The sequence below is a fragment of the Ochotona curzoniae genome, unplaced genomic scaffold (assembly GCF_017591425.1).
Source record: "Ochotona curzoniae isolate NIBS_2020 unplaced genomic scaffold, NIBS_Ocur_1.0 contig_1014, whole genome shotgun sequence".
NCBI classification, from domain to species: Eukaryota; Metazoa; Chordata; class Mammalia; order Lagomorpha; family Ochotonidae; genus Ochotona; species Ochotona curzoniae.
In genome coordinates, this window is record NW_024464920.1 from 35,705,580 (window position 1) to 35,777,668 (window position 72,089).

A 72,089-nucleotide genomic window follows, 5' to 3' on the forward strand; every position below is an offset into this window, starting at 1 on the left:
GTTCAAACAGATGCAGACACAACTTAGTGAAAACAGGAAATAATCAGATTGGGTTTGGTTATATGTTGGCTTGACCATGGAGTATGTGAATAGAAAGGATCTAAAATTGACTACTAGAAATTTGAGTGGACCATGGATGGATGGATGTCTCATTTATTCAAAGACCAAAGTAAGGTGGAAGGAGGTTGGGTGCCAAGGAATTGGAAGTCAAGCATAGCACCTGGGATTTATTAAATCTGAAACACCTGTAAGATAACTAAGTGTCTAAAATGAGTACCAATAGATATTTCATCAATGTTTGGACTGGAAATACACATTTGGGAACATCAGTATATGTATGGTGTTTAAGTATTTAGAGAGAAGAGTTAGATTTTGGGGTGGGGAGATAACAAAAGCCTACACACAATAGGCTTCCTCTACTCTTGGGTAATTACTGAATGGAATTGGCTAAGAAATACTATAACTTTATTTCAAACAAAATCACAGAGTTTTACCACTTCTCAAGAAATTTGAGAGCAGAAAATTCTAGCAAAGGGCTAGTCCTAAGGTTACAGACATTTTCCTAAGCATATAGAAGGCACTGAGATACCAGATTCATAAAGAGATCTCTTAAATAGAAGGAATGAAGCATTTTCAGTTTAACTAGTATTTCATCAAACAGAAAGGGAAATCATGGTACTATGTGGGCTTTAGAATTTATTCAGCCTCTTTAACCCATAATCTGTAAAACAGAATAGCAACATTCACCTTAGTTTATTCAGATTAGACAATACATGTAATAGGTTTCACTTAACGCCTGGCCTACAGTCAGCATTCAATATACATCACCTTTCACAAAAAAATATCATTATCATTATATTTCTCATGGACAACATAAAAAAATTCATGGATAGTTAAAAAGAATCTGTATCTTTAATTTACTGAATATATAACTCAAGCCTATGAAAATTTGTTATTGGATCATTCCAATCCCATAATAGCTTATATCTTCCTAATTCACCTCATCTGTCAGTTTCTGAAGTAGAAGTATTAAGTATTTAAGTGTGTACATCTTATCCCTAATAATTTTTGCAAATATTGCCTTGAAGTCTTATTCTTTAATTTTTCTTGTGAAATATTTCATCCTATAAAAATTTTAAATCAACTTTAATGTTTCTGCTTTTCATGCCACACTAAGAAGGCATTCTCCATTCAATATAATAAAATTATTCTCCTATACTTCCTGCTAGCATCTTTTCATATTTATATGCATATCTGTAACACAGCAGGTGAGCTGATGATTTGAATAAACACCAAAGGCAATAAGCTAGAGCAATCACAGAACTCATCCAATCTACTTCCTTTCTCTCTGTAACCTGTGACTTGTTGTCTGATGTCCAACAGCTCAAAAATCACTTCGAATATATTTTCAATACATTTAATAGAAATGAGACTGCAATATAGAGAATGATTCATTTTCATAGAAATGAAATGTATGTGCATACATATATGCATATTAAAAACATGCTCAGATCCTTCTAAATTCATTAAAAATTAACTGGAGTAATATTTACCAAACTATTAACAGTGATTAATGACACTCATCAGTAAGAAATAAAAATAGCGGCTAAAGTCCTCGCCTTGAAAGTGCTGGGATCCCATAGGGGCGCCTGTTCTAATCCCGGCAGCTCCACTTCCCATCCAGCTCCCTGCTTGTGGCCTGGGTAAGCAGTCAAGGACGGCCCAAAGCTTTGGGACCCTGCACCCATGTGGGAGACCTGGAAGAGCTCCTGGATCTTGGCTTTTGATCAGCGCAGCACTGGCCATTGCAGTCACTTGGGGAGTGAATCATCGGACAGAAGATCTTCCTCTCTGTCTCTCCTCTTCTCTGTATATCTGACTTTGCAATAAAAATGAATAAATCTTTAAAAAAAAAGAAATAAAAATGAAGCAGAAGTCACTTGGTATTTTATGTTATACTCAACTCTCTGGTTTTAATTTTCTTCAATGTTCATGTATTCTCTTTACACATTAATGTAAAAAAATAATTAAAATGTTGAAAAGAAAATCTTGTATCATTTCCCCTGACCTGTTCTCTTCCACTCAGCTTACCATATTGAAGAAAAGAACGTTTGTGCCTGACAGGCTCACATATTGGTTTAAATGATATTGTTTCCTTCACATTGCGATTTTTGATGAAAACTTCCTACACTGTATCTGTCCACATGTTTGAAAAGCTAATCACTTAATTCAAATAATATGGGAAGAAGAGTTACATAAATCAACAAATATATACTCTTAAATTCAACTCGAGAAAAATTGCTGTACCAACTATAATTGAAATATAGCTATGGCAATTACTTTCCCCACAGAAACTTCGTGCTGGTAGAAAGGCTATTTGGGCTCCAAAGAAAACTGGGAGGTTTTCAAACAATTTCTACCCGCGGTACAGCCCATTCCTACCATTTCTAATAGTCTGATTTCATGTTTTGAATATTGTATTTAAGTTAGATGACAGGTTTTGCATTGCAAATTGATGGGAAAAATTCTTGTGCAACCAAATGCCAATCTTTTTTTCCCAAAATACACATCAAAGTGTTCTAAAAAATGTGTCTACTAGATGATCCAACTACCCCACTTCTGCGTATATATCCAAAAAGTGAAATCCGCCTATCAAAGTGATACCTGCACTCCTGTTATGGAAGAATTACTCATAATAGACAAGGTATAAGATCTACCTAAGTGTCCATCAGTGGATGAATGGATAAAGAATGCGGTAAATACATACAATAGAGTATTACTCAGTCACAAAGAGAAATGAAATTCTGTCACCTGCAGCAAAATGGATGGACCAGGGGAAAATCATGTTGAGTAAAGTAAGTCAGAGACAGAAAGACAAACACAAAATGATCTTCTCCCATTCATGGAAACTTAAAGAAAATGTTAATCAATTTAAAATAATAATAACTAGGAATTGGGAAGGGTAAAGGAAATAAGGTGTTAGAGGATGTTAATTAAGATAGCAAAATACCCTTAGATAAAAAGAGGATCATTTAATGTTCTCCAGCAAAGTGTGGTGACTAAGTTCTCAACAGTCTATTATATGCTTTAGGTAGAACTTGGAGACAAGAATTTGGAGGAAAAGATAAAAATGCTAATCATCAACATTTGATCAATATATGCTCTGCAAATGTCCTGAAATACCACACTGTACCAGTAAATATGCAAGTTATTGCATATTAATCCAAAGTATCTTGTGTCATATAAAAACTTAATTTATTGGGGCTGGCATTGTAGTATATACTGGGTGAACACATCACCTGTGACCTCAACATCACACATGCTTGCCAGTTAAATTCCCAGTTGGACCATTTCTTTTTTTTTTTTAAGATTTATTTTTATTATTTTTTCATTGGAAAGGTGGATATACAGAGAGGAGAGACAGAGAGGAAGATCTTCCGTCTGATGTTTCACTCCCCAAGTGAGCTCAACAGCCGATGCTATGCTGAGCCGAAGCCAGGAGCCTCTTCCGGGTCTCCCACGCGGGTGCAGGGTCCCAAAGCTTTGGGCCGTCCTCTGCTGCTTTCCCGGGCCACAGGCAGGGAGCTGGAAGGGAAGCGGGGCTGCCGGGATTAGAACTGGCGCCCATATGGGATCCCGGGTGTGCAAGGCGAGGACCTTAACCACTGCGCCACCGCGCCAGGCCTAGTTGGACCATTTCTGATCCAGCTCTCTGCTAATGGCCTGGGATAGCTTGGGTGCATGGACCTTTGCCATCCACATGGGACACCTGGAAGCAGCGCCTGGCTTCAGCCTGGTCCAGCACCAGCCATTGCAGACATCTGGGAAGCAAACCAGTCGATGAAGATATCTCTCTCTCTCCCTCTCTCTCTCTCTCTCCCTCTCTCGCTTTGCTTAATTAAACACTGAGATAATTTTAAAATTTTAAGGATTTATTTATCTATTTATTTGAAAGAGTTACAAAGCAAAAAAGTTACATATTAGAATTAGCTAGAACCCTGTGTTTAAAAAGAAAGGTGGATTTACGGAATTTCAGAGCTGAAGCATACATTCCCATGATAAGCACTTCAACACAATCCCTTGTGAATTCCCTCCCCCATAACACCTGTACCTGTCTCTTGCAAACATCCACAAATGCACTGACTTATGTTTGCACAGATGTCTTCTTTGATGGACTCTAAGCTCACATTTATCCTTTTATCCCCAAGTCTCTCAAGCAATGAGTTTGCCTTATTCCCTTAAATTGCTTAGATTCTCAGGGACACACCACACTGCGTGAACAATGAGACCACCACACTTTTAATAACAAACATTATTACCCCGCAGCCCAGTGATAATTTAGAAATTGAGAGGCATGCACAATGACTGACAGCCATATTAACATTAGTGTTTGTTTAACTTGATTTTCATGGAAGATTATGTCTTTATTAACCCTTTATTTTTAGATTAGAAAGAAACGAATGATCATGAAAGTTAACTAGCTGGCAAAGAAGCATAGCCATGTGAAATAGAGGCTTCCTCTAACCCCATTGCTTGCCCTATGCTTTTCACCACCTCACATCACTTCTCCAGTTCTTTGGGATGAACCCAAAGTTGCCCAAACCAACACTTGTTGAGAGAGATTCTTCCACAAGGAAAAAGAAAGACCAATGTTGAACAAATCTGGGGAATAGAACCTTTGTTAGGCCAAGGCAGCTGTAGGGGAAAAGCTTCTTCATTTCTCATTTTTCTGCCTTTGGGAAGGGACTCAAGGTTATAATTATTGGATTCTTTCTATACTCACCCTGTGTCCCAAGGGTTGTCTTGCTAGATCTGCTGGTGAAGTCAGGCAAAGTTAGCAGGACAGGTTCACTTGGCTCTGTTCTGCCTTCCCGTGGAATCCAGCCACTTCTCATGGGAAGGAGCCACTACTCTCTGCTGATTTCCCTAAATGAAAAGGCTTCTCAACCCAGTGCTCACACATCGAGCCTTTTAGACTACCTCACCAAGCCAGGTATTCCAACCTTGCTTTTGTGGACAATTCCAAGATGATTGCTTGACCTCCAACTGCTATTTTTTTTTTCCTCTCTTTATCTTAATTTTTCTGAAACTCAGGCAGGAAAGAGGAACTTTATTTATTGAAGTCAAACATCCATCGTATAAATTCTGAGATTACCTATTTCACTATAGAAGAGTTAGTTATCTGCCTGGTAATCTACTAAAGCCTGTTTCATATCTCTGACTACAGGGTGAGTGAACTGCTATTACTAGTATCCGCTGTTCCACTGGGGAGAAGACGGAGTGCTGCTAGCCACTCTGCAGTGCACATGATAATCTCCTTCAAGTGATTATCTGACTCACTGTGCTGGCACTGCAAGATGATGGGTTAAGCCACTGCCTGTAATACCAGGATCCCATATTAAAGTGCTAATTCAGTCTTGGCTGCTCCATTTGCTCTCCAGTAGATGGCCCCACTGTTTGCATCACTGCCACCCTGGCTACTGGCTACTGGCTCCTGGCTTCAGCCTAAACCAGACCCATCTCCTGCGGGCATTTGAGGAGTGAACCAGCAGGTGGAAGATCTTGGTTCTCAGTTTGCCTTTTAAGTAGATAAACAAATAACTCTTTAACTGGAAAAAAAAAAAAAAACAAGAAACTCAATGTCAGTACTGCAGAGATTAAGGAAAGCCTGAAGAGAGGAAAGGGAGGGGAGGGAAAAACACCCTTATACCTACAAAACTGTATCATAGTAAATAATAAATACATACATTTTTAAGAAAAAAAAAAGCTCCTCCTAAAATCTCCTAACCATCCTCAAGCATTCTTGCCCACCTCCTTTTAGACACAGCTCTCCTCACCATTTAATTAAATCTTTACCATTTAAACCCTAACACTAACCCTAAGCCCCATCAGAAACCCATTAGACTGGGGCCAGGATTGTGGTGTAGCTAACAAAGCTTGTAACACCAGGATCTCCTTCAGGTGTTAGTTCATGTTCCAGGAGCAACAGAAAACTGCCCAGGTGGGACTCAGATGAATCTACTGGATCCTGGCCATTGTGGTCATCTGGGAAGTGAATCAACAGATGGAAGATTGTGTCCCTGCCTCCCTTTGGAGGAACTCTTTCAAACGAATTAATAGATCTTTAAAAAAAAAAAAATAAGAAAGAAAAGGAAAAGAAAAAATTAGTCCAAATGGAAGTACTTTGTGGATAAGTTAAAAGGAAGCTTAAATTTGTTTTTAATCAAGAATTAAAGGCATTGGTACTGTGGCACAGTTGATGGCATCCACATGAAGACTGATTCAAGTCCCAGCTGCTTCACTTCTAATCCAGCACCCTGCTAATGTGCCTAGAAAAGCAGCATAAGATGGACCAAATGCCTGGACTCCCTCCAGCCACACACAAACATAGGAGAGCTAGTTGGAGTTCCAGGGTCCCGGCTTTTTAGGAAACGAACCAGCAGGTAGAAGATCAATCTCTCTTTCTCCCTCTTTCACCAACTCTGCCTTTAAAATAAGTAAATATTTTAGTGAAAGAAATTAAAAAATGAAAATAAAACAGTATGTTTTATCATATTACTTTCCTATTTTAGAAACATCAACACATAAGGATTTTGACAGAAGAAAAGAGTAAGTTCTGGAATTATGGGTGTGAAGGTTAAGAGACTTTTTAAGAGAGAACTAGAAACCTGTGAATAAAAAAATAATAGACATTAAGGATGCTTATAAGATCATTGTTTAATTGCAATAATATAAAAAAAATTATGTACAATTGCTTGCTCATTAAATTTTCATACCTGAAATGTTCAGAAATAGTAATATGCTAAAGGAAAACATCTTTTTCTCCTTCAAACTTTCCTTAGTTTTTCTATCAGCAAATAAGCCAGACACAATTTCGGTGGTCAGCAGTTTTGCAAATATAGAGTTAGCTGTACTGTTTGCATCTGTTTGGAAAATTAGATAGGCCTTCCAACAGAATTCTTCTGAGTAATCTCTTCTTGTTCACAGATAAAATTGGAAAAATCAATGGTCCTTAGATCTGGGTTCCAGTCCACGGTTTTTGCTACTTGTTCTGGTAACAACTCCTCTGGGCCTCAATTTCATTTTTGAAGATTTATGTATTTTTTTTTAAAGCAGAGAGAGAGATCATCTGCTGGTTCACCTTCCAAATGGCTGCAACAGCTAGGGATGTGCAATGCACACCCCAATATTTTGCATGCTTGCCATTTTTCCTTATCACCTTTGGACATCTTCATATGACACAGGTTCAAAATCCACTGAAACTCAAATAAATTTCACAAGTCAACGGTTCATGGCATGTCAAAAACTGGATCAGACAGAAACAGAGACTAGAACAGAGGTCACAAGAGAAAAAATGGATACCAGAACACAGCTGGGGAAAGGTAGCAGTAACAGCTTATAGTACACAAAGGCAACTACAATGTGCAACAACTAATTACACAAAATAACCAGAGAACATTCTTGATGCTTCTCAAGACATTAAAACCATATTTGGGGAGATAGGAATGCCAGTTTTCTTGATGTGATCATTATACATTGTACACATGTATTGAATTATAATGCAATTTCTCATCAATAATGTATGTAAGTTCCTTTTCATCTTTTCAGTTCCCCAGTCAGGTCAAGTCAGGTATTAACAAGAGATCCCTTTAGCCTTCTGAGAGAGACATCAGCTACCACACCAGGCTGATGCTTGCCCAGGACTCTGATCCACAGGGCACCAAGAAACAATCTCTCAATTACTCTACCTCAGGCAGAAATAACTCACTGAAAGAAAATCCCTGCTCCCCACGTGGGAAAACCGGAGTGACTTCCCAGGTCCTAGCTCAGCCCCCACCACTTTTTAGTGGATGTTGGGAAATGAATCAGCAGATGAAACCAATCTCTCTTCTAATATAAAAATGTATTTTAAAAAGGTTCATGAATCCAAAGCTAATGTAAGCCAATTTTCTTACTCATGCTTTTTTATTTCTTAATAATGCAAGAGCTTTGAAAAGACTGGCCTGGCACCTTAGCCTCTGTGTGTGCTAGCTCATTTGGAGTCAGACATGGAAATGGAGCAAAGGGACAACCTGTGGACTGATGTTCCAAACCGACACATCTGCTGGTCCCATTCCCCAAGAACAATTCCTGAGATGATATTAAATATGTGTATGTGCATTATTATAAATCTGCATATAATGTATACATTATTGTGTGTGTGTTATAGTACATATGTAGTGTGTGTGTGTGTGTGTGTGTGTGTGTGTGTGTGTGGAGAGAGATCCTGAAGTGAGGACTACCGCTTGTGTGAGCTCATGGCTTTGCTGGGGGTAAAACAACCTTGCAGAGTTGCAGAAAGGAAAAGTGGGGTGGAACTTCTGGAATGATGCCCTTTCTTACTTCACCATCCCCCTCACTATTGCTGCCATGGCTGGCCCAGGTGTCTTCTGGCATAAAACCAGGGAGACTGGAAGTGCTAGTCCCTAAGTGGAGCTGATGAAAAGAGGCGAGCCCTGATGCAAGATGAGCTGTTCCCTCTCTACCCTGGTGTTCTACCCAGCACTGGCACTGGTGGACACCCCGGGGAGAGTGCCCTCCTAACGTTGCTTCCTATGCAGGGTTGGGGGCCGAGACACAAAGGCAATATTCTGAAATGGGGAATCATGTTGTTGGCAAGGAAAATCATAAAACACAGAATTGTGAGTTAAGAAACATATATCAGTGATATAAAGAGTGCAATAGAAGAAACTAACGGTAGAATGAAAAACAGACAAGAAGCAAATCAGAGAGACCTGAAAAAAATAGACTGTGGCAAACTCCAGAAGAAAGGAAAGACAAAGTAACAGAAAACAAAATAGATGCAAAGAAAATCAGAAACCAAAAATAGAAGGGCTTAACATCTAGATAACAGGAAGTTTGAATAAACAAAAGCATAAAATAAAGAACTCTGTTTACTATGTATCTAAATTTTTAAAAATAAAATTATGTTTGTCACTAGAAATATTTCAAGAAATAATAGAAATAAATTTTCTGATAGTTTTCAAAAATAAAAAAAAATCTTGAGTTGGAAGTACTATAAAGTACCAATGAGGAAAAATAATGGAACTAAAAAGTGTGACACAGTAAGACGCCATCTGCAATGGCAGCATCCCAAGTGAGGACTGGTTCCAGTCTTGTCTGCTTCATTCCCTATCCAGCTCCCTGCTAATATGCCTGAAAAAAGCTGCAGAAGATGATTCAAGTACTGGGTCCCTGCCACCCAAATGGGAGACCTGGAAGGAATTTCAGTATCTTGGATTTGGCATGGCCCATCCCCACTGCTGCAGCCATTTGGGAAAGGATCAAGCAATCTCCATCTCTCTCTTTTTGAATCTATCCCCCAACCCCAATTCAACCTTTCAAATAAATAAAACAGACATTTTTTAAAAAGAATAACTTCAAATGGCTAATAGACATGTGAAAAAACGCCCAGGCTCCCTAACTATAAGGGAAATACAAATGAAAACCATACTGAGGTTCCACTTAATTCCAGTGACATTGGCTTACATTCAGAACTCCACTAACAACACTTGCTGGTGTGGATGTGGGGTTAAAACAAAAGGTACCTTTCTTCACTGTGGGTGGGAGTGTAGAAAAACAGGGGAAAATGGACCAAGAAAACAGATGCTACCTACTGGGCTTACGACCACTTTTTTAAAAACCTGTGCTTCAAAATTCCTCAGGCACAACTTAAAGGAATTAGAGTGTTAATGTTTCCCTGAGATACCTTTTGGACATAACAGCTGCATTAGTTACAGGGGGGGAAAAACAAGGAATATTGACTGCAAACAAAGAAAGCCTCAAGATGGTTGGAGGTCTGAGCCTACTGTGGGTTCCTTCCTTTCTTCCCTCCCTCAATGCTGGTAAGGATCCCAAGACAACTCTGGGAGTGAAGAAAAAAAAGCAGTGACTTCTGGAAGGTCCTTGTTAATGTCAATTGTTAAGAAAAAGTATAACGCCATCAGCTGCCTCTCAGGGAGGAGCAGACAGCACTCACTCCTCGCCTGCCTCTGAACAGAAGACCTACAAAAGCAACTTGTCTGAAATATTTGTGTATTTCATCAGCTTGAACAACAGTCTATAATGCAACTTTTTAAACATACCACTAAGATCCACTTCAAGGAGAAAGATGACTTTTCATTTGCAGCGAAGATGGGAATCATTATTTTTTATAGTAGGAAGTCTGATGGATTTTAGAAAAATCTCTTGTTATTCTAAAACGCTAGCCTGATTTTAATTAAGACACCCATGTTAGTTGAAAAATGTGGCATATTTGCATAGAAATAACTATGGCAAACCAAAATCTTAATTTTAAGCCATTTTAATCACTTTCCCAGACACACTGGTAATTACTTCTGCTTGACACCACCGAAGTACTTTCCGACAGACAGCCCTGAATATATTCCTATCAAGTGAGGCCTTCCCTGATGTAAGAACACGAGATGATCAGGATAACCCGCGGAGTGGGCAGATCACATTTTTCATCAGTGCCTAATAATTAGCAGAAATTCATTACCCTGTGTTTATTTGAGCCTGAACAAGACCAGCTTGTAATTACTGGTAGCTTAGGGCAAGGTAAATATTTGATGTGATGCTGGAAAATCTGTTTTCAGTAATACAAGGCGTTAGCTGATCATGTATTTCTTTAGCCTTTAATAAGATTGTAAGCATTAACAAAAAAAGGTGAAGCTGATCTTTCCCCATCTACTCTAGAACCTTCATGTTGCCAACAAATAGCAGAAGAGGACTGCCCAAGGAACACCAAGCTAATGAATTCCTTGGGGCCAGGGCTGTGGAGTTGGACTAAACAGGAAATTACTTTTAGTAAATTTAATGTAGGAAAAATTAGATACAGAGGCCTTACCACGAACGCCCTATTTCCCATTCCAGGACTAAGCTCTGGCCTAACTTTCATTTAAAAGTTTAATCTTTTTGTTTGTGGGCTTTGATTTTTAGTTTGGGTTTTTTATGTTATAGGTGAATATTAGCCTTTCTGAGTAGTTTACTAAATATTTCTTCAATCTTAACACGAAGCAACACTCTTCAGGCCATATCAGTAGATTAGGTTATTTATCACCTTGAGTATACAAAAGTGCATAGCATTTTTAATATTCACACAGTGTTCAATTTGATCCCACTGAGGCTCAGTAAGGCAGCTAGATCCAATAGCACTGTACTCATTTTTAGGAATAAGAAAACAAAATTGCAGAGACATTAAGGCCCTGATGTGAGGTCACAAGTTCAATTAGTGATGAAATAAAATGAGACTTTTTAGTTGAGCACCTGTTCCAGCATAACATATCTACGTCAAGACTAAGCAGTGCTGGGCTTATCACAGAGAAAAGAGCTTTTCTGGAGGCTTAGGAACCTGGCAGCACATCACACAGCACTGTGATGCTTAACTGCATGTTTCAACTTGGTTGGGCCATGAGATGCTCAGATACCTGGTTAAACAGAACTTCTGGAAGAGGTTAGCAAAAGCAAATAATCCTACCTGCTGTGGGTGAGCATCATATAATTCATTAAGGCCCTAAGTCAAACCAAAACATAGAAAGAGGTTAAATTTGCATTCTGCCTCTGCTTGAGCTAGAACATAAGACCTCTCCTGCTCCTGCCATTTGTCCCCCTGGTTTTGAGACACTCAAACCCACACTGGAGTCCACACCCTTGTTCTCCAGCTCTGACACCACAAGCCACACACCAGCTACCTTCTTGGGCAATTTAGCAGAAGGCAAGTTGTGGGTCTTCTTGGCCTCCATTTTAATATGAGCTAATGTCTCATATTGAATATTTTTGTGAACACATAAAGATATAGAAACAGATATCTCTTACTGAGTCTATTACTCCCGAGGACCCTCATATATTTGCCAAAGCACAATTCCACAGAGCAGTAGCAAAATATGCATCTAACAGTATTAGGGGGAAACAGCTGAAAGCACCAGTTGCGGGAGTAATCAGGACTCCATATTACCGACCATTGGCTTGGCATTCCAAGCCCTCTTCAACAAGCGTTCTCTGCTCTAGGATCCAACCAAGTGGATTGTAAGTCTTTCAGGGAAATACCTGAGGGGTTCTCACTGCTCTTGAACCAGCTCAAGCTGACCCCATCGATGCTCTCTCTGCTGAAGATGCCTCATTTTCTGTTCACATTCCTCGCAAAAGGTCATTCCCCCAAGATCTTTCTAGTTGCTTCACTTAAGATTTCATTCTCCCTTGAAATCCTATGATTAAAACCTTTCTTATATTTTTCCTATACTGAATTGAGTAGATCGAGGTTGATGAACCTGCCAAAATGCAGGTTCTTCAACTTAAAATGATTGTGTTTCCCATGTTTAAATGCATCTGAGGTAAATACACTGCGGCCACGTGTATTCGCTTGCATCAGAATAGACTGCACTAAGTAAGATTATTAAAATAATAGTAATAAAAAGAATTGACTGCAAATGCTTGGCTTGGGAAAAAGAAGAACTTTCAACCCTTGTGGTCCTTTTAAGCTCTTCATTATAGCTGTTCCACGAGGCATGTCAAATCCTCAGTTCTACCACTTCCATCTCCCTCCCTCCCTCTCTTCTTCCCTCCTTCTCTCTCTTTTCCTCTCCTCTCTCTGTTCGATCCTCAACTCCAACCTAGAAATCCCACATCCACAATAGTTTTAAACTAAAGCAGAAGTGTTATCTTCGTGTTTCACCACAGCCCATAGAAATGAACAGAAGTTTCATATTGTATTTGTTCATCTGTTTATCCAACATGCATTTAGGAGCATCACTTTGCCAAACACTTGGAGCCACCAGGTAAAGATAGGCAAATATTCCATCATTGTCTTCTAATTACTGCTCAGTGTAAAAAAAAAAAAACAGGCAAGAAAATCAATAATGGCCATAGAACGTAGCAAGTGCAAGAGGCATGCATGTTCCTGGGGAGCTCTTGATTCCTCTCTACAAGTGAGAGTGGGACAGTGAAGGAAAAAAAAACTCTTCTTAAACAAATAAATTGGGCCCGGCATGATAGCGTAGTGGTTAAGGTCCTCACCTTGAACACAGAAGGATCCCATATGGTCGCCAGTTCTAATCCCAGTGGCCCCATTTCCCATCCAGCTCCCTGCTTGTGGCCTGGAAAAGCAGTCAAGGACGGCCCAAAAAGCCTTGGGACCCTGTACCCACGTGGGAGACCCGGAAGAGCTCCTGGCTCCTGCCTTCAGATCAGCTCAGCTCCAGCCATTGCGGTCACTTGGGGAGTGAACCATTGGACGGAAGATCCTCCTCTCTGTCTCTCCTCCTCTCTGTATATCCGCCTTTCCAATAAAAATAAATACATCTTAAAAAAAAAAAGAAAGAAATTGAATTTTGAGGGGGCAAGTTTCCTCGGAGGCAAAACATGGAAAAGCTGTTCCAGAGAGAATAATACTCAGAAGCAGAGACCTGTGTCAAAACATGTATTTTGATGGATAATAAGTGGTTTGTAAGACACACATTGACAAGTCTATGTATAAATATTAATTTGAAAGTCAATTTCCATACTATCAAGCATAATGCACAGTCTTCAGCTGCTTTGTAAATTTAGAACCCCTCTCTGCGTATGATTTATAACCACGAACAAACCCCTCTTCCATGTCTTCCAACTGCTCTGTGGATCAAGTCTCAGGCCGTCTGTGTGCTGCACAAGGCTCACAACGCTTTTGATCACTTCTCCAGTCCCTTGTCACCGCAAGGTCTTCTCTATAATAACTTGAATTTGAATGTGAGCTACATACAAATGGGAACCAAATAAGATCTTCAATGTCAGGAAAACAGCAGAATCCGTGTGCTCTGATGTGGAGGGCTCATACAACATCACTGACATTATCCTATGGAACTTCTAGAAATGCCTCTCTTCAACATCCGGCAGCAGCATAGTAAAAATGGAGAAGGATTGGTCTCTGGAGTCCCACAGTGTCTAGGGTCCATCTCGGCTCTGGCCTTGCTAGGTAAGCGATCCAGGCAAGTTGCTGATCTCCTTTGTGACTCGGTTCCTCAACATAAAGAAAGGAATCATTAAATCTACCTGTGGAGTAACTGTTAAGACTAAAGGAGAACAGCGACTGGCACATGACAGGCACTCCACAAGCGTGGCTTAAGCGGAAATAAACCCAGATAAAAACTCCAGGAGACAATTAGCACAGTCGATTTATAATCAGATACCATGTAAGAGCTAACAAACAAAATTCTAAAACAAAACTCTAGAAAGCGCATTCTAGCATTGTCATTCAAATATAAAATCTTTATTATTTACTTGTTCAGTGTTTGCTGCCTAGTTTGGGGGCAATCTTTTACATGTCCTGTTAATAAGTTAAGAATAACATAAATGACTTTAAAACATTACGCTCTTTGAAGCTGCTCTCTCAGGTGCCAAGTGCAAGTGGGCATTTTGTTAAGAGTGAGCACTAATCTAAACACATCATTTTTTTGCCTACTTCACGTGTCACCTTTATTTGGCCTTCTGTTGCCTAACAGACATTTCTTTTTTAACTACTTTCCCTCTCTTTCGAGCTGGGAGGAGTGCAGGCAGAGTAGGAAAGAATTCACCAGCAATCCGAGGGATCACTAACATCGCTCCACGCCTGCTCCCTGCAGAGTGCCTGTGGCTGCCTTGTGGGCCCTGGGGTTTCCAGCAGGTCTGAAGATGGAAGGCAAGCTTCCCAAGAGGTGAGACTGAGAGAGGCAGCATTTATTTCCCATCAAACCAAAGAGGCTTGCTCCCAGGGTCAACCATCATGCCCCCAACTAATGGGATAAAGGAAATAATGAAAAACAATGCTGAAGTGAAATTGAGGGATTCTATATTTTGTGAGAAATATTTTATCAGAACAGATAAAGAAAAGGACACATCAGGAAAAAAAAATCTGGATGTAGATAGAAATTAGAATTAGAATCATTTTTTAAATATCCCAGACAAAACATTATAAATCATTTCAATTTCAATACTGTCCTTTGAACCAGTGCACTAAATCATCAAGTTGTTTGTTAAATACAGTCTACATGCAGAGTTTTTCAAATAGTAAAATATCATTTTACAGGAGACTTTGCTGAGAAAAAGGTGAAATCTCTGTCGTAGTATTCTTTGGGAAATACGAATGAGAAAAGGTCAATGTGTTGACCATCCGCCAACATGCACCAGGTGTTTAACTGAAAGCAAAAACAGACTACAAATAAAACACTTCAATGGCACGGTCTTCCCAAGGACACTGACACTCACTGTAAAGTCTTAACGAACATTTTTTGTGAGAGACAAGTAAAACTAATAACAAGCCGCACCTGTTTTAGGATTACATCCCAGCCCTCCCAAAACTAGTCCAACCTGGAGCAGCACACTATTGAGTGAAACAACACAAGTGGTGCAGTCCATTGGTGAAGACAACATAAAAGTTCTCTTAGAGTGGAAATACTTCAGTATACTCTATTTGAATCATAAGGGAGATGATTTTTAGAAACGTCCAGAGAGTGAAGAGAGATCAGAGGACAAGAATGACCTAGAGACACGCTGGGGACAGTGAGGAGAAACCTTCTCTGCTACTGACATATACTAAGCAGACATGAAGTGGGAAGTGCAAAGTGCGTACTGTCCGTGGGTAGCCTCATTCACAATGTGGCTTTTGGGCTCCAAAACTATCTCTACTGTTCATTTTTGGTTTGCTTTGTTTTGTTGACCAAAAAAGAAAAGCTTCAGATTGGCACCAAATATGTTATTAAGGCATGCGATGTGCTTTTTTGATGTGCTTTGGAGATGGGATAACACTGAACTGTGTGAATTCAAAGAAATAGAATTTCCCAGTGGTGACATTACAATGGCCTTCTCCTTTTCAAGCAGTTACTGCACACCTTAAAGGTCAACTCACTTAGGAATTAAGACACTCATCTGTATTACTTCAAGAAATGCAAGAAATGAAATCTTTCCCACCCCCCGCAAAAAAAAAAACCAGCATATCTGCTTTTCAGAAAAATGTCATTGCCAGCAATTTGTGAAGGGTGTCTGAAAAGAGTGATTTGTGACCAAAGCTCTTTACTTAGGAAATATACACATCTCCATTCTGTTTCATGACTGACAGAAATAGTCAGTGTTAATACAGCTATTTATTTATGGCTTGACCTTTACTTTTCAGAGAAATTCAAAAAGCAGCTCTCCTTATAAATTCAAGATAATGGTCATACTAACCCTTTGAATATAAATCAGTGTTTTTAAATTAAAGGTGTACCTGCTGCCCTTTTTGATTTCTCATTAAACAATTACGTAAGACAAACAGAACCTCCATATATCTGATCATCTCTTCCCTTCATTGCTTCAATAGTGAACTCAGTTCCTCTCATGAGCACGTAACATGTAGAAGTAGAAGAATGGGGACTTCAATTTCAGGAAGTGTAATTTTTACTAAGAAACCCTAATAATTTTCCTAAGAAAGCAAGATTATTAATAACACGACATTAAAATGCGAAGCAGTACATCAACAAGGGCAAAGTCATTTGATACAAAGGCTGTCTCCAACAGCTGGGTGAATAACAACTAAAGGAATGATTGCTAAAGAATTAATGAGTAGTCAGGCTGTTATTTCAGGGAAAATTTAAAACAGGTTAAATTTTAGACTGAATCTAAAGAGAGGCAGCTTAATAGAATCTTCACTTTTCTCTAACACTGCTCTGCTCACCTACCTAAATTGACTTCTTCTTTAAGTCTCAAGTGTTTATTCACCATGTAGTACATATCAGTCACTACACTGAGCACCATACGTGCAGAAAGCAAAAATACACAAATCCTGTCTTCACAGAGGGAAGCTGAGTCAACAGCATGGGCCACAGAGCAGAATTACGACTATTAGAAAAAAAGAGAGAGAGAAAAGAAAAATTGTCTCACTTTGACTGTTTCCCCTCATCTTCCTTCAAGTTAGTCCAGTACTAAACCATGTAAAGAGAATGCCCCTGCTCTCTATGGTTCCTACAGAGGCACGCAAGAGCTGAAAGTGGGCACTTGGTTTCCAAGATACTTCCCAGGGGCCCCATTCCCATCTCAGTTCAAATGGAACACGGGGAGAAATGGCACACTGAGACCACATGTGTTCATGCAGAAGCAAAATATGGAGAGCTAGCAGCCAGCGACCAGCATGGTGGTAGTTCAGTAACAGCACCTGATCATTCATAAAATTTCCAGAAATGACAAAGGATATATCTGCCACATAGATTTTAAACGGAGTTTAAACAATGTTCAGTCAGACCTCAAAACTCACCCCCCAAGGCTTCGTATGAGTAGGGACGAAATCACAAACATGCATTTCTATTGAGCAAAGCAGCGGGTCCCATCCATCTTGATCAATGAGTTTACCTAACCTGCAGCCCCCTCTGCAACCCTCCTCTGTAACCGCCTTCTATCCAACGGCTGAACTCCAATGGTGATATCTTCTGTTCAGAAAAAACACTATGTAGTCAAGGTTAACCTGAGGTGATTGCAGTATGCATCTGGTACCTCAGCCTGTTTACAAAGACCAGCCAGAGAACTCACCCAAACAAACAGCAAAGGCAACAATGAAGCCGCCATGAGAACCCAACAGCAGGCTCTGCCTGTCCAGAGTCCTTAACTAACTGGGTCATAACGGAATCTCAGGCTCTGCTAAGTTGTAACCATCTCAGCTAAAGAACTCCTTTAAAAACTGCAAAGACTGGCTGTTAGCCCAAAACACCAATTCAATGACACAAGGATTACAGAGACTGAGAAAATCATGACATTCCCAAAGAACTAACAAGCCTCTGACAAAAGATAGGGGTGTCTATGAAATTACAGATCAAAACTCATAATAGTCCTCTCACAAAGTTCAACGAGCTACAAAATAAAAACTTAATATATCGCCACATTTAAATTTAATTTGGAAAATAATGAGAAGTTAAATAAATGCAAATAACAAAAAATAGAAATCCTAAGGATGAAAGATGTAGAGAATTTAAAAATACAGTGCATTGGGCCTGGCACTGCAGCCTATTAGCTAAAATCCTCTCCTTGCATATGCAATGGCTGCTCCATATCCCATCCAGCTCCCTACTTATGGCCTGAGAAGACTCGAAAAAAGTCCTTCTTTCTTTCTCTCCCTCTCCCCTTCTTCCTATAACTCCACCTTTCAAATAAGCAAATATTTAAAACCATAAAATAAAGCTAAAAATAACTCAGAATTTACACATATCGGCTCCTCAAGAACCAAACCCCCAAGCAACAACCCAATTATAATCCTATATTACATCTAATCAAAAAAGTTTTCCAGTGACCCCTACTGCATAAAAGTGAAGGAACAATTGCACCAAATGCACAGATATTAACATGGGGATACAGGAAACGTGATGAAACAAAGCATGACATTTCCAAAAGAACATAGTAGTTCTCCAGAAATAGATCTGATTTGATGGAAACCGATGAAATGTCTGAAAAAGAATTCAAATTAATAAGCCTAAGGAAATTCAGTGAGATGCAAAATAAATTAGAATAGCAGTGCATGATGTAATATAAATGGGAAATTCAACAGAGGCAGAAATTATGTTTAAAGACTTATTTCATCTATTTGAAAGGGAAAGTTATAGACTGAAACAGGAGTGGAGGAGAGAGAGAGATCTTTGATCCACTCTTTCACCCTCCGAATGGCGGCAATGGCTGAAGGTGGACCAGCGCTTCTTCTGAGTCTCCCACGTGCGCTCAGGAACTTGAGCAACTGGCTGTCCTCTGTTGCTTTCCCAGCAGCACTTAATCATGTCACCACAGCAAACATACTAATGTTTCACTCTTCCTTGGGAAAGACTTGGTGCAAATTGTTTTTATATAAAATCACCAAAGCAGATACATAGATATGACACAGATGCTGTATACTAGACTTGCAAAACTGCTGTGAAAAACCTTGTTCCCTGGAACCATGCCCAACCGTTCAACGATGGATGAGGAATTCTACTCATTCGGTGATCCTGAATAGGATAATGGAATTATGACTGGAGTTCATCATAGCTACTCATTGCCATCCAAAGAGATTATGAAGGCCACTGAAGCATAGCCTTTCTGAACCAGACATCTATCTCAGAGCTGTTTTTCATCTACTTACCAGGGCAATGGGCCACAAACTCTTCATATACAAAACAGAATTCCCCAAGGTGGACTTACACTGTAACACTGAATGTGATGCAAGAGGGATTTCAGGACAGGATGGCCCTTGTCTGACCTCTACGTCATTTGGCCAGTCCTAAAATTTTTACCTAATGCATATTTTGAAAGAATAAATGATCTCACCCAAAAGAGAAAATCCTCCAGAGCTGTGGCAGGTGCCTGTTGGACTAGCGACATAACACTGGCAGTGGGGGTGAGGTGCCCTCTCAATCCCTAAGACAAAGAAGACATCTCCTGGTGCGGTTCACTTTCACTTGGAGCTCAATGAAGTCAGTGTTTATTCCATGATTTTAAAATGACTTGATGAGAATATACTTTGGAGGAATTCATCCTGTATGCAGAAAGGAAATGCATTTTTGCTCTGACACCTCTTCTTCTGCTCAGAAATTATGATCTGTGCCCTGGGCTATCAAACATCAGTGTGCAAAATTATTCACAAAGGGTTTATGGTTCAAGTGGTAAATCTAGGCATTTGCAAAATGTTGACCCAAGTGAGTCAGCACAGAAGGCTTGATCTTTCAGTTTGATGAAAATGTAATTCTATGGATGTCAAGTTGAAGTTCAAAAGTGACATATCGTGTCACACAGATAAATAGTTTTGCCAAAAGCAATGCCATAATTCATAAGCACTTGTCTGGTCAATAGTAGCTATCAGGCTGATTAAGCGAACTGCTTGCTAATAAATGCAGTCTTTATCCTTTATTATACATCAGTCTTTTCTGTATAGAAAAAAATCTGTTTCTCTCTCTTTAATATTAGGCTGAGCCTGCTCCTTTAATAAGACTTTACTAAAGCTTGCAGGCAGTAACCAAAATACTACAACATAATTTTTTCTCTCATGTTACAATCAGCTGGTCTACTACTGAATAACTGTTTTTTAGCTTAACTTTTAATTTAAAACTTAAAGTTTTAAGAGTATGTCATTTCCCAGACTTGAATAGGGAGACTTTCTTATTTTTCATTCAACTTACTGAATTCAACCAATTTCATATTTTTAAGTATATTTATTTCAAATGCTTCTATTAACAAAGCAAAAAATGACAATGGTTTCTGAAAATTCCAAAGAGTTTGTTGAAAATTATAGAGGATCATGGAAAATCTGGAGGTTAGAGGACAGTTCAGAAAATGCAAGAGTCTTCAAGAAGTTTCTAGAAAATGAGTATTATCAAAAAAGCCTGCATCGATTTCAAAATACATTTGTACCAAACGAACTTATTTTTAATTCCATTTTGCTATGAAGTTTTTATAGTAAACTCATAGTTCATTCTGGAGACCAAATAAGTTGATGACTCTAAAGAGATATTTGTCATATATTTAACTATAGGATGGATTTATCTCTTTCTCACTTGGGGAGGAGGAGAAAGGGGTGTGGGCTGCTTTCCTCAGCCCCTTCTACCTTGTCCAATCTCTAAGCCATTGTCTTCTCCCATGTTTGCATTGTCAGCATCTCATCCAGGTTCCACGGGAAGAAGAAAGAGGCAGTAAAGGATAGCTTCCTTCCAAAAGTGTAATCCAAAATTATGCATATCATTCCCTCCTGCTGTCAATTGGCCCAAATTGATCACATGATCACCCTAGCTACAAAGGAAGCCAAAAAAAAAAAAAATAATAAATCTAGTCTCCAGTGAAGCAGCTAAATGTCAAGCCAATGTTTGGGGTCTTTACAGTCCAATCTCAAAAAAAGGGGGAATACCAGTTAGTGATCGTGGAGACCGGAAGTCTCTGTTACATTAACTCAGAAAGCTTTGGATAACCAGGAAGCTGAAGTAACAATACCTTCAGCTAAGACTACCTCTGATGCAGAACACTGCCACCACTCACATACAACATCGTTTGCTATGGCCATCAGCAAATTCTAGCTGTCCTTTTATCTTTTTGTCCCTCACTTGAAAACCAGGGTCCTGGGCCACAGTATCTGATTGTGCAAGCCTAAGCCTGACGCTCATGCCCTGGCATCTGAGCGCTAATGAGATGCAAAGCTTGCCTCCTACTGAGACTACACTTAATGAAGCATTCCTCAAGAACAGGAAGTGAGACGACAGAATGAAAAACCAAATAAAAATGAGAAATGTCCACTACAGATGAGGATATTGCTTCTCTTAGCCACCCTTCATCGTTTTGTTAATGTTTAAGATCATTAGATCCTTATTGATCTTATTAGATCCTTTTGGTCCTGGTTTGTGGCCTAGCAGGTACCAAACAAGTAAATGTTAACACTAGGAATCACAGAGACTCTACCAATATGACTTAAAATCGTAATTTGTGTTGCAGAAGGAGCCACCATTAAGCCAGCATTTTTGCAATGCCAGTATTACATATCAGATTGCTGGTTTCTGCTCTGCTTCCCATCCAGCTCCCTGCTGATAATACACCTTAGAGAGAGCAGACAGTTTCCCAGCTACTTGTTTTCTTGCTACCCACGAGGCACACCCAGCTGTGGCTTCTGGCTCTCAGCCCAAGCCTAGCCCCAGTCCAAGCCCAATCTTTATGGCCACTTGAGGAGTGAATCAACGAATACAAGATCTCTTTCTCTTATCTTGTCCTCTGTGTGTGTCACTCTGTCTTTCAATTACATAATTTTATAAAAAAGAAAAAAAAATTTTGGAAGAATATTTCGTGAAAGAAGGAACTATTGTATTCCTGTAACTGAAGGGTTTACATGTGGTTATCAGAGAGCTTTATATTTATTTCAGAAAACATTTTTTCATGTAAATCCATAACATCACATTCCACATCTCCATTATAGAATCTCTCAGTGAAAACTTGAACTTTTTGGTTAATAAAGAGAGTATCATAATTATGGTCAGCCAACATATTATATCACTAGAACACCAAACTTGATAAACACACAGAGTTTATACAGAGGAAAATGCTCTAGCCTAGATTTGTTTGTGTTTGGCCAAGCAAAAGTAACCCCTGAAAGAGCTGAGTACATCAAAAGCCAAGGAAATCTACGACAAGCCAGGAACACCTACAGAAGCGAGCTTCATTAGCCACAATGCTATCTTTGCCAAGATCAGACACACTCATCCAGAAATGTTTCCAATGCCGAGTCTGTGCAGAAGATCAGCATCTGCCGTGATCACACGTCACAGTCACAAGCATGTACCAACTGTGGAACTGCTGCCTTCCCTCCACACCAGTGCTGTGCACCCTGGGAAGCCATTTCCCTCACATGCGACCACATGTCTTTCTACTATCTTCTGCCCATAACCACCAGGCATGACCTCCCTAGCCCATTGTCTGTTGGACCAGTGAACCTCCTCATCCAGGGGGTGCTCCCACTAAAGTTTGCTTTGAGCTGACCCGTACTCTGTGTGGTTACCTGGTTCTGACCCTAAACTCAAACTTTACAATTTACGGTGGACTTACTGAAGGAAGACACTATTGTCATTGAGATAGGACAATTTTCCTCGGTGCAGGACTATCTCCCATTCATTATACAATACATACTATTTCAAATCAGTGACATTTCACCATAATACACATTATAGTCATGTCATATATTCATTATAATTGTAAAAACAGCTACATATTTTCAAATGTTCCCTAAAGGAACAAGACCACCACATGCCTTTGGAGTCATCCTCCCATCATCTGATGACCCCTTCTGTCTATACTAATTTCCTTAACAAATAATTGCTTGGCCATACCCTTGATTTTCACTCTTAAAAATATTCTCTCTTCCATATGACCAGGCTGAGAATTTTCCAGGTCTTTTCTGCTCTAGTTCCCTTTTAACTTTAAATTCTGCCTTTAAGTCTCTCTTTACCCTCTCATCTCACTGTCAGCAGTTAAAAGTAGCCATTCTGAATGATTCACTGCTTAGAAATTTGTGTCAAATATTTGAGTTCATTGCTCCTAAGATCTGCATTCCCTAGAGTCCGAGAGAGTGGGCACAGTGCTGCCAAGTCCTCTGACAGCATATAGCCCAGCTGATCTTTAGTCCAGTTTCCAATCCCATCCATATTCCTCACTGTCATTTCAGACTTCATCAGACTGGCTTTTCTCACACACAATTATATCAACATTCTGATCACCACCACGGAGGTACATTCGGAGAATTCCAGACTTATCATAGTCCTCTCTTCTTCCCCGTCACCAGGCTCACCTGTTAACACTCCATCCACAGTCAACACAGGCTCTACCTAGCACTCACCTCAGCACTGCCCCAGCCTGAATCTGTTGCCAAGTCTCAAGCTGACATTTACCGCTTCAAGTATGGGTAGAGTAACAGCCCCACTTCTTGGTATACCCATGTCTGTCTCGGTGCATTTCCCATGGCTATAGAAAATATCTGAGACTGGGTAATTTATGAAGAACGTACGTTTACTTGGCTCATGGTTTCAGGGGCTGGTAAATTTGAGAGCATAAGCTGGCAACCACTCAGCATCTCGGGAGAGCCTTCTTGCCATATCCTAACACAGTGGAGTGTCCCATGATGAGACAGAGCAAGTGTGCTAAGCTGAGCCTCTCTTCCTCTTCCTATAAAGCCATCATGAGGGCCTTGGTACTCTGAGCGCTTCATGTAATTACCCAGTTACCTCCCAAAGGTGTATGCCATTAACTTAGGAATTTGGGGATTAACTTTTAACAAGCACACTTTTGGTTTCACTTAACAAATCACAGCAAATAGAATTTGTAAGTTAAAGATGTGATTCTGGGGATTGTTTACATTTTTATGCTTATTATATTTTCTAAGTTTTGTAATAAATCTTTACCATCTGCTTAGTTTTTATAAATTTCACGTAAATATATTTGAAAATAAAACAAAATGAAACCAGTATTGGGAAATCAGAAACACCTTGATTTGGTCTTCTTTTCATTGGTTAATATTTACTGAGCCTCCTCAATTGACCGGCAAAATCTTTGTCCCAAATGACCAGCAATGCCCAGGGAGGCAGTGGGAGTGACCAGGTGGTTTTTCCACAAGGCTCATGTACCCTTTGTGGCAGGAATTATGGAATCTTGCAGCCTCATTGGCACCCAGAAAATCAAACAGCAGAGGACAAAAGAGCTTTTGCAGTTTATTTTTGCCCCTTCTCTTATCACGTCATGTTCTGTAAGGGTGGATTTCATTCACTATTGGATGATTATTTTTAAAGATTTATTTATTTATTTATTTATTTATTGGAAAGGCAGACATACAGAGAGGAGAGACAGAGAGGAAGATCTTCCCTCCGATGATTCACTCCCCAAGTGAGCGCAACAGCCAATGCTATGCTGATCCGAAGCCAGGAGCCTCTTCCGGGTCTCCCGCACGGGTGCAGGGTCCCAAAGCTTTGGGCCGTCCTCGACTGCTTTCCCGGGCCACAGGCAGGGAGCTGGATGGGAAGTGGGGCTGCCGGGATTAGAACTGGCACCCATATGGGATCCCGGGCATGCAAGGCGAGGACCTTAACCACTGCGCCACTGCGTCGGGCCCTGGATGATTATTTAAACTGGATTAAAATGAAAGGTCATTTATTCTAAGCAATTTCTGTTACTTTAAGTTTCTCTGAGTTGATGATGTTCTTTTTTGTGATATGTTAAGCAAAAAATAAGAGCTGTTAGAGCTACTTGGTAATGCATTCAACACTATAAGTGTAATTATGTTCTCACTTCACAATAGTTACAAGCATATTTTATAAAATTGGGGGCCAATTACCAGCAATAGTGATTTTTGCATTTAAATGTGTATATAGCTTGATATTTTAGTTGTGAGCAACATGCTAGAAAATTAACAGTTTAAAAAGTAAATAATTCCATCAAACTGGTAATTTAGAAGAACATACATTTTTTTTTTCATTGTATTTGGATCAACACAGCCTTACAGTAAAATTTCTGCACATGCTGGGTATTGGAATGCCCGTGTTCTGATATTTCAGCTGTAATTTGAGGTTAATCTGTCAAAAGATTTTACACATACCCTGAATAATTGAATTTAACTACTTAACATTAGTAGCATTTTAAGACATTTGTTCAGCAAAGGATGTTTTAACCTTTCATCCAGAGAAAATACAGACATAAAGGAAAAAGTTGCTGCATTTCATCCTACTCTTTTGGATGTTCTCCCTTGAGGACTTAGCTGCCTTTTGCTGAATGCTTCCCATGGGCCGGGAAGAGGGAAGCATGTTTGCCATACTTTGTTAAGCCCCCAGAAACGATCCTCCCCAGGTAAGGAAAGCGCCATTCAGAGGGACAGGAGGCCTAACTGTAGTTGACAGTGTGCACAGAGAAGAGTCAAGCTTCCAGTCCTGAGCTGCTTGGCCCAAAGCCCTTTTTCAAAGCAGCTCCATTCTGCCCTCCACTTCCAGAACCAGCCTGAAAGGTAAAGAGGACAGTTAGCAATTGCCACAGGCCGGGGAAGGGGAGTATGTATCTTTCAGGCCATCCTATGAGAGGAAGGCTCTGCATCTTTCATCCTATGAAGTATGAATCATTTCTTAAAGAAGAAGCATTTATTATGTGTCAGGACTTCTCTAAATATAATACATGCTTCCTTTTAATTCTGAAAGTCACATGCATTAGATATTATTGCCATCATCAACCATCATTTATAGACAGTCATTTGAAACACAGACATTAAGTAAATTGTGTAAGGTGACATGGCTGACAGTAGAAAAGCTGAGATTCAAATGCAAAGGGGCTGATGCCAGCTCAAGAGTCTCAGCTGCCACTCTGTGCCACCTCTCACGAACACTGAGCTGGCCTGTTTGTACTTCCCACTGTCTTTGAGCAAATCAATAGCCAGGGCTTTCACAGGGAGCTTTGGTATTTGAGGTTTGGAAATAACACATTTCTTTACAAAGCCTTTGAGAAGGTAAAAGTAAATTACTCCATTCAATAAATACATACTTTGTACACCCATGTATTTCTTTGCTCAAAAGAATCTGGGCTTGCATTTTCTTTGGTGAGACATAAAGGAAAAATAAAAGGAAAAGAAAGTCGTACGATGAGAAAAATGTTATGACCCTAAACAATGATTTTTAAAGTACGTATATAGGCTCCAAGACCTTTCCTTTAGTCAGATAACATCTAATCTGCTATAAGAAGATTAGCCAGTATAAGACAATAAATTTAAGTTGTACTGAATTGATGTTTCAGCTGGTGTCTGTGGTACATTCTCCAGCACAGGAAAGGGTGATTTTAAAAGGCAAAGTCAGGAGATAATGTAGTTCAAATAACATTCAATTGCTGGGAGTTACTTCTAGGGTCAAACTTGGAGGAGCCAACCAGCCCATTAACTCAAGAATGTGACCACCTATGTTAAACCTTTCCTAACATAATCTCATAACCTTTGGTGCCACAGAAATGGTGTCACACAAGTCTATTAATCCATTGCACATTGGCTACTTCAAGAGGAGAGAATATCTCATCCAGCAATGTCCCAAACCAAAGAGGAAGGCTGGAGAAGAAGCATTTAACGAATCCCCCTCTCCCCTGATTTAATCTTACTGCACTGAGTTGACTAAGAAGATAAAAATGAGAAAATCCATCCAATTATCAACAATTAGGTGGATCCATTGCCCTTCCCACACCATTGACTTAATTCACTTTGGAAAGCAGTGCAGATTCAAGCAATTCAAATATTTAGGTAGACCCCAAGAGAAATTAATTAGGACCCCAAGAATTAAAAGATCTAAGACAATCCACAGAAATAGCAGTTTTATTTCACACCACATATAGTTGGAGAAACAAAAATAACTACTATTTATTGAGCACTTACTATATGTGAAGACCATGCTAAGCATTATGAGTAAACATCGGGACAATTATTAATAATCAGATGACTGCATTCAGTTTCTGATATCTCCACCTGCACATGTTTGTAAAATTGGATCAACAGAGTCACTGTAAGAAATCAAATGAAATCAGGCATATGTGGCAGAAATCTCTGTAAAGACTATTAGAATTTATCTACGTGACTGACTACCTGAAATAAATACAGTGCCAGACTCTGTTTCGGTTATTGGGATGAGACAACATATGGCCATAGGAAGCAAGTGGCACTCAAATGCAGCGTTTATTTGCTGTCCTTAAGAGGAAGCACGTGACGGACCAAGTGCAATAGCCTAGTGGTTAAAATCCTCATCTTGCACCTGCCAAAATCCCATATGGCTGCTCCACTTCCCTTTCAGCTCCTTGCTTGTGACCTGGGAAAGCAGTCAAGGACATCCCAAAGTCTTGGGACCTTGCATCCATATGAAAGACCCAGAAGAAGTGCCTGTCTTCTGGCTTCGGATTGGCTCAGCTCCAGCCACTGCGGCCACTTGGGGAGTGAACCAGCAGATGGAAGCTCTTTTCCTATGTCTCTCCTTCTCTTTGTAAATCTGACTTTCCAATAAAAATAAAATATCTTTAAAAAAAGGAAGCACATGAGTGTACCCTTGCCGTTTGCTTGTCCCTTTCTTCTGCAATCTAAGTCACAAGACTGCCATATTGGGTCATGCAGTTACAGTCACCTACGGTCAAGCAAAAAAAAAGGAGGGGAGCAGCCTGAATCTCTGACACTGTGGAGCAGCCTAACCGTGAACCGTCTATCCATATGTTGTCAGAAAGAAATATGAACATCTATTGTGTTTAATTCCCCATTAGATTTTTGCTTTCTATATAATTATTTCTCATGGTTAAGAAATCATGAATTTAATTATATAGTTAGTATGTTGATGAATGAAGAGAGGGAACACAGAATAGTCACAGCTCAAAAATGAAAACCAGGTCCTTCTCAAATACAACTTGAGGGTCCAAGTTTGCAAGTAAAAGGCCTCCTATTTTATTCCATTTTCACTTTCACATGGTGAATATTCCAACTCAAAGATGTTAAAATTCCATCATCCCAGTGTTTTTGCGCCCACAGACTGTAGGCTCAGACAAGGAACGCAAACCAGGTCACCTGGCAGAGAGGTTTAAGGCTCACAGAAGCACCGTTCCGGGCGCTGCAGCACGAGCTCCCTGGCAATAGGAAGGGAAAGCTGCAGCCTCCTGGCCCGGGCTGCCGCAGAGCTGGGTTTTTGATAGCTACAGGAATGCCTTCCATGATCCGAGCGGACCCTATGCTAAGCACCTGCCAAACGGAATCAGGTCCTGGGTCTCAGGGGCATCCTGGCCTAAGACTACACACAAATTTAACGAAATGTGGCAAACTTCTTCAGCAGTTTTCTAGATGTGGGACAAGGATGTAAAAGTTGGAACATTGTTCGACACATCTCCAGACCATGATAGCAGCAATTCCATTCCTAAATGGATACCTATGTCCACACCGACACTAGCTCATGAATATTCATAGTACCTTTATACATAATAGTCAAACCTGAAAACAACCCAAACACCCACCTACAGGTCAGTAAAAAAAACTAACTATGGCATATAGTCATACAATTGAACATTACTTTCATCAAGCAATGAAAAGGGAAAAGATTATGAAGCCATACAGTAGCATGAATGAATCTCAAAACAGTATTCAAACACTGACTAGAAAAAAAAAAAGGCTAAATCCTGTACACTTAACTGGAAGAGATGAGGAAAAAAACCTGATCTACAGTAGTCATCTTCAGTCAGAAAATTTGAACAAAAAGGGACAAAAGCTCTTGAAGACAATAATAATGCTTTATATTTCTATTTTCACAATGATAACATGTATAGATATGTTGGCCAGAAATCATAGAACTTATAGTCTGTGTATTCACTGTATATAAATGATTTCTCAATAAAGAAAAAATATTGATGGTGACTGTTTTCTAAGGACGGTACACTCCAAGCAGTAACAGCAGGAGCACTTCTCCTTGGTAGATGCGCAACTGCAGACACATTCTATTAGAGATCACCTCACAGGAAAGAGTGTACCTAGCACAATGACAGCGCAAAATAGAAACCCTTCGAAAAATGACAAACTGTCGGTCTACTGAGGAATCAAAAAGGAAAAAAGTGTTGTCTGAGAGCCTTCATGAAAATTTCACTTTTGCTTGCCTGTCATAATAGATCTTAAATCAATTCTCTGATTATGAATTGCCCATTATAATATTGCCTATTATTTTTAGCCTCTTTTTTATGAGACAGGAGAAAAATATTTCAACTCAAGGAGGCAATCAGGGAAAACTGATTGCTAGTGACTGAACAAAGGCATTTTATGAAGCCAGAGCAATTGATAAGTACTTGGGAATCTGTAAATTAAGACTTGTACAGCATGTACCTGGTTGCGTGATAAGAAAACACTTTTACTTTTTACAGTCTACACAAAGATTTCAACTGGAATCAGCCATCAATACATTTAGCCAAAAACCCCTATCTCATATTTGCTCGTGGGATTCAAGCCAAGGTCTTTATTTCTAGACACTTCCTCAGTGATGATGGCAGATTTCAAAAAGCCTTCATTTGTACACACAGACCCTATCTTCCACCTTCTCAGTGGCTTTCAAGTCCTGTCCCTAACTCTTCCACTTGCAGTTCCTTGAGAAAGTGACGTAACTTTCCGTCAGAATCCACCTCTGTGGAACACAGAACCAAAAGAAAGTATTTTAGAATTGTTTACAGGCTAAATACTAAGTATTTAGTATATACTCTAGCTGGCAGTAGATTTGAGAAAATGAGAGAAGAAAAGCAAGTGCACAATGAAGGCCTGAATATGGAAGAGACCTTAGACACTATCAATCTATAGATGAGACACTGATACGTAAAAAAGGGAAAGTGGCTTCCTAGGACCGCACCATTGCCTGACTGCAGAGCTGTTACTGAAACACAAATTTCATGACTCCCAGTCTAGTGTTCATTCCAACGTTCATTCTCAGTCTCCCAACTTGTGCTGTGCCAGGTGCCTATATATATATACGAAGACACTGTCATGGATGGAGGTAAGAGACATATATTCTACTGTCATACCTACACTTCCTTCAGAAACTTCTGATTTCCATAAAATAAGAAGTCAAAACCTTGTCATTGCAAAGATGCTAGCCTATAACAGCCTTCCAGGATTATATTGGAAAATACAGACTCTGCTCCATTTTTACGGATGAAGAGTGGGATAGGAATAAAACCACTGTGTGTGGCCTTCTGCTCTGTCCGGCCACTTTGTAAAGTTGCTTGGTTTTGCATTCACAACTTTCATCTTTCTTTCCGATGCTTTCATCCTCTTCCTGGAGTGATGTATGCAAAACAAAATGAACACAGGTGAGGTACGAGGGGGAGATTAAAAGAGACCTCTATAGAGGAGACAAGACAACTGTTCCTCGTCCCTGATGGGTCCCAGAATGGGCATCTCAGTGAAGGGACGACGCATTTCCATAAAGGCATACGCGGTATTCTGTGGAAATGTACAGAACACAATTGAGAGAACTGATCTCAGTTCTGTCACCAAAACAATGTGATTGTCCTCTTTCTGGATCATTAGAAAGGTGCTCACGTCTCGTTCCGCACACACAAGCTCTATAAAGAACGGCAAAGATGAAATGGAAACGAGAAAGGAAGCAGTCCGACTGAGGGAGAACAAGTATGGTTATCAGAATTGTAATGCATGAAATCTGTACTTTTCGTATTCCTAAATTTTTTAAGGAACTTTTTAAAAAAGAACTGCAGTGGTGAGCATATTTCTGCTCACGAGCTGGGGAACCACATCATGGTGATAAGATAAGGAAGACTCACGTTGCTCCTCACTGACTCAAGTAACACCAATGCAGGGATCCACCTTGACATGACTGCACCTACCTGGGTCATAAACCGTCCTTTCAGTCATCCCAAACCGTTTGGGACGAACAACGTCATTAAGACAACCTGCCAAATGTTTCATGCCAAGGACTGACGGCTGTAGCATCTCCTAGCTGACACCCGGAATGTTGCGATCTCTTGGGAAAGTACAGATGCCACAAGTGCCTTTGTCTTTTAAACCTTTTTCCACCTGCCTGTGTCACCGTAAGTCCTGCAGTAGCCCAACAAGACACTTCTGCTCAAGAGTCTCTGAGAAATCAGACCCTGTACAATCTCGGATTTTTCTGCCAATTTTTTTCAGTCTCATAGCACCTTTCATTTTTGGCAACCAGTTCACGGACACACACACACTTTCTCAAAAGAGTGGGGACGGATCCAGATGCATAGCAGACTCCTAAAGGGGGATGGAGGTTGCCAAAAAAATTACAGGATGGAGATGAAACGAACAGGCTGGCAAAATTGTTAGTATGAAAGCTTTCCTACTTGGTCTCCCAATTCCTTTTCCCCTTAATCTTTCTAAAGGCAGAGCCAGAGAAACTGCTCCACACAGGCAGAAATAATTCAGTTCCTGTCACTCACATGGGAAGCCGAGGCTGAATGCCCAATTCCAGGTTTCAGTCCCAGCCCAACCTCAGCTGGTACAGATATTTAGTGAACCAGTAGCTTGGCAGGGAAGTGGGATGGGAAGCTATGTCCTTCTCTGCCTCTCTGCCTCTCAAGTTAATTAGTTGATTTTAGGGCCCGGTGTGATAGCCTAGTAGCTAAAGTCCTCACCTTGCATCTGCCAAAATCACAAATGGGTGCCAGTTCATATTCCGGCTACTCCACTTCCCTTCCAGCTCTCTGCCTCTGTCCTGGGAAAGTGGTCGAGGATGGCCCAAAGCCTTGGGACCTTGCACCCATGTAGGAGATCCAGAAAAAGCTCCCGGCTCCTGGCTTTGGATCAGCTCAGCTCCAATCGTTGCGGCCACTTGGGGAGCAAACCAGCAGCTGGAAGCTCTTTCCATATGTCTCTCCGTTCTGTAAATCTGACTTTCTGAAAAAATAAATCTTTAAATTTATAAATATTATATCTATTCAAATAAATTTAACATATCATATTATATAGTATATATTGTATGATATTATATATTATTAACATACCATTTTATTATATATCATATACTATAATATATATGTTTTGTGTGTGAATTATACATTTTAATGAATTTGCTATATAGATTTAATGTATATATTTAAATCTTTACGTGTGTATAGCATATATGTGTGTGTTTGTCCACTTAAAAATACTCCCAAAAATGCATTTTAATTATGTGTGATTCCTTTTGCCCCTACAAATCTGTCGTCATTTTTCTCAAAAGTGTTTTGATGGATGCCCCATCTAAAACTTAGAACATACATAAAGTCATAGGAAAGCAGGGAGAGGCACCTTTCTCTTCAAAATAAGAAACTGCTTCCTAGTAACAAGAGGTCTAGGTGAGAGGAAGAACAATGCAGTAAGATCACCTTAGTAGAACACCTAACGACTGCTTAACAAGAAATAACTGCCTTCATTAACAACAGCGAGGCCACCCTCTGCAGCCAAAGGCTTGCCATCAGTTGAAATGTTCAAACACTGTTAGTGAAGGAACCTGCCTAAATTGGAAGAATCCAGAAAACTCTGGAAGAAGCTAGCTGCCGTGTCATGGTGCTCCTCGGCTCTTTTCCTCCGAAACCATATGAAATAACTCATGTGTTTTGTTTAAAGTTTTCTTTAAAACTTCATTGTCCTTTACATGGTAGGCACAAATCTAACGCTGGAGGCACAGAGAATAAAGGTGATGATTCTTAACATAATAGTTAATTAATGCCTCAGTGAGAGTCTAATTTCTACCATCCAAGATAACCCCAAATCACTCATGAAAAATTAGCAAATCAGTAAATCAGAGGATGTTCCAAACACTGCTAAAGGCAACATGAACGTAATGAGAAATACTTTAGATGAGTGCATATACTTACATCTTTAATGCATTCTATATTGAATTATAACACATAGCTATTTTATATACTCTAAAATTTCAGTCTCTCAGACTTGACGTTTCCCAACTTACGCTTTTTAGGCTGGGCACCTCTTAATTTCTAGGAACTCATATTCACTTCTGTGAAGTCATTCTTCCACAGAAGCAGGTTCTAACCCCATGTTCAGATATCAAAGCATGTAGATCAAGGCTGAGCACTCAGAAGTCTTGCAGGAGGTAAGGGTGGCTGCACAGTGGTACTTTCTTTCACGTTTGATAAGACTGGAGTCTCAAACCATCAATACTTTCTTTCTTATAAAGACTACTCCCCAGTTAGGATCATTGTGTTGCAATTTCATTCATTCATTTTATAGCTGAGTAGTATTCCATAGACATACCACCACTTCATCTGTTGACAGGCATCTGGGTTGTTTTCATGTCTTTGCTACATGCTTACTGAAATAAACCAGTCCCAAAAGGACGTATGTCATATGCTCTCTCTTATATAAGACAGTCTTTATACAATGTACAAATTAAATATGTAAGTAATCATATATATACATATTTCTCACAAATGAACTATATACAGAGGCTAGCATATTGGGAAGTAAAGTTGCACTGAAGTACCTGTCTCTATATCCAAATAAAAGTAGAACTTCTAATGATGCATGTTAACATACCTTTCTCCTTCTGTCACTTTTTCCCCTTCAAATGATCACAGTGATATAGTCCCTTAATAGTAGTTGTAAGTTTAGCTTTCTGCTATTTCAATGTATCATGGCATGGTAGGTAATCTAGTATCATATGTTAAAGGTATGTCCTGAACAACCTGAGCACTTCTCAACAAGATAGAGAGATCAGAATATCTCTATGCGCCCAGAAACTTTGATCCCAAAAAAGAGAAGACAGTTACAAAGATCCTTTATCATGACTGTAATGTTTCTTTGCATAAGTGGCTGAGAATATCGATGTGGTGCTCCTAAAAACTGATGTGAATCACACCCACGGAGCATACTGCGTGAATCTGCAAGTATTTCCTGTAAATGTTCTGTAACAGTGTTGAAACCAAGCATGAACTCTTCCAGCCAAACGGTGGCTTTTTCCTATGACCTTCCAATCATTCCCAGTTCCCAAACCAAGGGACCTTAATAGTAGCTTCCAACATAGCAATTCTGGATGCTCAATTTGCAGAGGCAAAGATTTCTGGCTCTCGACTTTGTGATTTTAATGTTTAAATAGTAAACTAAAAATAGTATTTGGTTAACCAACTACCACTCCTCTTTCGTTCCCAACAACTACTACAAGAGAAACTTCCACCACAATTACAAGGACGAAAGGATTCACAAGTGTCTCTCGATAGCATATAACCGGAAAAACATTCATAAAAGCTGTAAGAATGCATAGTTTGGGTATCACTGGCTGCCATATTTCAGCATTCTGGTGTTTGGGGAGGGAACAAAAACATCACCTCCACTCCCAATGAAGCTGTTAAATATATCCCGACAATAGGATGCTAGACACTTTGCCATTGTCCATACCTACAATGTCAGGATACACTTAAATAGCAGAGTGACACACTACTGTTTTTGAAGGACTATACTATTATAATAATATACAGGAAACCAATAGGGAGAGCAGATTTGGGGAGGAGGAGGAGGGCGAGGGAATAACCCCCCAAATTTTTCTAATTAAAATGTTTTTAAATCTCCTCCAGAAGGAAGAGAACATACAAGTCCCTCTTTTCAGAGGAAATAGAAAACTTTTCTCTCGTAGATTCCCTTGAAAAGCAGAGAGAAGCTATCAGATGCTCCCAGTTGTCTCCCTGGTAGAATCCTGGAGGAGACAGCAGGGTAAATACATCATCCAGAGAGACAGATAGGGGTGCACATGTGATCTGCGGTAAGTGTTGTGATTAGCAGGCTTGTCTGGACAGCTTGTGAATCTGATATTCCTAATTCAGGGACTATCCCACACAACACACAGTGTGGGGAAGACCTGTCAGATACAACTCCTCCTCTACTGAGATGACAAGACCCCACACCCTGATCCATCCAGGCATAATCTTTCGGGGGAACAAAGTAAGGGGTTGAAAGCCTGAGAAAGAACATCTGCCCCAGAGATACTGAACCATCCAAGAGAGGTTCTTTCAACCTCAAGGTACCAAGATAACATGTATGAGCAAGTTTAGTTTCCACACTTCGCACTGACTAGTAGAGCAGCTGATAAGAAAGAGCATAACAGTTTTAAGAAATAAAGAAATTCATTTTACCAGGCCACTACTCACAGTTCTAAGCTCCCCATAGCCACTCTCCAATTCTAAGAAACTCAATGTATTTCAAATGCTTTTTTTCTTTTCAGTCCCACTGTAAGATTTCCTTTCTTCTACTTGGCCCATCTGATGGTGATGAATCTGAGAAAATTTGAGACCTGAGGGAAGGTGCCCAAAATGTCCCCACACTGCCCTGAAAGAAGCAATGGAGAGACACCCCCAGCCTTCACAACATTGGTCAAGAATTGGGCTGACAGAAGTTGGAGAAGTGTGAGTCTAGACAATTACACCTGGCAGTGTCCAATGGCTCCTTTAAAAAAAAAATTTACTTTGTGGGTTTCAGTTACAGAGAGAGGGAAAATGCACAGAAAGGGAGAGAGGTCTATAGACAGATCTCCCATCCTCTGGTTTGCTCCCCAAGAAAGTTGCAATGGCTAATGCTGGACCAGGCTGAGGCCAGAAACTTCATCTGGGTCTCCCGCATCAGCAGCAGAGCCCTAATAATTCAACCATCATCCACTGCTTTTTATCATTCTTTTATCTATTAGCATGAAGCTGGATTGGAAGTGGAACACAGGGCACAAACTGACACCCACAGGGGACACCAGTGTCAGAGGTGATGGCCTCATCCACTATGCCACAACACTACTCCCTAAAGCTCTGAGGATTCATAACCAGACCAAGAGACTGCAGGAACATAAGATGTAAAGGTAAGGCCACAAGTGCCCCCATTCTATCAACCCTAAATGAAACACACACCTCTGCCAGTCATAGAGGCTTTAAACAGTGACGTGCAGACTTATCCAGTATTAGGAGGATAACTGGAACCAACCTGCACACACACACACACAAACACACACACACACACACACACACACACACACACACACACACACACACACCCATCACACCCCAAAGCTTTCCTGTGCAACACCACCCCCTGCTCCATACCACCCTCATGGTATGCTGTCACCAAGGCAACAAAGTAACTGTCCCTTCCCCATTTCCCAGTGCACAAAATCTCACTGAAGACCTATATTGTCCTTCTGCAAGTTATTTTCCTTCATTTAAGCTCAATCTTGATGTTTAATTAACCTCCTCAATCCTTCTTAAAGGAGGAAGTGAATGAATAAGCTCATTCAATTTTATAAAAATAAAAGCCACCTAGCTTAACCTGGGGTAAGCTGTGTCTCTCCAGGCTGGCCAGGGTGCTGCTGGAGGAGCCTCTAATTGCCTTCTCCTTTCCTCAGATTGCTTTTGCCAAGGTCAACTCCACTCACAATTTCATCTGCTTTGTTCTATCCAGAAGCTGCTATTGTTTCAGATTTAGTCATTCAAGTCTGAGAGTCCATTCTGTATAGTGATGTCAAAAAACATTTCTGCCTTCTTCTAATTAGCCTTGCTCCTGTTGCAGGAGCCAGCTTACATTTTTCTCTCTGCATTTTTTTTTTCTGGGCAGCAAGTCCAAGGTCAGAGAACACACACAGTTAGGCTCTTGTTTCATCTTTTAAAAGTGCTGATTTCTTCACTTCTGCCTTATCAAATGTCCACTCTCTCACAGCTCAGGCAATAGACACAGCACCTGAGAGCCCTGTTATTTAAGAAAAGAGAAGACATCCTCCTTGTAAATAATGTCCTTTCTCCTTGAAGCCTGGTGCGCACTGGACAAAAAGCTCAGGAAACATTGATTCTATTTCCCAGCCTTGTGTTTTTCCATTTTTACTTCTAGAAATTAAAAAAAAAAAAAACAAGCTCTGCTCTATCAATATTTAACGATAGCAATTATCTTTAACTGGCAAAAGTGCTTTCCATTATAGAAGGGAGAAGGACAACATTTGTATAATCCTTGTATAAAGATCCTTGTTCCATTATACCCACTAGGGAAAAAATGTAATAAATAATTAACTAGCTAAAATTGTTGCCATGAATAATAATACAGTCAGCAGGGACTTCCATCGATATACAAAATAAATCAGGTGAGGATGCCACCACCTGTAATTGCACATGCACTGCTCTCCCCATCAATCATGCTATAAACTCAAAGTAGCCGTTTCCATCCTGATGACGTGACCTCTCCCATGTAACCCGTGGACTTGCGGTCATATGTAGGAAGAAGAGCTGAAATTCTGAGCAAGCGTAGGAAATCTGGACTGTAAGCCGAGGCCCTCAGTGTCCTGTATCCCTGCTGATGTGCAGAGCAGCAAGATGGGGGCCCCAGCTGTTGCTCACACATTCTGATCCCAGGCTGCTCACGTGAGCTCTCCAAGTGTCTTTCTAGTGACTGTGTGAGTGACTTTCTCCAACACAGGAGTTTTTTAAGCTGGGGTTTCCTATTACAAAAAAAAAATAGATTGAAGATGTATACTTTGTTATTTTTTCTTTTTTATTTCCTATACCTTGTTAAATACTTTCAACTTAACAAGCATGCTCATAAAAATGATTAGCTAAAAAAAAATGAATGGCAGATGTTTAGCCTAGAGTTTAATATGTCCATGTGACACACCAGAGTGCTTGAATTTGATGCCCAGCTCTGATTCCTCGTTCTAGCTTACTGCTACTACAGACCCTGAAAGGCAGCAGGATGACTCAAGTAATTGGATTCCTGCCACTCATGTGAGAGACCTGGATTGAGTTCATTCTTTCTCTCTCTCTTCCTTTCACCCTCTCCCTCCTTCCATCCTTCTCTGACCCTCAAATAAATAGAAACAATTTTTATAAATGAGATGATGCCATCTTAGCACCATAGTTAACTGCTTCTGGTATCTAGGCCATAGTGCCCTGAGAGCAACATGTAGACTCCCACTGCTCTCACTACAGTAGAGCCCACACCTTACCCGTGGGGCCTGTGCTGCAAGACACCCAGTAGATATTGACCACGTAGCATGAACCCTGCACAGCACATGGTTGTCCCTACACACACTCTGCAGCATTGCTACATGGTACCAGAGGCAATCTATTTTTCCATGTTTTATGATCTGATGCCTCCACTATTCTTGTGCCTTGGGGTTACAATTAATTAAAATAAAAGCTATGTGTAAACAAGCATTGTAATACCTCAACAGTTAAACTGATAACCCAGCCTGCTACTGAATAATTAACAAGAGGGTAGTATATACAGTGTGGATGTCCCAGGCAAAGAAAGATTATTCACATCCCAGGTGATATGGACCATGACAGCCCAAGATTTCATCGTGTTACAAAGGTGTGGCATTTAGAACACATGAATTATTTCTGAAATTTTTCTATTAAATATTCTCAGGCTGCAGTTGACTGTGGAAACTGTAGCCCTGAATGGAGGGAATGATCTTGTGTCATCTGGTGCTTCCTGCCACTGCCATTGCAGCTGCCTGTCGGAAGCACACAGCTTTCCCTGGAGACGGGCAGAGAAGACCAAGGCGCTCACACAATAGGCTGTCACATCATACCCACTGCCATCTCTTTCATGAACCTGGTGGGAAAGTTCTTCATGGAAGTCCTTAAGAATTTCTTCCAGCCTCATGCTAAAAGTGAGGTCCAAGATATTTTTTACTTTCTAATCAAAGAAATTTTTGTTGGTACCTTGATGACTTTTTCTACCATAGCCACATTTAGCTGCTTGCCTGTTCAACTAAAACAATATGAATCCTCTCTAGAATTAGCTGGAAGTAGAAGAGGGGCGTGGAGAGAAGCTGTTGGTCACAATTGCCCTAGTTAGCATAGTGAGGCAAGCACCAATCAAATACATCCAGGATTTAGCTGTCTTGGAAAAGATCAAACTTCCCTTTTGTGCCCACCACCTGCTTAAAGCCCACAAGGAAAAGAGTACTGTTAGTCTTGAAGGAAGCAGGGAATCCCCTGGGCTACCAGGACTCGGGATGGACTATGACAGAGGAGGTGGTACAAAAAGGCTTGGCCAGGGGCTGGAGTAGAATCCTTCAAGGAGCACCTCTCTCTGGGAGGAAAGGAGACAGATGCCAAGAGCTGCTCATCTGAAGCTGTAAATCTAGAACATTCTGTAAATACATGTCAACCTCCAAGCCAGTAGAACCATGGAGTCTTACTTTGTGTCAGGTTGGCCCTGAAAATAAACTTTATCCTTCAAAAGCAAGATTTGAGATGCAACAGTATTTTCTCAAGTGTCTTTCCTACCCTTCCCTATTCTATCTATTTTTGGCTTAATCCATGATAACTTATAAGCAAATTACTTTTAACTGAATTTGTAATGTTATTAAAGGTTGTCAAGTTATCATTTAAATTTGATTAAGCCCCATCTGCCAGCCTGAAAAAAAAAAAAAAATAGCAGCTAGAGGTTTACAAAACCCAAAAAGAAAGCAAGGAAGGAAATTAGAAGTAATCCTCTGGAATAAAAGCAGGGGAATGTATTATAAAATCATCTTAAAAGAGAAAATAAATAATAAATAATATTCCAATAAGTGAAAAAAGTAGGGAAATGGTACATCTACACAGTGGAATATTTGGGAGATGTTAAAAAGCATTTTGACCAAAAAATATTTTATTTCATGGGGAAATATTCATGCTACAAAGTGAAAGTAGAAGATAATACATTATAATACAGATTTTCAAAAAAATCACAGCTAAAAATATTCCCCAACTAATATTTTGCTTTGTGATATCTTACCAATATTTTCTTAATATTTTTCTGTATTTTCTATAGTGCATACGTGTAATTTATATGCATATATACACATAGAAAAAAATAAAAGTATTTTTTAAAAATTGTCTCAGTGGTAGAGTTGACCAAAGATTGAAATGTATAAACAGATGAATTAAAGGATTAAGAAGGCAAACATTGCTGTGGCCTGCAAGGGTCAGCTGGGGTGATGACCCATGGAAGCTTCAGCGCTTGCCCTGGCTGGCAGGAAGGACACAGAAGAATGAGCCTGTTAAGGACTCAGATTAGAAGTAAAGCTCTTTTTTTGTTTGTTTGCTTGTTTTTGCTTATTCTCTACACTGTTGCCAGATAGATTGTTTTAGGTTCAGTGATTAAAGTGGGTAAAATTTATAACCTATATTTGACTCCTACCTTAACCATGTTTTATGACTTTCTACAATATTAAAATGGGTTTTACAAGCACTGAAGTTTAGTCTTGTAACAAAACGATATGACAGCAAGACACTTTATCTCTTTATAGCACATAGAAGCAAAACTCAATGAAGAAAAAAATGTCCCTTGTGGTAGAGGATGGAGAGCATAATCAAATTTTAATCTTTCTCAAAAATCTTCATCTTGGTTGATTATTGGGCTATCCAAAATCCTTCATTTATTCCACTGGGCTATAAATCTAGTTTAATGGCACACAAAAGCTAAATAATTTTAGGTCCAATAGATTGCTTGCTAGTTTTGCTTTCATTAAAGATGATTTCCTTCTTCAACAAGACTCATGCTTCTGATTTTAAACTACATTTTCTTGAAGTGTTTGTGTTGGTGTCTATAAGTATACATAGGAGAGGGGAGTGTTGGTTAACACGGTAGGGTCACTGACAGAAGAAGAAGCTGAGACTGCTTGTTGTGCTTCTACTGTATTCTCCACTAAGGGGCATGATTGAGAGTGAACTGTGAACTCTAAGTCGGAAACCTGGCTTTGCTGATTCCTAGTCATGACCTAAGGCAAATTCTAGAACATCTCTATGTTTTAAAAAATGCTCCCCAGAACAATGGGGAGGAGAAAACGGATGGTGAAGGAAAGATAAGAATCCCTATGCCTGCAAAATTGAAAAACGGGAAATAAGAATAAAACTAAAAGTGAAAAATTAAAAATGCTCCCCAGAGACTCACTGTTGGTGAAAGTTAGACAGCAGGGACAACATTTACCTTCCCATCTAAAATGACCCAGAATATGGGGAAGGATGTGAAACAGCAACTTTTAAGTGATCACAAAGTACAGCGATCACTGAAAGAAAACAGCTGAAGCAAAACCAATGATTGCGCTACCCTTGGAGGAGTTATTAAGCCGCTGCTTAGGGACAGGAAATCCAAACAGACCCAGGTGACTCCTTGACATAAGGAGACAACTGGAAATGTGAGACCAAGAGAGCCAGAGTTTGCAAGGTAGAGTTCTAGAAGAGTGGTGCAGAGATTAACTCCAGATATCTGGAGAAGGACTCCACAAAGATCCAGCTGATTACTCATCAGGACATTTGAGGGAAGAAACCCAGTGGCAGCCTAACAGAAAGTCACCTGAAAGGATTAAAGGTAGCAGTAGCCAACACACACAAACACACACACAAGGAGGGCTTGGCGTCTGTTCCCACCTCACAATTCATAAGGTACTACGTGGAAGTACATACAAGGGAACTTCATCAGTAGTACATAGCAAGTTAACCCTATACTAAATGCGGTTCTGGCACTGCAAGATGAAAAGCAAGATTCAAAAATGGCAAATAGTGATGATGGGGTGGCTATCAGGTAGGAGACTAGTTGAGGTGCCTGTGTCCCATATCATAGGGCTTTGGTTTTGATTCCCAGCTCCACTCACAATTTCACAATTTTAGCTTCCTGCTCATGCACTCCCAGGAGGCAGCAAGTCAAGGATCAAGTAGTTGAGTCTCTGCTACCCATGTTTGCAACACAACTTACAGGCATTTAAGAACTGAATCCATAAATGGGACATCTTTCTCTCTCCCTCCCTCTTCACCATCTCTCTGCCTCCTGTCAGTTACATACGTAAGTTCGTTTTTTAAAATGGGAAATCTTTTCAAGTAACTTGACTATGCTCACAAACCATATTAAAGACATTAAGAAAAATACAAAAAAAAAAAATCCAACACCCCACAAGATAGAATTTACATTTTCTATTCAACCAAAAAAAATTATCAGCCATGAAAAGAATTTGGAAAACACGATCACAATTTAAAAAGAAAAATCAGCTGATCAAAACCAAAAGTGACATAGATGTTAGGGGAAAAAGACACTAAACTGGTCATTTTAATGATATTTCATATGTTCAAAATATTAGAGACATGAAAACACAAAAAGACCCAAATTGGAAACCTATAGGCATATACTACAACAGATGAAATAAAAAACATACAGCATGGAGCTACAAGCAACAATTTAGTCAAGCTAGAAGTTAAAATTTTGAATGTCTCCTGCCTCTGAGTTAACAGAGAGTGTGTTTGCTTGGGTGACTTATCATCTCTCTCAAGAAAAATTTGGACTAGTACTCCACAATACAGGCAAAAGAAAGTTTGTTTGGCATACAAGAGATCTCTTCTGGCATCTTTAAGCATGACAATGTCCTACGATGAAAGTCCATGAAAACTACAACAAACTAATCCATGCAGAACTACTAAATGGCCCATAGCCTTCAGGGATGCAAGTTTGGAACATCCTACCAGGTAAGAAAGCATAACCATCTGAGGGGGCTTGTTCAAAACAAAGGAAAGCAAGAAAGCAAAGATATTTCACGCATATACATATCCATAGAAAAACAAGGAGGAAGCACTAAGGATTATTTTTATTTTTCATTTCTGTAACTGATTATATGGTCTTGGCTAATATTTTTATGTCATAGTATTTCATTCATGGCTTGCCAGGGAAGGAACAAACAGTGCTCAGGGACTTCACTCTTCCAGGGAGTGGGTTTGCACATTTGGGTTGTGTGTAGAAGAGTTGTATCATCTTAGGTGTAATTACAATCATGGTACTGTTTGCAACATGAGATGGAGTGGTTTTGTTTCACTTTAAAAAAAAAAAAAACAGCAACAGAGACAGAGATCTCCCATTCACTGCTTCACTACCCAAACGCCTATAACAGCCAGGTCTCAAGCAGGCTAAAGCTAAGAGCTAAGAACTCAATCTGAGTCTCCCACGTGCAAGAATGCAACTACTTGACCCGTTGCCCACTGCCTCTCATGAGCAGAAAGCTGGAAACGGGAGTAGAGGCAGAACTTGAGCTCAGGTACTACAGCAAGGATTGTGGGAGTCCCAGCACTATCTCAAAATGTAAGCGCCAAACACCCACTTCATGGGAATGATTTAAAGAGACATATACAAATGGCGTTGGGCAGGGTGGTTGGCTTGCCACTTGGGGTGCTTCTATCCTATGCTAGAATACCTGATTGAAGTCCAGGCTCTTCCACTTCCCATCTCAGCTTCCTACTAATGTACCTCTTGGAAGACAGGAAAATGATGACTCAGTATTTGTGTTCCTGTCACCTTCATGGAAAACCCAAATGCTGTTCCAGACTGGTGGTTTGGGTCTGGTTCCAATTTGGCTATTTAGGGAATTTAGAATGTGAATCAACAGATAGAAGACCTCTCTCTCTTTCTCTCTCTCCCTCAGTCTTTTTCTCTTTCAAAAATATTATATATAAATAAATGAACAAATAACAAATAAATAAATGAAACATGAGACGTCAACCAAAGGGCATGTTTGGGATACTTAATCATATATGTCAACATGATTGGGTCATAAGGTACCCGGACATTTTTTCCATCAAACATCAGTATGGGTTTGTCTATGTGTGTGTTCTGGATGAGAATAACATGGGAATTGGTAGGATGCGCTCCCCACTGTGGACAGGCTGCATCCAGTAGGCTGAAGACCTGAAAAGAACAAAGGACTGAGACCCTCTGCCAAGTTCAGGAGCACAGAATCCTGTCAGACTACCCTGAGCTGAGAAACTGTTTTTTACTGCCACAGAAAAAGAAAAATGGAACTATTGGTAGCTTCTGAGTCTCAAGCCTGTTAGCATTCAGACTGGAACTCCACCACTGGCTCTCCGGGTTTCCAGCAGGCTGGCTGCAAATCTTCAGACTTGTCAGGTTCCATAAGCTCATGACCCAATTCCTCAAACTAAATCACTAGGCTGTCTGGAAGACGCTAATACAGTGCTAACAAACTGTGGATAACCTCTTCAATAATAAGGAATCTCAAAATAATTATACTGAGTCAAAGAATACAGATAAGCAGTACACAGTACTAATTCCATTTAGGTAAAATCCTGGGAAATGAAAACTAATCTAAGTGAGGGATGTAAAGCAAATCAGTTGCTCTCTGGGGAAAGAGGAGAGCAGGGGATAGATGGAGAAGGATTACAAAAGAGCATCGACATCCTATGGGCAGGTGGTATGTTCACAGCCTTGATTGTGGTGATAGTTTCCTTGGTTTATACACTAATACTTATCAAACTGTATGTGCAAAAATATGTGCCTTGCTATGCATAAAATAAAATAGACCTTCTTATAAATTAATAAACAGACTCCCTGTGACATCACCCTCTGTTGGCTAATTGTTAGAATGAAGACCCATTATGGTTAATAAACATGTTTGGTATGATTATAACTTACAAATATTATGGTATGTTTTTCATTGTTATCTTCTTAAATAAGCCCTGAAGGATATCTGTTTACACAATGCATTCACAGATAAAATGTGGGCTCGCCCAGGCAGTTTCTAATGAGCTCCCTTCTCTCAGGCAAACCAATTAGCTGAATTCTGCTGAATACTTGCTGAGCTCATCACTTACTGATCTCTTGCTCTCAGGCAGAGAACTGTCCAACACCTTACAGTACCTTGCCCTACCACGAGGTTCCTTTACCATTTCACAACTTCTCTGACAAGAGACTAATGACTCCAACCAAGAAATCAGCTCACACCACAGCAAAGCCACGGGATCATCTGAGCCCAGCCATAAACACAGGGAGCCGGATGGCTCAGTCCTGTTCTCTGCACAAGTGGATGACTACATGGCCAAAAGAGTGTGCAGACAACCAGCACACAGGCTACAAAGATGGCTGATGACAAACCCCAGACATCCGTTCTCCAAGACCATTGCGCCTCAGGAGAATATGAATGCCTTGTGATAATTTACCTATTTGCATTTCAAGATTTCTTAATTTTTCTCTCAGAACATTCAAGACACCCAAAATCAAAGCTCCCTTGTATACTAGAGTTTGTTTTGCTAGAGTTTGATTACTTAGAACTTCTTAAGAAAGTCATATGTGGAACCAGTTGTGGTGGTTTTTCTAAGTTAAGAAAGCAATGACTGAGAATTTTCAATCTTAGCAATGGATTCCAGAAGGTATGTTTGTTTGTTTGTTTGTTTGTTTGGATCAGTCAATATGTTGGAATTGAGAAGTTATTTATCAATGGAAATAATGTTTTTGATTACTGACCCAGTCGGCAAACATTTAGAGGACTGACCATAAGATTGAAGCCAACGCAGAATCGGGGGATTTTAGATGCTGTTTCTGCACACAAAGATTTTTCATTCCAATACAGAAAGACATAGAAAGTTTTTTTTTAATGCAACATTTTTGCATACTGAAAGAAAGTAGCTAGCAGAAGTGAAAAGACAGAAGATAAAATAAAAGGCACAGAAGAGCGAAGGTTCATAGCTGGTGACAAGAGTTAAAACGCCACAGAAATAGAAGAGTTTGAAAAATCAAGGACTGTTTACAAATAGTTGAATGCACACATGTCTGAAGCAATGAGAAGCTGTAGTAACAAATGAGAAGGAAATGAAACTATTGTCATTCTCTGAGTTTACACAGTGTTGTGCCTGCCTGCCTGGCTTCAAACCCCAGCTCTGCTGCCAGTTCTGCAGTTACAATCTGACTTCTCTGAGCTTCCATTTTCTCAACCGTAAAATGACAACAGGAGCATCACTGTGAGGTAGAGTTTATGCAAAAACACAATCACACAGGGCCCGGCGCGGTGGCGCAAGTGGTTAAAGGTCCTCGCCTTGCACCCCCGGGATCCCATATGGGCGCCAGTTCTAATCCCGGCAGCCCCGCTTCCCTTCCAGCTCCCTGCCTGTGGCCTGGGAAAGCAGTCGAGGACGGCCCAAAGCTTTGGGAACCTGCACCCGCGTGGGAGACCCAGAAGAGGCTCCTGGCTTCGGATCGGCATAGTATCGGCCCGTTGCGCTCACTTGGGGAGTGAATCATCGGACGGAAGATCTTCCTCTCTGTCTCTCCTCTCTGTATATCCGCCTTTCCAATGAAAAAATAATAAAAATAAATCTTTAAAAAAAAAACACAATCACACATAAAAAGAGCTCAAGTATTATTTTCAAGTTTATAACCACTTTTGCTCCTGCTCTTGACTACCTATAGTAACTGACTGGGTCTGGGTCTCCCCTCTACCACCTCTCCCTGTCTCTCTGATTTCTTCCTCTTTCCTTTCTCATCCTCCTATCCTTGACCCCTTCTACCACTTTTCTCTCTCTCCTCCTAAGTGCATGAGGAAGTTTCGGGAGCTTCTAGTTGTCCTCTAAGAGCAAGCTCTCATGCATTCTTACCCTAACCAAGTCCATACCTCCTCATTCTGTCTTACAAAAGCCTCCATTCATATCTGAAATGAGAGAAGAAACAGAAGATGCAAGGGGCAAAGAAAACACCATCCAGTAAGTACAAGGTTTGTCTCCGTCTCTAGATAACATCTGAACATAATACCCCTAATAAATGCTGGATTGATTAGCAAAAGAAAATCATAAACAGAAAGAAAAACAATCACTATTAACATTCGTGGTAGTCTCTCTGAGCCCTTGGGGGTTTTAAATTTTATAAATATAAATTATTTTTTGTAGAGCAGTTCACATTTAATATTCTACAGTTACACCTCAGTTTCAAAAGTTGTACGTTAATTACTTCCACTCCAAAAATGCATTTTAACTGCTTTTTCTCTCCCCAGTTGGCAGTGAGTTTGAATTCCTTAGCTTTTTCTCAGCACTCAGCTACTTATAAAACTTCAATAACACTAATACAATGACATCAAAGTATTGACACCCTTACAACTCTTGCTTCAAAAACCGATGTGCAAGAAACATGTTCTGATTTTTGGTTATCAGTCATCTCTATTAAGCACCTGAAAATGTGCTGTCCACATGATTTTTGGCTTTATTCATTTCTAAGGTTTCTGGCAGTGAGGACCATGAATTATCACTATTTTCCACATCAGTCTTCCACTTATATTTGTTTCTCATTTTGTTTCACCCCATTCAAGCATCGTAACCACTACAGCTGGAAAAAAAATTTTTTATATGGCTAAACCCTGCCCAAAATAACATAAGGATTGTTTCCTTTTCTTCTGTGTTTAAAACATTTTCAAACTTTGCTACAGAAAAGCCTAATATCAGGTATTTCATTCATAATTCTGTGTAGGTTTGTTCAATTTGAGAGGCAGAAAGACAGACAATAATCTCTCATTCCCTGATTCACTTTCCAAATGTCTGCAATGGCCAGGAATAGACCAGGCTGAAGCCAGAAGCCAGGAACCCAATCCAGGTCTTGCAAGTGGGTGACAGGGACTCAAAAACATGAGCCATTGCCTGCAGGAAGCTGGAATGAGGAGGCAGAGCTGGGGCTCAAAGCCAAAGCACTGTGACATGAGATGAACATCCTAAGCAGTGACACCAAGTATGGCACCAAGTAAGTATGGCACCAAACTCCTGCCTCTCTCTGACCTTTTCATTTGCGAATGTATTCTGTCTGTTAGCTTCACTGCCTTGTGAGTCCCAATTTTTCACACTTTTTGTATTCACATCCTTTGGCAGTACCTTCCCACAATGACTCTGGGTTTGGCCATGTGAATTGATTTGACCAATGGAAAAGCAACCAATTTGACTAAGCAGAAGCTTGAAATTACCTGTGTATTAGCCTGTGCCAACATAAGAACAAACCTGCTAAAGAAACAGGAGAAACAGCCTAAAAGGACTGACCTTGCCAAAGTCATCTGAATCTATCCACCGCAAGCCTACCCGTCAGCTTGCATGATGCATGACTAAGATGCATGGCGGGGCCCGGTCCAGATCTGCTGCAGAATCACTTAGTTGACCCTTGAACTCATGAAGCAAATAAATGGCTATTATTTTACACCACAGATTGGCGGTGAGAAGGTGGACATCAGTTAGCGATGCTACGTGATTCACTTCAAAAGGCCACATTGCCATATGGCTACACCATTGGACGGACAGCCCCCACCACACCTCGCAGGGGATACCACACACACAGTATCTATGCCGGGCAGTGCAAAGCCTATATAGCCATATGCAGCAGCACTGCTGGGACTACACCAGAATAAACAAAACCCTCTCTCCTGCTTGCCCTTCACCTTTAATTACACAGGGAGAAAGGGAAAAGAAAGTTAAAGGCAGCTTGAGCTACCAAGACTAACTGCATATTGCAAAAGGAATCACTTCACTTGACTGAACATTTCCAAACAAGTTTCAGCTCCTGTGCATTTTAAACACAGATAGAAAATAACATAAATAATGTATATATATATATATATATATATATATACAAATATATATGCATTTATATCTCTATGACTATTAATGAATCATTGCACAAGGACATTTTGGGTGTTAAAATGGTGCAAATTTCCACACTTCCCCTGTCTGGCTTTCTAGGCACCAGTCCTATCAATCTCTAAAGGCTGACACCAGGCAGTTCATTGTTTTTCAAATTTACAGCATTTTTCAGCCCATTGTTTTTAAACTGTCACCCTCAGTGGGCAGCTGGCACAACTCATTGCTACTCTCAGCTCCTACAGAGCACAACGCCCTAGGAGTGATGTGCTAGCAGAATTTTCAGTTGACTGATCTCCAAGATGGTAAATATTCTGTGTGCTTTCTCTGGTGACATCATTAGTTCTATCCTGTACCCATACCACAAGCAGAAATAATTAAGGTCGTGACTGTCCATCCCAAACGCAGATAATGAAAATGAGGGGCAACGAAAATAGAGCCAGTCACTCTTTCCAACTTCTTGGTAGAATGGAAGACTAACTCTACCCCCCAAACACCACAATAGTTTTATGTCAACATTACAGAGATGTGCTAATATTTCAGCATTTATCTGCTCTCTTGAGAGATCATTCCATATCTGATTCTCACTGTAAACAGACTTACTTGGATTTGCTGAATTTTCTCATTTGCTTTCTGAAATGCATGACTTACAAGCTTCATTTCCATCATAGGAGATGATTTCCCCCAGGATTCTAAAAGTAATTACATGGCATTCAATGAACATGAAAGTCAGTTTTTCCTCTGTCCTTGCTTGAGCTTTGGCTGTGATGGAGAGTGGCATTTGTGCCTGGAGGGAAGAATTGGAAAACCGCACCAGCTGACTCTGTCCCTAACCAGGGGTGTGGCAGTCATGCCAGATCCTCAGATTCCTCATCTCCAAAATAAGGACTTGTATAATTTGTAACACCCAAAGCTTATGAGATTCTCTTGCTATTTCCTTTGCTCTTTTCAGCTCTGAGGGCATTTCCAACTGGTATATTTCCCTATATGTATGGATCATTTGCCTGTATAAAATTGTCATATTTCTAGTTCCCTATTCTATCTTAGAGTTGGGCGAACTGAAATGTAATTGAGTGATTCAGTCACTCAGTAAACACTTATTGACAGGCTGCTGGTATGGCAGACTAAACCACCGCTTGTAACACTAGCATCCCATAATCAAATTGCCTGTTCAAGTCCAAGCTTTTCCGTTTCTGATCCAGCATCTCACTGATGCACCTGGAAAAGCAGCAGAAAATGACACAAGTAATTGGGTCTCTAACACTCATGAGGGAGACCAGGATGGACTTTTTGGCTGTCTGGCTGACAACTGGATGTTGAGACCATTTAGGGAATGAAGCAGCAAATGGAAGATCTGTCTGTCTGTCTCTCTCTCAATAAATAAATTTTTTTCCAATTTTTTAAAAATAAATGTTTACAAAACATTTGTCAACCCCCAGGCTATAAACTTAGAAAAATAAAATGAGACTGATTACCCTACTCACGTTCCTAATTATTTCACTACAAAGACGTTGACTTTTTTTTTTAATTTATTTCAGCCTCAGCCAAAGGTAAATGTCTCACCAAGCAAGACATTTTACTTACTAGAGCACTCTATTGCACAAGTTCACTTGATTATACCAGTTGTAGGAAGAGGCTCAAAGCTCCCTGTAAAATGACAGCTTATTCTAAAGATGTGGAAGTGATTTGCATTCTGAGAGTTGCTTATCCCAACTGCCTCACACAATGTCCAGTGCAGGAGAGCTACTATAATATTTTATATTCCTACCTCCTTTCTTTTCCTTCTGTGTCCTTCTATAATGATTGTGTTCAGAGCCACTCTGTGAAAAAGCAGAATCATCAAGTATCTTCTCCATCCCAAGTGTCTACCATGGGGAAAGGTTCTCACCCTATCTCATTCCTAACCCTCTGCTCAGTCATGCAGATGTAAAAAATGACCCAAAAACCAGTTGGTGATATGAAATCTGGCATTGTTCATGAGGGCCAATGGACCATACTAACAAACTTACACCAGCCTGATCTTAACCAAAAGGCCCAAGAACTCACATGGCAAACATCTGTGTCTGTTATTCTCAACTCCCTGATGAGTTTCTTCAACATAAAATCTAGTGTGACCGCATATTTACATAACAGATTTTCTTTCGTTCGTTTTCTTGCTCAGATTAATTAATTTAGAAGACAACTCTAATCTCTGATTCCTCTCCCCCACAGAAATGATATCTATTAGAATAAGAACCATCTTTTCTCAAGCATAACGAGGACTCATTAGTGGTATACCAGTCATTAGAAAAGATAATTTACCACACACAGAAAATGAATAACTCAAATGACTTTAAAACACAGTATCTGAGCCATACTTAACATAATGAAGTATTGTCTAAGGAGTAAAACAAAACAAAACAAAACTCTGAATTTTATTGAATAGTCTTAGTAATATTGTTTCTTTTTTTTTTACTGAAAGGATACGGCTATTTAAAATACGCTGTTTTTACCGAATAAGATTTTGATTGAAGAGGAAAAGGATAAGGGTACTTTCTTTTCAATTAAGCAAAAGGCTAATGAAGTTAAATTTGGATTAAGAATTTCTAACTGAGCTCATGGATTTTTTTTTTCAAGACATATTACCAAACTCTTATCTACAGAAAAGGCTTGGGAACATTTCAGTAATGAAAACTTGTACTGACCAGGGAAGGGATTCAAATATCAGGACTCCTTGGACAAAAAAGCAAGGCCAGGTCTGGGGGCAGGGCATTCACAGGATGAACTTGGACTGTTTGGTTGTTCCAGAAAGCAAAGACTCTGTCAAAATTTAATAAGCATCTTCAAAAAGTCACTAACATCCGTTATAGGGTGCTTCCGCTGACCAGAGATGAAACTGCTACAACATCAGAAAGAGTAATGATGGCAATGAGTTGGAATAAACTATACATATCCATGTTGAAACTTCTTTTGAAAGAAAACATGAGAACTTACTGAAGAGAGTGAATTTAGAATTCATATTTTTTAAGGTTGTTTTTAAATATTTATTTATTTTTATTGCAAAGTCAGATATACAGAAAGGAGAAGAGACTGAGAGGAAGACCTTCCATCTGGTGATTCATTCCCCCAAGCAGCTGCCAACGACCAGAGCTGAGCCAATCCAAAGTCAGGAACCAGGAGCCTCATCCAGGTCTCCTACACAGGTACAGGGTCCAAGGCTTTGGAACATCTTCAACTATTTTCCCAGGCCACAAGCAGGAAGCTGAATGGGAAGCAGGGCCCCTGGGATTAAAACTGACACCTGTATGGGATACTGGCACGTTCAAGGAGAGGACATTAGCTGCTAGGCTACCGCCCTAGGCCCTGATTTATTTATTTTTATTGCAAATTCAGATATACAGAGAGGAAGAGAGACAAACAGAAAGATGTTCCATCCGTTGGTTCACTCTCCAAGGGCCACAATGGCCAAAGCTAAGCCAATCTGAAGCCAGAAGCCTAGAGATTCTGCCAGGTCTCCCATGCAACTTCAGAGTCCCAAGGCTTTAGGCTATCATCTACTGCTTTTCCAGGCCACAAGTAAGGAGCTGGATGGGAAGTGGAGCCATCAGGATACCAAGCAGCACCCAAATGAGATCCAGCACTTGTAAGACAAGGATTTAGCCACTGAGCCATTTTTCCAGGCCCTAGAATTTATCTTTCTTTAGGAAAAAGAAAAAATCTATATTTCAGAACATCAAATAGCTGTAAGGATTAAAAAAAAAAAACTCTACTGTTCAGAATTTCAAATAATAACTGTAGGAAGAGTTACCACATTAGAAAAATCACCATTTGGGAGCCCACATTGTGGTACAGCAAGTTAGGCCTCTGATGGCAATGCCAATATCCCATACAAATAACAGTTTGAGTCCTGACTGCTCTGCTTCCAATCCAGCTGCCCACTAATGCAACTGGGAAGACAGTGGTTGATGACCCAAGTACTTGGGTCCCTGCCACTCATGAGGGAGACCCAGACAGAGTTGCCTAGATTCAGTTTGGTCAAGCCTCAGCTATTGTAGTCACTTGTGGAGTGACCCAGCAATAGAAAATCTCTCTCTCAATATATATATATATATTTCTCTCTCTTTTTCTTTCTCATCCTTCCCTCCTTGCACCCCCACCAGTCCATTCTTCCAATCCCCTTCCTCTTTTCAAACAAGTAAATTTTAGAAGTTTCAAGAGGGATTGGGCAGACATTTGGCCCAGTGGTTAAGACAACACTTGGGATACTCTTATGCCATATCAGAGTGCTTGGGTCCAAGTCTTGGCTCTGTTCCCAATTCTAGCTTCCTGCTAACATGCATCCTGGGAGGCAGCAGGTGATGCTCAGGTGCTCAGGTGCTTTCTGTCTACATGGGCAGCTGCAGACTAAGTTCGTCCATTCTGACCTGGCCTTGCCTTTCCCCAGGATTTAAAAGCATTTGGGGGTAAACCAACAGATAGCAGCATTCTCTCTCTTTCTCACTCCCTCACTCATTCTCTTTCTCTCTGCCTTTTAAATAAATAAACCAATTAATAATTTCTAAAACAAAGAAAGAAAATCACCATAGCAATTCCTGATTCTTAGAGATGTGATCAGCAATTGCTAAAATAATTCTATGAAGGGATCACAATAGCCGGATATTCTGAGAATATCAAAGTAACACCTCAATGATTAATGCAGTCCAGACATGGGAACTGTAACTTCACATTGCAAAGACCAGATGGTCACTCTCAGCATTCTAACCAGAAGACAATATATGCATCCTTATATGACACACTGTGGAATGTCCAGTTGCAACTATGAAGTATTTCCCAGGATCCTAACCAAGACGCTAGCTTTAATTTGCAGTTTATGGGAAAGTAAAACAAGTCAAATGCCATCATTTGGAAGAAATCATATAAATTCAGAATGAAAAATATTTACCAAATAGACCAATTTTTCAATGAGCCAACAGCATAAATTTTAAAAAAAAGGTAAAGATGCTGTTATAGATGAAAAAAAACCACAAAAGACATAGCATCAAAATTGTTCACCTTATTTGCATTCTGACCCAAACAAATCAATTGTTACAGCAGATAAATATTTATGGAAACTCAAATGTGGACTGAATATCACCTAATGTTAAGGAATCATTGTTAATATGATTATATTCTATAATAGCAGAGTGAGTATGTAGAAAATATCTTTATTTTTGTGTATAAACATATTGAACTATTTGCAAGCAAAAAATCTAATTGTTTGGAATATGCTTTTAAATTTTTCAGCCTAAAAAGCAAATATAGTAATATAAATAATTGTTTATTTTGAGTATATGGAGCTCCATTATACTATTTCTCAACTTTTGTATTTGTTCAAATTGCTTCATAACTAAATTAAATGACAGAGTTCTTTATGTATGATTTTTTAAAAACCTCTTGCCTCCTGGGAACCACTTCAGGGTAACAACTGTTTTGATATAGTGAAAGAACCATTGACTATCAGAATCACTATATAGCAGTCTGAATTCCATGAATCAGCATTTTTGTAACACCTTTGGCTGATTTTCCCAAATGAAGCACCAGATTTCTTCTGAAGATTCATGTCTCCTGCCACCTGCTCCAGTAAATCTATTCATTTATTCACATAGCAAATAACTGTTAGGTAGCCCATATGCTGAATCTTGTGCTATGCACAGGGGATTCTGCAGAGAAAATAAATACAAATTTGACTTTCTTTGAGCTAACAGTCCATGTTAAACAACAACAAAAAAAATCAAGTAAACAAGAAATTACAGTGCTAGGGCCAATGAATGCCATAGCTCAACAGGTAATCCTCCACCTTCAAGTGCTGGCATCTCATATAGGCATCAGTTTGTATCTAAGCTGCTCCATTTCTAATCCAGCTTCCTGCTTGTGGCCTACAAAAGCAATGGAGGATGGCTCAATGCCTGAGGACCATGCACACATGTGGGAGACCAGGCTCCTAGATCCTGGCTCCTGGCTTCAGAATGCTCAGCATTATAGCATTGCAGCCATCTGGGGAGTGAACCAGCAGATGGAAGATATTCTCTCTCTCTCTCTCTCCTTCTCTGTGTAACTCAGTCTTAAAAATAAAAATAAATAAATCCTTTTAAAAAAAAAAATCAGTGCTGTGATGGGAACGCTGGGAGGCACAACACAAGAAGGACCTAACCCAATCTGGATGACTCCAAAACTGAAGATCAGGAAGAGAGATCCAGCATTCAGGAGACCACCAGAATACTAGGTACAGGGAACTACATGTACAAAGCAACAAAATAAACCAGAATATGACATGTTCCTAGGACATGTGATAGTTAATTTTGTGTGTCAACTTGACTGAGCTACAGGATGCCCAGATATGTGATCACCTGTTACTGTTGGGTGTGTCCTTGAGTGTATCTCTGCATCAAATTAGCATTTGATATAGTAGACTTGGAATAACATATATGAGTGGAGCTCATTCAATCAAATGAAGATCTCTAGAATGAAAAGGCTGATTCTGTGGGAATCTGCCTGCCACTCTAGAATATGCACCATCAGCTCTCCTGATTCCCAGGCCACCTCCAGCTTTCCTAGGACTTCATGATCACATTAGCTTGTGTGAGCACGATTTCACAAGTATTTTGTAGATCTAGCCCATGAATACGTATGTTTTGGAGTGATGAAGGTAGAAAGAAAGATATAAAGTTGCAGAATTAAATTGGGTTCATACTCTGAACACTTTACACCAGGACCTGAAAATACATAGAAGGGTTTTTTTTTTTTAAGATTTATTTTATTTTTATTGGAAAGGCGGATGTACAGAGAGGAGAGACAGAGAGGAAGATCTTCCGTCCAATGATTCACTCCCCAAGTGAGCACAACGGCCGATACTACACCGATCCGAAGCCAGGATCCAGGGTCCCAAAGCTTTGGGCTGTCCTCGACTGCTTTCCCAGGCCACAGGCAGGGAGCTGGATGGGAAGAGGGGCTGCAGGGATTAGAACTGGTGCCCATATGGGATCCCGGGCATGCAAGGCGAGGACCTTAACCACTGCACCATCACGCCAGGCCCCATAGGAGCGTTTTAAGCACAACATTGACATGATCAGATTAGCATTTTAAAAAGAATGCGTTGACTGTTTAAAGAGGAATCGAGGGGATACGAAATCCCAAACAATACGTTCTCTTCATATGACTCTCATAGGCGTGTTACAGCATTCATCCTTTCCACCTCAAAGCATAGATATTCATGAACATGCTTCCCTGTTCCTGGAACAACCTTCTTAAAGCTGGGAACCAAGGCTAACCTAACAACAACTGTTATTGTTTAACACTTAGTATTTTCCAGAGATTCTACATATAAAATGTCTAACTATTCAATAACAGTATAAAATAGCTGACTCTCTTTCTGAGATGCAGGAAATATTAAATATTTCCCCAGGCCAACACAGTTTTCAAATGGTGGAGCCCGAGCATCCTCTTAAGCCTGTCTGGCTTCAGATCTCTTTGTTCTTTCCACCATATCAAGATCTCCCTGCGCAGGGTCTTGTTCCTGGCAGGTGAGTAATAAAGCCATGTAGAACTGATCTGCAAGACATTTAAGTCTAATCTCATGAACCTGTAGATACTTTCTTTTTTTTTAATATTTATTTTTGATTGAAAAGTTAGATATACAGAGAGGATGAAAGACTGAAGGGAAGATCTGACATCCATTGATTCTCTCCCCAAGTGGCCACAATGGCTGGAGCTGAGTCAATCCAAAACCAGTAGCCCAGAGCTTCTTTCAGGTCTCACACATAGGTGCAGGCTCCCAAGGCTTTGAACCATTCTCATCTGCTTTTCCAGGAAACAATTAAGGAACTGGATGTGAAGCAGGGCCGCTTAGAAATAGCACCCACATGGGATCCCAGCGCGTGGAAAGCAAGGACTTGGTAGCTGCCAGGCTATGGCATCCGTTCCTGTAGACACTTTCCTATGATGTGTGCTTGCCTACAGATGGTTGGGAAAATATTATCCACATTTCAGATATGTTGTTTTTCATTTCTAGAATGCTCTGTAGCAAGGGTTTTTTTTTTATTCTCTCAGCGAATGTGGAGATGCATCTTAGGGCTTTGTCAGGTAATGGTATGAGCAGGGCACCGACTTGACCAGTGATGTCAGGTGGAGAAAAGGAAGATGATATTGGAGCCCAGGAAGAGAACCGAGCCCAGGCAAGAGCATCGGTGACAGGCCCTGCTGCAGTTCAAGAGGAAACATGAAAGGCTGGCTCACTCTGTGCTTAATCCACAATGTGACTGAGCTGCAACCCCAGTGGTTTTGAGAAACAAGAATCAGCAGAATTTTGCAGCTTTAATAGAATGCATAAGCAACTCAAAGTTTCAGGGAAGCCTTCACTTCATTACCTCAGCAGTCATATCCTGACCTTGTGGCTGCTTTTTGTAGAAAACTCTTTTATGTTTTTCCATCTAAGTGGAATTAACATTTTTCCCTCCATGGCATGAACTCCTGGTAGACGAATGCTTTAGTAGTTTGCAAGTAGTTTTTCAATGTCACATTTCTGTAGCAGAGGCATGGAACAAAACTAATTGTCATCTATATTGGAGGCAATTCTATTCACAGCAAGATAAATTGGATTTCTAAACTGTGATTTCCATTGTGTTACCTCCGTGTATCATGAAAGTTATCCTGATGTGCACAGCAGTCAGGCTACTTACTCATACAGTGAGGTCCAGCTTGATGCTGAATCCATTATCCCTTTCTTCCTGAGAAAGGACGGAAGCATGGTGGAAGCACACTCAGAGATGACCCTCCAATGGAAGGGGTCAATGAGGACACACTGCTTTAAATAGCAGTGTAATCATTAAAAGACTGCAAGAAAATATTCCATGCTTTAGAAAGGTTAGGCATCACTGTGAATGATCTAATATGTTAATACAGGCTTTGTGTACGCATAAGCCTTTTTCTTTTCTTTTTCTTTTCTTTTCTGATAATGCTTTTTAGAGATGTACAGAGACATAACTGTGTTTCAGAATAAAGTCACGATTCAGCAGTAACAGGGGACGAGTTCCAGAACCTTCCCTAAATACCAAAATCCACAGTCAAATCTTGCTTTCAAACGGCTTAGTATTTACATAAAACATATGCAATTCTCTGATGTCCTTTAATATTTCTGAGAGGCAAAAGTCAGAAACTAGCAGGATGGGGAGAGAGAGAGAAACAGAAAGATGAAGAGAAGGAACAGAGAAATAGAATCTCCCATCCAATGGTTCACTCACCAAATGTACTCAACAGGCTGAAATTGAAATTGAGCCAGGAACCCAATTACTTAAGCCATTCCCGTTACCTCTCAGTGTGTGCATTAGTGAGAAGCTAAGGTAAAGAGTTAGTGCCAGGCATTGAACCCAGGCATTCTGATGTGGGAGATGGGCATTTCAACCTGTGACTTAACCACTGGGAACCCAAACATCTGCTTCCTCCTATGTAGTTTAAAGACTAGACTAATAATATCTATTATAAAGTAAACACTATGTAAATACTGATTACACTATATTGTTGGGAATAATGACAAGGAAAAAAATGTTCAGGAAATGCAACCCTCATAGATCTACACATGTAAGACAAATGATGCTCAACCAGGCGCTGGAGACAGACTGAGGATGCGTGCATGGTGGGGCTGCAGCAGAGGCACCAGTGCAGAGCCTCATTAATGCAGATTCAGCACACTGTTGCAGGTGTAGTACATTTGAGTTTGCTTTATGGCATTTAGGGTAATTTTTTTTCCTTTTCAAACATTTCCCCTCTGTGGTTGATTGAGTCCAAGGATGCAGAATATGCCAATCCTCCATCTTAAAAAAAAAAAATCTATCCTCCAATTTGTAAATTTGGACTCTGGCCATCTTTATTTTAAATAAATTAGACCATATCTTGGATGACATTTTCACAATCTGTGAGGGAAATATTTGCTAGGAATTAATAGAGTAAAAATATTGTGGGAAATAAGATGAGTTTGAATCAGTTTGAATGTTCAATTCATTGGAACTAAAAAGCAAACTCGAGCCAGGAAAATTTGAAAGCTGGACTCCAGCACCATTGCACCTACCTAAGTCTGAATCTCACCCCACCACTCTCGTGACCTTGGATGAGTTACTTACCCTCACTGTGCCTCAGGCTTCTGAAATGGAAATACAGTGACATATGTTCTATAACCAACTATCATGAGGATTAGCGTTAACACTAACTACCCTTAGAAAAAGCCCTGGGACCCAATAAACACTCAGGGGTGCAAGCTAGTGTTACTACTACCTGGAAGTGGTTTTTTGTTTGTTTGTTTGTTTGTTTGTTTGTTTTAGTGATGAGTTAATTACATTTCTATCTTACAAAACCCCTCTGGGAAGACTGCTTCAGACTTTCAGCCAGTATTATCTTGCCTTATCCACGTTATTAAGTATGTTTTAAAGTAAAGAAACTACATTCCTTTTTAAAATAGAATCTCTCTATAATTCAGGTTCCCCATAGCTATTTTGTATTGGTAGTGGGGGTTTTTTCTGTGTTTAAACAGGTGTCCAGTTAGAACCTCAATATCATTCCTCTCTGTCCCAACAAATCCTTGTAAGATCTTAACAACATCACCACCTGCAATATGCCCCGCCGTGAGGACATAAGATAAAGTGCCTTTGTTTTGGCATAAATCATTTATGTATATTGGAAATCATAGTGACATCTTACTTTTCAAATGCTAAAGGGAAGGGACACATTAGACACAAGTCTGTTTATGAACAAAGTGAAATAGGATTTTTTAAGTAACATTTTCCTCGTTCAGATGGATTTCGCCACTCATAATTATATGATATGTGTTTTTCACAAACAATAAACCAAAATTTTTCTGTCCACACTTTGTACCAATGCAAAACTGTCAAATGATTTCTACTGAAACTTAAAGTTTACTCTTTAAGTCAACTGTCACTTTCTTAGGTGTAGGAAATGTGCATTGTTTTTTCAGGTTGTAACTAACAAACATGGCGTATGCAATAAGTACCTACTGACCTCAATAAATCTGAATGAGCACATTGCATAGCACTGGGCTCCTGAGGGGTACTAAAATATTTTTTTTTTAGTGAATCAACCAGAAGAGGGTTGACAGAAACTGATTTCAAGTGATTTGCCTTTCAGGTTGAAAAGAAGGTTAAGAAAGAAAGAACATATAGGGTGAACAAATATGTATCATTATAGATTTGTACATATAACTTGACACCTTCTCAGTCACTAACATTCAAAAGAAACCGGAACATCAACTATAGGAGATCAGTAATTTATATGGACAAAATTAAACAACTTTCTTTGAATCAAAACCACCATTTAAAATGTCCTTGATCGGTCTAGAGACAGAAAATATCCCTCAAAGACTTTGTGTAACTGGGGCTTTAAAATCTAACAAACAAAAAGAAGCCTCTGAACTATCAATAGATCAGTAGATCTCAACTCCTGTATCCTCCACCAAGTTCAAATGCAGATTAAACATGTGTCGACATGATTTATGGTCAACAGACCTGACAGTCAAGTCAGTCTTCCCACATGACTTTTATTAAGATCTTTCAAGCTTCTCCATCCTCTTTCCTGTCCCTTATCTTTCCCAGTCAAAGCACCAGGGCAGTGTCCAGGATGGTCATGTCAAGGACTGAAATGAGGGGCAATGACCTCCTTCTACCGAGACTAGAATATCTATCCCAAGCCAGATGATAAGCAAAAAGGAAAAATAAACTGCATCACTATGAAAGATACTGTTTTCTGTATCAGAAATGTGCATAACATTTCTTCCAAATGTGATTTCAGGTGCCAACCATTTGCAACTGATTTTTGTGTGATTTGTGACAGAACTGTCATTACAGAGCAGCAGAGAAAGCCAGGTTACCAGAAAATTATGCAGGGACAGTTAGTCATCTGCATTGACATGAAGATGAGGAATCTCACTATACATCCCTCAATCTAATTCTGTATGGATTTAAAATTTAAATAGGAAAGGCAAAACAATAAAATGTTCATGCAACAATCTAAGAGATTATCTCATAAAAGAATTGCCTAAGCCAAGCATACACACGAACACACACACACACCATGAAGTAACCATAACCATAAAGATAAATTTAATTATAACAAAATTAAGAACTTCTGAACACCAAAAAGACTTTTTTTTTCAGCATGTATTGCTAGTTTCTTTATTTGAGGGATTATAAGGAGGAGATGAGATATACCAAGAATACATCGGGAGTGGAATTGAATTCGATAAGGCCTTTTGCCTCCTGTTCCCTCAGGGTGGCTTTGGTGATCTCTGAGTTGACATCCAAAGTTGGAACTACACATCCCGTCCTCACCCCCCTCCCTATCTCCTGATGTCCACCCACTGGCAAGCAAAAACGAGGAGGAAGGAGACTGACATCTGGGGCTTGAATGGTCCCATGGTGGTGCCCTTTCTTGGCACTAGAGGAAACTGAGACACAACCCAGAAAATGAGTGGGAAAGAGTTAGGATAAATAAACAGGGTTCGGATCAAGGTCAGCGACAGGCCATAGTGTGACAGCCACATTCACCAGGGCCATCTCATGATGATGTCTCTGCACCTCACCCCAAATTCAGACCCTGGTTCTGTGACCCTGGTCCTGGAGCAGGTATGGACCAGCCTGGGAATGTAGCTGGCACAGGGAGCTAAGGGCACACAGCTATAGCAACATTCCTCTGGAAAGGTTCATTCGAAGAGCATCAATTGGTCATGGAGCACCTGGGCCTGCAGAGGGCAGGCCTACCTTTCTGCCCTGTTGATAAGTATTGACCCAGTGCTGCTTGCCTCCCCAGACTTCTCCACCATGACCACCAGAGGATCGAGGCTGATGCTCCCATCTCCCTCGGGGTAGCCAGAAAAAAGTTGCACAGCATATTGCTGTATTCACTGACGCTGAGGGCAGGAAGACGCTGCTCCTGAGCCAAAGAATCGTGTTCCCTATCCCATGGCTTGGTGGTAGCTGAAGCCAGTATCCACACACCTGTCCACCTAATCAAAGGTGTTAAAGATTGTGTGGTCAGTGAGCTGGAGCTGGGCTGAGGTCTTGCTCTCATAGTTGTAGGTGACATCCATGGAGAAGATGCCCAGGAAGTGAACGGAGGACACGTTATCACTGTGGGTACACAGGGAGCTCAGGCTGGGGATCACACACTGGGCTACTGCAGATGAAATACCACATGCTGAGGTCACCAAGTCCCGTTGAGCAGATCTGGCCTGAAAGGAAAACTAGGCTCCCAAACTCCAACAACAAAGCGAGTCTTACACCTGGAATCTTCTCTAGAACACCCATAGCTCAGTCACCCTACAAGGCTCACCACTTCTCAAAAAAATCATCAGGGGAGTGGAAAGTCAAATCATCGGAGTGGAGAACTGACCAAGTAACAGAATGCTCCTGTCTGGAACATACAAAGAACTGCTACATATCATATGGGTAAGATCAACAGACTTGTGGCAAAAAAAAAAAAAAAAAATTTGGGCCAAGACCTGAAAATATATTTCACGGACAAAAACATGAATGTTCCAAAAACACAGGAACAGATACCAAACAACTCAGGAGTTAAGAAAGTGCTAATTAAAATATATACTTAACATTATTTGTTAAGCTGAAGATGTTCCTGGCCTACGACCTACCACACCCAGAGAAACTCTTAACATGGCCACCAAGCTCATGATGCATGATGGGCACCGTGCCAGACCAATGGATGCTGAATGAGAAGAGAATGGAATCAACGCAAATGGCTGTTCATGGAGGAACAAACTACGCAAAGTTATGAACTGCACTTCCGTGCTGCCATGAACAATACTAACATGCAACAGAGTGAATAAACCTTAGAAACATGTTAAATGAAAAACCCACCAAAGAATACACATGGTGAGGATCTATTTAAACAAAAGTCAAAAAATGTAAGCTAAATACTGTAATGAACAGTAAATATGGCATAGTAAAACAATGAAAAGAAACAAAGGAATGACAAATGCAAAGTTCAGAGTTGTGGTTTCTCTGAATGTGGAGGAAAGTGGAGACTTCAAAGGTAATGAGAAGGTACAGATTATTTATCTGGCTGAAGAATTCCTGGGGATTTACTGTCATTCTTTCAGAGTTTAGAACATATTTTGTATATGTTCTTCTGCAGTTTTACAGTGTTCAATAGACATTTGTCTTCTAAGAGAAGACAAAGAGAAAATATTTATTACATATATAAAACAGAGGAAGAAGTAATAATATGAAAGAATCCCCTACCAATTACTTGGCAGAAAGGAAAAGATGGAAAAATTGGTGGGAAAATCAGCAAATTTGATCATGTAGATCATGCAATGAAGAATACAAATGGCCAAATGGCATATGGCATACACATACTGTGGTCTTTCTCTCTCTCTCTCTCTCCTCTCTTCTCCTCTCCTCTCCTTTATCTCTCTCTGTAGATAGAAAGATAGAAAGATAGATAGATAGATATACAGTTGGGGTTTTACATATATATTTAGGGTTAGGGATATATATATGGAGAGAGAGAGAGACAGACAGAGAGATCATAGTATGTGTGGTCTCTTTTCATATATATATATGAAAAGACATTCAACTTCACAACACTTAAGGCCAGAGGAGGAAGCAATGTACTCAAGGTCACAGGGCTGCCAGGATGGGCACTGTACCAGACCTGGGCTCCAATGACACCACAGTCCTGTGGGCTCCCCTCCATCACTGGATGCCAGAGAAGAGGAAGAAGAGGTGATTGAAGTCAAGAGCATGAAAGACCAAGATCAAGATGCAATTGCTGCGTATTGCAGCAGGTGTGTGTGAGAGCTACTCAGAGGTCTTCCCAGCATCAGCTCAAGTGATGACTCCCAGGCAACTCCGCCTTCCCAAAGCCACACCACAGACCAGGAGAGGTTCAGCTAGGCTCCCTGCTTGTGAGGCAAGGAATTGCACCAGGTGACATCCTCTGGACCTCAGGAACTGTCTTCCTCAGATTTCCTGCAGTTCTTGAAAGCCAGCCTAAAGTTGCCAGGGAAAGAGGAAAGAACCTAGCAGAGATGAGGCAGAGTCATGTGCTACCCAGCATCCTCCATGAAGGACTGAGACCTGATGGCCAACTCAGAGGCCTCCCAGGAAAGGTTGCAGTGCAGCTCAGACCAGCCTATCACCAGCCCAGTCGGTGTGTTCCATTCGCTGTTTATCTCTGTTTTGGCTCCCCTATGAAATGATAATAAACATAAGGCTATGTTCATTTTTATTTACAATAAGAAAAAAAAAACAGCTGGAGGGTGTGGGTGGGAATGGAGAGAAGTTTGCAGGGGACAGGCAGAAGTGGGTTGGCAGGAAAAGCAAGGGTTCTAACATTGGGCCAGGCTCTCGGAGCAAGAAGTGTTGCTGGTGGTAGAAGAAGTGACCTGGTGACTCCACGACTTGAAGGGTACAGCAGGACTCAGGAGAATGGCAGGGCTGAGTGGTGGGGCCAGGAGGTGGAGGCAGGGAACTGACTCAGCTTCCACAGGAGGGCAGCAGCTTGGATGAGCTACAGGTAAATGAGGCCCCTTGCAGCAAACTCCTGGGACCAGGGTCCCAGCTGCTCCTGGTGCTGGCAGCTTGTAGAGAGACTGAGAGAAAGCTGGGCTGGAATGCTAGGCTTCTCAACTTCCCCTTCTCATGCCAGGATCCCTGAAAGCAAACACTCCTCTTGAACTGCCTGGGCCTGGCAAGAAGGCATGCACTACTCCACTTCTGGTGACAGCCTTGAAGGCAGGGCCACACAGGGCTCAGCTTCATTTTCTTCAACCCTGGGGTCTCTAGCTACAGCGAGCTGCCAGATTTCCTTTGCCCTTGTTATACTGGCTGACAGCCTTGTTGTATTGGCTGACAGCCTTTAACCTCATTGCTTTGGGACAGTAGTTGGGGTGCTCTGAGAAAACTGAGAGCTGGTCCATGGTCCAGACTCCTGGGGTATGGTAGAGAAGAGACATACATGATCACCCGGATGTGGACCCACAAGGGGCTCTGAGCCTGGCCCAGCCAGTGATGCCTGTAGCTCACACAGCACATTTACCCCCTGGAGAGATGCAGGGCACAACCTTCCAAAGGAGCTCCCACCACCCACAGGCACTTCTGCCCTATGAATACACAGAAAAATATCTGAAGGGCACACATCAAACTCATCGTAGGGGAGGGCAGTGGGTTTTAAAGGACTTTGTCTATTGATTATATACATTCCCATATTTGAATTTTTAAGAATATTCAATAATTAATAAGTTAGTTCTTTAAGAATTCACTTTTCATTAAAAAGTTAAAAGCTGTAGAAGTGTAGAACTGAAAAAGAACATGAACTAGAGGAGTACCTTTTCTATTTTTAATTCAAGGACTAGAAGAGTTTTCTCTGCAATTTGCTAATTTGCAGTTCCTAGGAAGAAAACAAAATTATTCTGGTAAGACTGCCTGTTTGCCCAACTGCCCTTTCAAACAGAAATCCCGTAAAATCCCATCTCCCTTGTTTATTTCCATGTTCCTAACAGTTTCCTTAGGAATATTCAGCTATTCAGCATTAATTCCCATATGCCCTAGCTTGGTTCCTGTTGGATCATCTCAGGGACCAGCATATGTACTACTTGAATTGTTTGTTGCCAATTGCGTCCTCTTTTCTTCACCTTCTTGCGAGAACTCAGCAGTTTTGCTTTGATATCCATGTGCCTGCAATACAGCCACTCCTCATTGGAAAAGTCATGTGTACACAAAAAAGTCAAAGGGATTCTTTCACATGTGGGAGATGAACTTCTAGAATTAAATAAAAAATTTATTTTAAAAACTTTTTAACTCAATCTGAAGGTAGGATGCTGATTGCTAGAGGCTGGGACAGGTGGAAGTAACAGGGGAATCTGGTTTAAAGGATCTGGCCTGGTTCATCAACAATGAGAGCTATATCACTCTAACATGACATGTTAACAATAGGGGAAATGGAATGTGGATACATAGGAGCTCATTTTCATTTTAAAAATGTATAACTGCTTTTGAAATAAAACATTTCTGAAAGCATTTTTTAAGAAATTAAAATCCAGTTTCCCACTAACATGCACCCTGCAAGGGTGTTTGAGTTTCCATCACCCACTCGAGGGACCTGAACTGAGTTCCAGGCTCCTGGCTTCAGCCTGGCCCAGCACCAGCTGAGTAAGAATTTGGGACATGAACAAGCACATGGAAGACCTCTATTCCTGCATCTCTCTTTCCTTCTGACTGGCTAATAAAATAGATACATTTTTAAACATTTTATAGAAAGTATTTCTTTGTTCTAAGCCCTATTTTTAATGTTTAAAAAAATCTCTGAATGAAACAAGTGAGACAGAGTAAGTCGCTTATGTTCTATAAAAGATCTTATAGCAATTTTTCTGAAAACATTATTTCATATTGAATATTTATAAATCTGTAACTATGAGATACCTTTGTATTAAGAGCCATACTGAGAATTGGGTGGGGGTAAAAGTCTTTAAAGAAAAAGAGGAAAATAATTTCCACTTCCTCCCCCCCCAAAGACTTTATTACTATTTGATACGGTTCAGAAGTAATAACAGATGGTTGTAATCAAATGACTAGCCAGCACTAAAAATGTAGAAACTCGATGAAAGACCATTGTGTTTTCCAAGGCTCTTTTCATGGAAGCTACACCATGAGGCTGAGAGGAATGGGGAGTTTTAGTGATGGGAAAGAGACCAAGGGGCACAGGTGGTAGCTAAGCAACCACAACACTACCTGGGGCATCAGGTTTCCTGAGTGACTTGCAAGAGAGGAGACATCACCACCCTGGTGGTCTTGCATCTTGCCTTACTGCTAGGTGTCTCCTAACAAATGTGGACAAAGCATTGGAGAGACAAGATGTCACATGTGAATGTTTTGAAACCATCCAAAATATTTTGATTTTTAGTCATGACTGCAAAGATGCAACAGGCGGAGCCACTTTCTTTTTTATCATGTAGACAAAATGCTTCTGAGCAAAGCCTTCAATTAAACCTGTGAGCTTCCACACTGTGACTTCATGCCCTTAGCTGCAAATCCACATCCATCCACTCCAAAGTTCATCTCCTCCTCCTTGCAGCAAGCCTGTCTTCCCTGTCTGAGCAAACAAAATGCCATCAACCTCTTCACCCACTCCACTCACGCGGGAGTCCCCTCTATGCAGCTAGCTTGGCACTGAGCTACTGTTCAACCTGTTACACAATTCAGCATCTTTGGAAGCAGTTCTGTAAAGTCATCCTCCCACGTCACCCTCTGAGGTCAGATCCTTCCCCTTGCTGTCTTCCTTTCCCCAGCAGCCTTCTAGCTGCTGCTTGCTCCAATCTTGAAAACTTCTAGTGATTCGTTTTTCAATGGCTGTGGAAGGCTCTTTCTAAAATGGTCATTGGATTATGTTACATTAAAATTCATTAGGAGAAAATTGTTTAGCCTAGCCTGACTTGGGCTCCTGATGCCAGCCAGCTACCCCAGCCACCTGCTAATATAGACTGTTTGGGGTCAGAAGTGATGGCTCAAGTAGTTGGGTCCCTGACAAACATTTAAAAGACCTGAATTGAGTTTCCAGCCCCAACCCAGCCTAAGCCATTGAAAGTGTTTGGAGGATCAATCAACTGATGAGAGAGCATGTTCTCTTGTTTCCTTTCTCTACTTCTCCCTCCCCCCCCCCCATTAATTAATCTAATCGAATAGAATTATTCAGGGCTGTCATCTGCCAACACATAGTTCAGCCTCTCAACCATAGTGTGGGGTGTATGATAATCCATTCCTGCTATAATGACAACCTCTGTACAACCCTCCGCTAGACCCCCCCCTTCCCTGGACAATTCTATACCCTCTCTGTGCCAGATGTGGCAGTGAGCTCTGGAGACAGATCAGCAATCAACTCACGACTTGCACCTTCTCGGAGCTTAGAGTCTCCCTCCAAGTTTCCAAGTTCTTCATTGCAGCACAATCTTTTTGGCATCTATCCCTTCATACATGCTGCTTCATCTGCCCCAAAACCTGGCTTTGGAGGTAAGGGAGACAACGTTGCTGGTCTAGCCAACAGCTGGCTGGGTGACACAGAGCAACCGATTGACCTTCTCTGCTCCTCAGTTTCTCCTTTGCAACATGAGTAGGTAATTCCAATGATCTCCAGAATTATCCTCAAGCTTCACAAGTTACTAGCCTAAAGGAAAAAGAATTTAATTTTGAAATTGAAGGCCAGTGTTTTACATAGCAGTTAAATCATCAGTTGGGACTCATATGTCCTATAGGAGAATGCCTGGGCTTCTGCTTCCAATGCAGCTTCCTGTTAACGTGCATTCCGGGAGGCAGCAGATGGTGCAAGTGCTTGGCTTCCTGCTACCACTGTGAAGAACCCAGACTGAGCTCCAGGCTCCTGGCTTTGGTCTTGCCCAGCCCTGACTGTTTGGGGCATTTGGGGTGTGAACCGCTGTTTGGAAGATCTCTTTCTCTCCCTTCCCTCTGCAGATGTCTTTTTCAAATAAAATGGGGGGAAAAAATTTTTAAGCGAATCCTCAGAACTTTTTCAGCAAGTAAGGGCTGTTTTCACTACTGTGGGAAGTACTGCTAATGTCTCATAAACCTCCAAGTTTCATTCTGCTATCATACGAGAAGGAATTCCTATTCCAAGCAGGATATGCCCTCACTGACTCGTAAGTGCAGACAGCCTATTATGGTGTAGTTTGATTTAACTGAAGTACGCTGTAAATTACAAGACACTAAAAACACTTCTGTCATTTCTGTCTACCAGGTGGTTTGCTATTTTCCTATGAAGTCATCATAGAGGTGCCTGCCCTGCATTTCAAGGGAAAGAAAGCATCCTCACGCCCTAGCAGTTGTTTCGATTACACCTAACAGAAGGAAATGTGCCTCCAGCAATTTTTTTCTGGACACCAGGATCCTAATTACTTCCATTGCGTTACAATTAAATTCCCTGAAAAGGAGCAACCAGTGCCAATCCTGCTCTCAGATTAAAGCAAAGCTAACTTTGATGTATTTTTTTTTTCACCTAGGTTCATAAATTAACTTTCAGAGAAAGTTCTTTATTTTCATTTGGAACAAAATGGTGAAACTTACATGTAATTAACCGAACCATGAACTGCTTTGATTTTGATTCTTTCATCGGAACTTTAAGGAGAAACTTTTCTAAGCATAAGTGTGTTTTATTGTACTGGTGTCAGTTTGCTGGGTTTGATATTGACCTAGGGCCATATGTCACAGGCCCATGTGAGGAACGTTGCAACTCCATATTTGCAATTTCCTGTGAGTTTGTCATGATTTCCAAATAGAAAGTCAGGGTCTACCTCACAAAGTCATGGCTCTAGTCAGCAATCCCCTGTAGCTGCCACCATCACAGAAACAGACATCCTACACCTCACACGTCATCACAAAAGAGGCGACCATTCACATCACACAACCAGACAGCACACACACCACCTGATGGATGCCACAACACCCTCCAAGTAGGAATCTCACCAAATGGTAAACCTGACCAAACCTCCTTCCAAATGCCAATTTAGAGGAAATACAAGACAGAGGAACACACTGAAAAATAACACGGAACTGCAGTCAGCAAAAGCCAGACTGCAAGAAATGTAACCCAACCAAAACTTCGTCTTGTCAACAAATAAGTTACAAAGAGAGGTACAGAGAAAGACCTTCCAATAAAAGGAGGCTTAAATGTTATGGGTGGAGTTTGTTGAGGTCCTGATTCAAGCAAACGGTAAGATGAAAACAACCTGAGTAATTAAGAGGTAAATTAGAGGGTCCAGAGTTATGGGTTAGCCAGGTAAACTGCAGCCTGCAACACACGCTTCTCCTGTGAGTGCCTTTTTGAGTCCAGGCTGCTCCACTTTCAATCTAGCTCCCTGCGAAGGTGCCTGGGAAGGCATCAGAAAATGGCCCAAGTACTTGGGATCCTGTTGTCCATATGAGAGACCTGGATGGAACACCAGGTTCCAGATACCAGGTTCCTGATTTAGGCTTGGTCCAGCTCCAGTAGTTATGGCCATTTGGAGAGTGAACCAACAGCTGGAAACTTTACTCTGTGTCTCTTCTCCACCCCCTGAAAATCTGCCTAACAAATAAATACATAAAATCTTTTAAAAGGAGAGAGGGGTATTTGGGGATGTTAATACTCATTGGACTTCTTACAGCATAAAGAATTGCTACTTATTTTGAAATAACCAAATAATAAAAAGATAAAAGTACTGTATATATGCTATCGTGCCCATCCATCTAGAATACAGAAGATGGAATATTTAGCACCAATAATGACCTCTATATAAATGATGAGCTTTGAGTGGTAACCATCAGTGTAAATTACTCAGCTGTAATAAATTTACCCCTCTTGTGGGAGATGTTGATGGAGGACTGTGCTTGTATGGGGACAAGGAAGTGTTTGGGAAACTCTGTTCTTTCCGATCAATTTTGCTTTGAAGGGATCAGTATTGTGGCACAATAGTTTAAACTATTGTTAGCAGGGCCAGCATATTGCATCAGAGGGCCAGTTGACCTCTGGCTATTCCACTTCTGCTCCAGCTCCCCATTACTGCACACACGAAGCCAGTGAAATACTTGGAGCCCAGCCACCCATGTGGGAGACTCACATCAAATTTTGGGTTTCTGACTTCAGCCTGGACCAGCAGTGGCTGTGTTTGGAAACAAACTAACAGATGGGAGGAAAATCAACCTCTCTCTCTCTACCTATCTATCTATCTCTTTCTATCTCTCTCTCTCTCCCCTTCTCCCTCTATTTCTATTAGTCTGCCATTCAAACAAATATTTTCTAAAAAATAGAATTTTTAAAATATGCTGTGAGCCTAAAACTGCTCTAAAGATAACCCATAAAACAGATCAAATATTATTAAATAAATGATCACTGAATCCAAACATATATAGTTCTGGAAATACATTAATGGCTTCTCCCCAGATGCATGTATAAGGGAAGATTGAGAATTAGACATCAGTTCAAATTCATCCTATCCTCAAGTGAGATTCCACAGCCCTTCAGTTGGAATATTAAGCACTGCTTGTCCAACTTAAATATTAAAGCGACTTCATTTGTCAGCCTGGGTGATTTCAGATGCAAGAGAAAGGAATGTCCGACCAGAGAGCACCCTGCTCCATTAGCCTGAGAGGTCGGAAAAGGGAAACTGCTGCTCCTGTTCAAGCATTTGCTACTGGGACAAATCACCACTTCCACCAAACCTTCCAGCAGTTCTTTCCAGCCAAGGGAAGAGTCTTTCAGGGAAGTGCTGACTACATTTGAATTTCAGAAGTCTCAGTATTTTACATGGGTTGCCCCCTTTGGCTGGGAATTTTTCAGCAGCATTTCATTGATAGCTACCTCTTTCAGACGTACTCCCTTTACTATATGCTGTATCCTTTGGGAATAAGTTGGTAACATTCAAAGTCTAATAAACATGGTCCTCAGAAAAATGCTGAGATTTTACAAACACATAGAGCCTTCCCATGGGTACACTGGATTGGGTCAGTTGCCCTAATCCTTCAATTTAAGGGGACTACTTGGCTATAATAAAGTCCCAAAGGTCCTTTGGGATGATGACAAGCGAAAAAAAAAGAGGTGGCTCTGTGACTGGTTTGTTAAATCTCCAAGGAATAGCTATGTAAATAGACATGGAATGCACCGATTTGAATGTCTCTGCCTGCCTCTCGCCCAGCCATTTTAAGGTGACCTTCCAGTGTATCTTCCTTTCAGCTGTATGACCAGTTGTAGTCTGGAATCCCTGGGACAGGACCCCATCTACCACCTCAACAGTGGAAGGATGACTGGGGGCAGTTGCATCCCACTCCCATGAACACTGCTCTCTGAGCCTAGCAGATGTCGCAACACACGCAACCAATGACAAAATAGGAGACTCCCGTTCTTAAAAGACCTTCAGTCAGCCTGTTAAAATTCATTCACATGAGAAGTCTGTATTGATCATGTGCATTCTGCCAGATGCCTGCTGATCTTGGGGGTTCTACTGGTCAGGATTAAACTGCAAATGACAGTGTTATATCCACATGTTTAAACTGCCAGAGGTTTCAACCAGAATTCATACTCTTGAAAAACTGGTCGGGGCCCAGCATGGTGGCCTAATGGCTAAAGTCCTCACCCTGAACATGCCATATGGGCACTGGTTCTAATCCTGTTTCCCTTCCAGATCCCTGCTTGTGGCCTGGGAAAGCAGTTGAAAACAGCCCAAAGCCTTGGGACCCTGCACCCGCATGGGATACCTGGAAGAGTCTCCTGGCTCCTTGCTTTGGATCAGTGCAGCTCCAGCCACTGCTGCTGCTTGGAGAGTGAATCGACAGACAGAAGATCTTCCTCTCTGTATATCTGACTTTCCAATAAAAATAAATAATCTTTTAAAAAACATGGTTTGGAAGACAACTCTGCAGGCAGAGTAAGGCAGCCACAGAAGTAAACTACTAAGATCTCGTTTCAAAGAACTGTTCTGAGAAGTAGTTTGCTGGCAGCTGATGCCTGCCATTGTCGGGCCCTCTGCAGCATTCACTCGTGGCCCCATCCTCCAGGTCGTTCCCCTAGACAGTCAGAGGAAGGCTATTCCTGTCCACTGCAAGTCTTCTCATGAGTGGTCTGCCTGGTCACGACTGTCTCAACGCCATACTGCCATCTAAGATGCTTCCTACCCAACCCTCCTGTCTTCC